The following is a 72,089-nucleotide window of genomic DNA, read 5'->3' on the forward strand; positions in this document are numbered from 1 at the left end:
TCTCAGAAAGAGCTTTAGGTGTTGACTTATATTTTCTCCACTTATATTTTACAAAGATGCACATCAGAAGCAGAAGACAAGACTTTATTTGAATATTAAACTGAGGAACTATTAATGCTACATGAGAGGAAATGGAGTCGTTGCTGTATGAAAAACGTTATGATGCCAGCAAAGTCGAGGATGCCAGTGACCTGCATTATCCCAGCTTCTCCCCCAATGCCAGTAACACCTTTGTAACCAGTTTCAGCTGTCACTCCTCATCTTGTCCTCCCAAACCTTGTCATCCTGCAGTGGCACTGACTCTTCAGGGACACAACCGCATCCTTAGCACTCCTAATCACACCCGATATTTTTGATGTGCTAATGGAGCAGATGCAGCAGGGCAGTTCGTTTCTTTGCCAGGCAGCCCTGTTCCATTGCTGTCACCGTGCAATGCTCCCCTGGAGACACTGCCATTCACACCGTGTGCACTGACAGTTGCTTTGTTTTGCAGAAAAAGCGTAGATCTGAGATGATTCCTTCACCCCAAGTACAGCCTGTCCCTCCCTCTACTGAATTTCACAACGGGCCACCTTAAATATTTGCCCCTTAAATCTGTCCTCAAACCTTTTTCAGTTCTCCTGTTACCCCCAAATCTTTATGCACAGCCAAGCCTCCCACCTGCTCCATTACTATTGGTGCTCTTGGGTTCAGGGAGAGGAGGAAGAGGAGGAGGCTGCAGCGGGAGCTCTGAACAGCATCACGGGCACGAGTGCAGTCTGGTGATACGATGCCCATGACCTAGCAATGCCCAGGGTTAGAAATCATCCCACCTTCATGATTATTTTATTGGTGCACTTGAAATGTGAATAGGCACTGGCAAGAGTTCAGGCCACCTCTGTGAGCGCAGCCTGCCTGCAGTACAGACAGCAGCACGGCTGCAGCTGCGTTCCCGTACATTTATGCACTAGACCTTGAAGATGTTTGACTGTTTGTTTTCCTTCCATTGCCGTAAGCAAACTCACTGACTGTGAAAAGGGATAAATTAGCATCTCCAAAGACTGAGTCTCTCTTTATTCTGAAAACAGGCAGAGAGACAGCAGCAGCTCGGGTGCCCTTATCCTCCCCCCCCACCCAGTGCCAGCACAGCTCCTGGTGGAACTGGCCCAAACCACAGCTTCTCTATGTTTTTGTGAGTTGTTGAGACTTTAAGCACTTGGCTGAGTCTGTGAACATGGAGGTCAGCTGTAGCTGCTTAAATGTGGCCAAACAGGCTGATCACTGCATTGATTTTTAACCTGCATTGCTTGGACTGAGTGCAGTAACTTGTATTTCAAGGAATTCTCTTTAAACCACATTGTTTCAGTTCCAGCATTACTGTCACAAGCCTGTGCAGCTCTCTGCTGCTCACTGAGCCAAGAGGCATGAGCAAGTGTCGGGGTGCAGTGGTCTCCAGGCAGCTGGCTGCCTCTCCTGGTGTGTGTTGTCCAAAGCTTTGGGCTACCCAGAGTAAACTGCATGGTGGCCAGTCCTGTGTGTGCCAATCCCAGCTGTGGGGTGCAGGAGAGACGCTGGGTGAAGCCCAGACCCCCTCAGCTGCCAGCCTGAGTCATGCAGACACAGCAGGTCCTGGGGGAAGCCTGTATTTTTAGACTATGTCTGCCTTTCCTTGAACACTGTGATAAACCATTTATAAGTTCTTCTGCCTCTGAGGTAAGCAGGGAGACACTGGACTGTGTGCAGCTGTACTGATCCTACCCAGCAACCAGAAATGAGGATGGGAACAGTAGGTCTGTAAGTACCAAACAGAAAGGATGCTGAACTGGATGAGATTACGGGCTGTCCAAGCGTGGTCACTGCTCCGGCTGCAAATGCATACAGAGAAAAGGCAATAGATGAAGAAGATGATGAAAATATGCTGGACAGGGCTCCAGCATCCCCCTTCCTCTGTCTGGTGGTGCCTGTCCCTTCCTTCTCACTGCAGGTCCCAAAGCAAGGACAAGATGTGCAAATAAGGTTGGTTTAGTTTGGATAGAACTGGGAAAAGCACAGTTGCTGAAACAACAGCCAAATTTAAGGCCATAATACCTGTAATTTCTGCAAAGTGCTATTCTGAATTCCCAAGAGTGGCTGTGCATCCTGATCAGGTTTCCCCAGTTACTGGCACGCTTTCTTTTTACACTAATGCACCGTCCTGGATCTCTGCTGTGGCTCCCCCATCTCTAGGTACCTTCCCTACTCACAGCAAGGGTTTGTTGCCTCAGGATGTCCCTCCACTATTTTGCAGCAGCTATAACCTGGATGCAGGAAATTTCCCTTGAAAGCAGACTAAAGCGCTACCAACACAGTCTGAATCTTAACCTCAAATCCTCCCTTTGCTTGCATGACCCTCACTGAGTTACAATCCCCATGGTTTCTGAAGGGCATTGGCCAAAGTAACTCTGTCGATATAAAAACTGTAGCTATTGTGTTTTGGTGAGCTAATGCTCACCATTGGTCCCAAAGGGGCTGAACCACCTTGCACAGTTCCTTCATCCTTTCCAGTCTGTCCATCCTTGCCACCTGACCACAGACCACATCCTACACCGGTATCCCAAATCTGGAACTTTATTTATAAAATGACTCATACAGGGACACGCAGCCCTGAAGGACTTCAGCTTGACAGGGCAAAATCACAAGGCAGGGCACACCGAGACCTCCGAAGATGACTGGAGCTAATTTGCCAGAGGCTGATTTGTAGATGCGAAGCCTCTTTATGTGCTGCTTTAGGGAACAAGCTCGTGTTCTTACATTGCCGAGTATATGTCAATGACTGCCACCATGCTATGTACAAATTTCATAAGACCTTTCCCCGAAATTAGATGGAGGGGATGAAAATGGCTTGGCAAAATGATGTGACCTTGGAAAGTATTCCCAGAGAGCTCTGGAGCAACTCAAGCGCGGGCACGCAGTAAATTATTTAAAGGGCTGCTGCCATTTCTCTGCTCTTCTCCTTCCAGGTAAACTAAAATCAATAGAGTGGAATATACTTTGTTCCTTATGTGGCCGTATTTTAGATCATTCCTGCCAGCCACGGTGGGAGGAAGAGACCAACAGTTCCCAGCAAACACACAATGATGAACATCCAGAGGAAGATCCTGTCAATGACCATTGCCACGTACTTCCAGTCCTCCTTCACCTGGGAACACAGAGATGAAAGGCCAATCATTAGCATCTATTTGGGATTAACACTCACAAAGACTATTAGTGCTTTATTCCAAAGCAGGATATTTAAAGTCCAGAGACAGGAGGGGAATGCCTCGCTTACATTTAGTGGTCCTGTACGATGGCAAAGATTTATTCTATAAGCCGCTGATGTGGGAGATGGTTTCCCAGACTGCGTGGGTATGCATTTGCAATTGCAAACCCTGTTCACAGCTCCCCAGGGATGACATCCGCCCGTGGATAATTAAGCTCCTCTGCACGCTCACTATCCCATTTTCATGAGCAACAGCTGTAATTGGGTGTGTAAATGGGGCTGCAATTCAAACTGGGGAGGGTGGGGTAGGGGGGAGGAAAGAAATTACTCTTTTCCCCATGCTCGTAAACAGATTTGCTTACAGATTAACGAAGCCAAACTCTTTCTGCAAAGGGACGTACAGCTTTGGGTGAGTAAGCAGTGAAAATGAACCGGCAAATAAAAGAAGCAGTTTTCTTCATGCTGCTTTTCCCCTACTTTTGTCTTGCTGTGGGAGGATTTTCCAGCGATTCCTCTCTGGGGAGGTCTAGTACTTATTAATACCATCAGGCAAGAATAGTAAATGGCTATTTCATTAAGTAAGAAACCCCCTACATATGAAAACCTCTTTTATTACATTGCTGTTATTAATTTCTTTCCCACGAAGAGGACTCATCAGATGGCAAAGTTTTATTTGATACGGCTGTACCCATTATAATTTCTTACAATATGCCACTCGGTGATTAATAGACCCGAGGGCTGAAATTTGGCATGCTGCCTTGCTCTTTAGGGAAAACATCTCAGTGGGAGCTCAAGCCTCTTCAGTGGCTGTGACTGCAGCGAGTCAAGAGTGTGGTGTAAAAAGGAGGAGGAGAAGGCAGCAAAGCTAAGAAGCATGGTGCAATAATAATGCAACTCTAATGGTACAGGGCTTTTCATCCACAGATACTTCATTTGTTTTAAATGGATAATAATAAGGGAGTACCCCAGAACAGTAAGCGTGAGCTAAAACACAATTTGTTTGAGACCTGGCTTGATTTATTTTTTTAAGGATTTGTTGATTATGCTGATAATTAATTTTGGTAAGGGAAGCAATCCAAATATGAATGAAATAGCCATTTGCAGCAGATGATGTTTTCACAGGTACAGTGGCAACCTCAGGACCTAAAATATTCTGATTTGTAAAGCACCAACAGACAAGCTCTGAGCACAACATGGTGACTCTGAAAACTCACCCTGAGTCTTCTCTTTCTTCATCAGTCATGGATGCACCACTAAATTTTATTTTATACCTTACAGGTGGTACAGAGAAATCATGATGGGTCAGCGGGAGAGAATTTACAATCCTGGCTCCTGAGACCAGTGTTGTGACATTTTATTGAGCTAAGAGAATAATTCCCTGCAGGTAAGATATGTGCATTTACCTCATTTTGGGCTGAACCCTTCCCAGCCTGACCATGAATCTTCCAAGTGATTTGCAAAGCACCTGTCATCACTTTGTGCCTCAATGCAGACAATGTTCAGCTGAAGCAGCACCAGTGAAGTGAGCTCTTTAACTACGCCTCTCATTATTGCTGTGTGGACGGCTTGGTTAGGACATTAAATCATCTGGAATTGCTCCTGCTCCTTGGCTCAGTGAGCAGCTTTGTGCATTGGGAAACGAGGCACGTGCTGGAGAGCATTTCCTATTTCCCATCATTTGTTCTCTGAACAAAGCATCCTAAATTTCAGGACTACCTGAACATTTTCCAAAGTGTAAGAATCTGTTAAATATTTTTGTGCGATGGATGATTTTATTTCCTTTAAAAACAGCACCAAGTTATGCAGGTCTTTATTATGCAATCGGCACGGGTAAGCAACTGAGGTTCATCCTGAAGCTTGTTATCTTCTTGGGGGAAACCATGCTGGTTGTACAGCCCTTAGCACATCCATCGCTAATTAGGGAGAGTAAAAGAAATAACAGCCCTTGAAATCAAAAAGAATTCTTTCATCCCAAGGTTAAGGGGGTGGATATCAGTGGATATTGCTGTATGTTTTCTGATCTATTCATCACTTGCTGAGAGTTGGAGTGAGTCTCTGATACTTAAAATTCCTGGTGAGAAGGCCAGCTAAGCAAGCTCTGGATGATTGTGTTTATGAGATTAGTATCTTGTGATGCAACCAATGCATAAAGAAAATCTGAGATTTACCATCTTATGTCCAACTGGAAAGCTGAATAGAGTAAATAGTGCCCCATTTTGGCAAAATAAGCTTTTTTGAGTATTCATGCTAGTAAAAGCAAGCGCTAGATCATGTGAAGAAGAGAAATGAACTAGATGAGTTTCCTCTTGAGAAAAGAAAGGAGAAATGGGAGAAGAGGAAGAACTTGAAAAGTTCAACTGAAATTTTCTTTCAAATGTAATGGTGTGTGCATAAATACTCAGGCTATCTTGAAAATGATGGCTGGGAGTGCATCAGATGCTGGCAAAATCAGTATCCAGCTCCAGACCGAGAGCAGAGAAAGGTGAAATTGGAAATTATGGAGAGATGATGAGAAAAAAAAACAAAACCCCCAAACAAACAGAGGAAAAGAAAATGATCTGGATTTTTTGTTCTGTATTCTGACAGCACCGCAGCATTTCCCTGTGGTCCAGCACCTCACGTGGAGCATGATCCACAGGGGCCTCTCTGACATCTATGCAGCTGTCAACATCTGCCACCCCAACTCCTGAGCTGTATTTTGATTAGTTTTTAAGAAGCTCACTCAAAACTATTTTCGGGAAGAGATCAGGGGCAGGAACCAGCTGACTCCCCCACCCCAAATTCCTGAAAAGTGAAGGAATCTGCAGCTCTTTCCTGGTCCAGGTCCTTGCAGGTGTGAGCTGTAGGAACAGGGCGCCCTGCCTCAGGATTTGGGTGGAGGGGTGAGGTGCCTTGGTGATGTCTGATCCTCAGGTCCCAGAGCCTGCAGCACAGATTAGAGCAGTCCTGGGTAGTTTTATTGTACTTTGTTAAAAATAAACTGGTGAGATTATCCCATGTTTCCTCCCCCTCAGCTGCATTCGCTCTCATTTTATTTTTAAGCTGTCTTCTAAGTCTTTTTAAAGCAATCTGGAGATGCACACAGGCGTGAGGACAACACCACTTTCCAGACAGTGCTGTTGGTGTCTGGTTATTTTGGCTCATGTGTGACATGCAGCTTGTTTTGCTTCTCAGACTGTAATTAATTTCTAATGGCATTTCCATCATATGCTGGGACAATTTGGTCTTGTGTTTCCCCCAGCGTACCGTTGTGCTCATATTGTTTGCAGATATCTTTTTGTAACAAACAACTGCCTCCTGCATTTCCCATTTTCTCTTTGCTGAAGCACTTCATTAAATGAGCTATTTACTTTTAATCTAGAAGTACTGCCCCTGTGGCAATGGTGCTTTAGAAAAACGACAGGAACTTCAAAAGAAGCTCTGTTCTTATTCTGGGAAGGTGCATGTCTCTGAAAACGCTACCCAAGAGACAGGGAGCAGTGTCCCAGGAGCTGCAGCTGCATTGGAGGTGTCGGCTGATGGATCTGTTCAAGACTTCCATGAGGAAATGCCACCATTTGATTTTAAGATTAAAAAAAAACTTCTGAGTACTTATTTTTTCCCCAAAGAAACTCATTTTATTAGCTCTGTTCTGCTTCTTACAGTAAATCTCAGCTCCAGAAGATCATATTTCCTTCTTCTTTCTCATTTCCAGCTGGAGAAAAATTGTGTTTTCTCACTTGACTCTACTTGCATCCAGGAAAAGAAAATAGAGTAGCGTCAGACAGAAGTCAGCAATTATTCCCCCAATTTAAACCTGAAAATCCAACCTCTGTCTACGGTGCCAACCACAACTGCTGTGAAAGAGCAGAAAACTGTGGGCAGGTTTGCAGGCTCTTCCTGGGGGACCTGGAGCATCGGTGGTCCTGGGGGTGCCCCTTCTCTGCTCATTGCTGGAGGTTTTCCTGGTGCCTTTGTTTGCAGGCTGGGCTGCAGAAGGTCCTTTTCTTCTGCTTTTGATGTCTAGTGCTGTAAATAGCTCTCTTAAGATAATCACTTCATTTCAAGAGGGAAGAGTAGTGAAAGGTATAAGGAGAAAATTTGCAGCTTCTCAAGACTGTTTTCGTTTTAAAGAAAGTTGCAGTTGTGGATTAAACAGAAAGAACCCAAGATAGTTGTTGTCTCAGTTCCTGATTATACCAACAAGCTTAGCAGAAAGAGAATCAGTTGAAATGGGAATTATTATTGGTGTAATATTCTTTCATTTGCACCAGGGGGAAACAAGCGAGTTAAAATCAACTGACTTCTATGGCTTTACTTGTGATTATTGCTAGATGGAGAGAGCAGAGTTTAATTCCTGCAGTCCTCATGTGCTTGTTAAGTGCTTTAGCCCAGCAAAGAGTGCTGGGCTGTCAAATGATGACGATGGGAACTCACAGCCCACCTCTGCCACAGATTTGTTCTATGACCTTGACCAGGTCACCTTGTCTCAGTATTTTGGCTGTCACTCCTCAACATGAGGAATAAACAGTGACTTCCTCAAAGGGATTTTGTGATGTGGACGACATTAAAGAACAGGTGCATCTCAAACTACGGTACCAAACAGTTTATAGATGGGCAGTAGCGCTTAATGCTTTGTGGCTGCTGCTAAGTGCTCAATGCTGTGAAAAATGCAAATATAAAGACACTCCTCATGCCCAGGAAGTCTTGCATAAAAGCACTAAGACTTGCACTGACTTTCAATCTTGAGAAAACCAAACTGTAAGCACAGCTGAAAAGGTACCTTTTGCTGACGGACCTCCCTAGGAAAAGCCAGATAAGACTTTTCTTTAGCAAGAACACTAACTTCAGGATATCTTGTGGCTTCCTTAGAGCCATAATTAGCTAGCACACCGTATCCATTGTATTGCAGGGGAAGAACTACAAGAGGTGTGAAAGAATGCGGCATTTGTACGTACATCATCATCTCCATTAAAAGAAATTTTTCAGCCTCTATTTTACTTCTTTGTTTGTAGCCATGTTTACCCCTTTAGCGTAAGTGTGAAGTTTGTCTGTCCACCCACCTTCCTGCACAGAGACAACCACTCTGGTGGAAGTCCACTGATGAGGAATCGCACCATGCAGGGCTAAACATACCCCACAGCATCCTCACACCAATACGCGCTTCCCACATCCACAACCTATTTTGGGAATTTGCTTTCCTAGGCTCAGTAGCCAGAGTCAATGCCTAATAGAAAACAACATGTGAATTCTCCATGTGTCAGAGGCTTCTCTGTAAAGAATAAGGCTGCTACTTTCCCACCAGATGACTGCTTTTTGAATCCCTTCCACAATCTTAGCTGTTTCCTACCTACTTAACAACAACTTTACTCCTATTTTCTGCTGGAGAATCCTATTGCTCCAGAGCAGTCCTGAGCATGGTCTGGTTGTGCTACCCCTTTGGCCTGCCAAGACCCCAAGGACAAACTCTCCAGCTGTGCCCATAGTGGTCAAAGTGTTCAAAAGCCACAATACCAGGGATAGCCAAGCTTGCATCACCAAGCGCACTCTCTGTATAGCCCCCATGTTTGGTGAGGCTTCCTTAGTAGATAACTTTTGACTTACTGAAGGAGAGAAGGGTAAGTTAGCTTACTTACTGAGAAATCCGCATCTTCTGCTCGCAGGTGGTCTGCGATGTAGTGAACCCCTTCCACTGCCAGCTTCAGGGCTGGGGACATCAACACCAGATGTTGCTCTTTGGCGATGTGAGTCTTGCTTCCTTGAGCTGGCGTGCCAGCTGCCTCACTCTTTTTGCATTTACACTTGCACTGAGGGGGCTTGTGCTGGGGCTGCTCCTCATTTAGGTGGCACCGCTGGGATGCTGGAGAGCCAGTGGACTGGCCATTGGTCTGGGAAGAGTCCTCTTGCAGGTAGCAATACTGGATGCTGCGGGACCTACAGCGGATGCTTCCTTCCTCTGCCTTATTGGGGCTGTACATCTGCTGAACACTCAGCGATCTGCCTTTTGAGATGGAGGTGGTCTGGATGTCACTCAGGGGGTGGCATGAGGGTTGTGGAGACGAACAGGTCACCTGCACAGGCTCTGGGTGCAGCACAGAGTACTGCCCAGAAGGGGATTTGCAGATAGGCTGAGGCTTGGCTGGGTCCTCGAGGTGGGCACAGAAGGAAGATGTGGGTGATGGCTCATTGCTCTGGGGGCTGGGGGAAGATGAGGTAGTGAAGTTGGGCTCCACGTCGGTCTCGGACCAAAGCATTGGTGCGTTGGTTACTTTGTGCATGGATTCAATGAGCTTCTTGCAATTGTCTTTCACTGTGGAGGGACGTTTCATGAAGAGGAGGCGTGGGACAATGTCAAGGAAGATCCTCCTCACCCAGTCAGGCATCGTGTGGGTACGCGGGGAACGATGGTGCACGTTGAGCACAAAGACAGTGATGATGATAGACAAGGTAACAAATATCATGGTGAAGAGAAGATACTCTCCAATCAGGGGGATGACCAAGGAGGTAGATGGGATGATCTCTGTGATGAGCAGCAGGAACACAGTGAGGGACAGCAGCACAGAGATGCACAAGGTTATCTTCTCTCCACACTCAGAGGGCAGGTAGAAGACCAGAACGGTCAGGCAGGAGATCAGCAGGCAGGGGATGATCAGATTGATGGTGTAGAACAGGGGCAGCCTCCGGATAATGAAGGAGTAGGTTATGTCAGGGTAGATCTCTGTGCAGCATTCATATTTCTTGCTGTTGTAATTGCCCACAGCGTTGATGATGACCCATTCCCCACTCTCCCAGTAGTCCAGCTGGTCCACATGACTGTGCATGCTCACCAAGTCAATCTTAGCTTTGTCATAGGTCCAGGAGCCAAACTTCATTGTGCAGTTTTGCTGGTCAAAGGGGAAGAAGGTAACATCGATGCTGCAGGAGCTTTTGTAGATAGCAGGTGGCATCCATTTAATCCTCCCATCATAGAAGAGGTGGGCCTTGGTCAGGTGGGTGACTGCAAAGTCACCATCAGCACTGGGGAGAGAGAGAAGATAAAAGAAGACTGAGGCTTCTTTGGGACTTCTCAGCTTACCTTGCATAAGTCAGACCCTTGAGGTGAATGTACACAAGTTTTCCTCAAAGGTGTCCCATAAATGCCCTGGAAAAGGTTGAGTTTGCTTCAAAGAAGTGGGAGGGAGAAACCACGATCAGGTAGTGTGGCTGTGGGCTCTGCAGAATTAATTGTGACAGCTGCAATAAAAGAAACAGTGTTGGGTAATCACTCAGTCTCTTACATGGAAAACAGTGAGAAGATCCTATTAATAGGAATAATGAAAGTTAATCTCTTGATTTCCCAGTCAGAAAGAGAGCTGTCTCTTCTGGTGTCTTCTTACAGGGACTCTCAATTGGAGTCTGTGTTCTGGTATAAGATAAATAGATAACAACACAGGATTTTATAGCAGAAAGCCATTTCCCAGACAGTGAAAAAGCTATTGCATAAAGAGAGTGTTTTTTTGGTTTGTATTTGGTTTTCTTTGTCTGGCAGTGTGGGAAAAGTGCACTGATTTCCCACAGCACTGTATCATGCACCAATGACACCAGCTGCTTCCAGTTCATTGTAGGGACTGGGATACAAGTGAAGGGGTTGAAAAAGGCAACAGGAGGGGCCAGTGCAAGGATGAAAAATCACCAGGAAATGCCATACCCAATCCATAACAGTGTTGGAGAAAGGAGGGAGGCTAAGGAACTCTGGGGATGGGACCTCCAGCCCTGTAGCCAATCCTGTCCTCTACCTGCTCCAGCATCCACTGCTTCCTCACTCCCACACATTAACCACACAGAAATAAATTAGCTCATTAATGGATTCAATTAGTGCAGCAGGTAATTAATGCCCTGCATGGCTACACCATGCCCTGTTCCTCCCCTGCTCTCAGTGAAGAGATGTGGACTGTGACACCTAAACTCTGGGGCCAGGTCCAGAGGTACCTTCTTCAACATCCTTCCTCTAGGCAGTGTCTGCAGGATCTGCTTATGCAAAGAGGCAAAACTGAAGCATTCAGAGCAACAAATCTCCCTGTTCGAATAATTATTGTGGTGAAGACTGGGCGTGTGAATCACAAAATGACACCTTCACCAGAAAATGAGTCAAGCCCCTGCACCTGCAGCCCCTTTGTGCAGTGACTGGCTGAAATATCAAACCTCCACTCTCCCTTGATTTCTACTTGCAGACAGAGGATTTTGGTATCCTCAGACAGTCACATCCTGGATCAAACACTTTGGTTTGAGCAGCCTTAAAATGTGCGTGAGCTTTGCGTAGAGCTGCATTTTTTTTTCATTCTGAAAGATTGAAATCCCAACTGAAAAAAAGCAGGTGGAATCTGTGTGTAGAGCAATGCCCTCAAGTCTAGCTACAGGAACAGAGAAAAGAGCATCCAAAAAGTAGGGAGTGGACTGGGGACCATCTTACACACCTGACTGGAGCTACCACGGACCTTAGGGATGGAGAGGAAGGAGCTGTGTGATGCCGAGTGGCAACCAGCAACTCCGCCAAACAAAGGGCCTCTTCCTCTGAGCCGGAGGGGAAGAGCTTTGGCTAAAAAGTTGAGATGAATTATTCAGGCTGGTACAGACAGAAAGCTCTCTGCTCCTGCCCAGCCCTCCCAGCTGGAGCTGGTCCAGCCTGCAGCCGCTTCCCCAGCAGCCAGCAAACTCCCTCGGCCCCGCTATGCTGCTTCAGAGCTCAGATATGCCCTGACAGCAGCCGTATGGCCATGGAGTGCGCGGGGTCACCCCTCTTCCTCACCAGCAGCGAGATGAACAGTGTGAGAATGAGCTGGTGGGGCTCCCTAGGCTGCATAAGGCAGAGGAACTTCCCCAGGTATATTTCTTTAGCAGACCATCCATTAATTCACATGCCAAAGGGGAAAGAAAGACTTTCTGATATTTCGTCTTGCCCTGTGAAACATCCTCCTCAGTCCATGACCACATCAGCTTCCAGTGAGACTGGTGTAGTGTTGCTCGTTTTGGCAAACTTCGACGGGATCTGGCTCCCAGCATCTCAATGTCTTGACTAACTTGGTAACTGGGCAGAGGCAGCACAGGCCCCCGGCCCCCAGGATCATCCAGTCCCTCTCTTTGTCTTTAGAGAAAATTTTACAGATTAGTGGAATTAATACAAAAATAATTTCAGAATTATTGTTTGTGGTTGAGAGCCAGGTTTTTACTGAGCTCTTCTTTGTTTCTATAGTGGAAAGCCTTTGCACTTCATGGCAGATTTTGGAAAAACAAGAGAAAACAGAAGGAGACACTGCTTTTTCGCCTCTGAACTGGACTTTTTCTAAAGCTTTAAAATGTCCTTTTTAAAGAAAAGAAATACAGGAAAGCTAAAAACATGTACAAACTCAGACTGCTGTCTCAAAGGGATCATGGCAAAATCACCATCGTGTTTTACTCCAACAAAAAATGAAAACAAACAATGCCATTGTACCATGTACCCAAGTCCTTTCTTGCCTCTTCTTTCTTCAATCTAATTTACACTCCAGGACCACTTGCTTTGGATGAAAATTATCTTATCTTTTTCTCTTGGCTTTTGCCTGCATTGTAAAGCCAGATTGAGACATGAAACGTGCACAGCAAGTGACAGTCCAGTGCTTGCTGTTCTCAATGGTTTCCTTTCTAAATCTCGATAGGCATTTGAAATCCAATTCTGCATTTAATGAGATCTCTGAGGCATGATTAAATTGTTCATTAATGGAACAATATGTTTATAATCGGACTCATATTACACAAAAGGGATAATGAGCATCCACCAGTGTTTCCCTCCTTAGGTAGAGCAATGTGTAAGTGGCTGGGTAAGCAACACAGGTATGTGCTTTTCCTTTTGAATATTGTTGGAAAAGGACATGAAACTCTTGGTAAAAATACATCCAGGAGCAACAAAAATTCATGTAATTGTGTTTAATTCCCAGAAATGTCTTGTGTGGCAGTTTGACAGTCTCTGTGTGACTAGCCACAGGCCTCTCTGTAGATGTAACCAGTGTGAGGCCACAGATCCCGTGTGTCAATTATTTCCATAATTGATCTGCTTCTTTGATGAGGAAGCTATTTTTTAATTGCTTGCCTAACAAACCCAGCCTCATCCTGTGTCCTTTTTGGCTCACACATTATTACAAATAACACCGGCACTGCCTTCCAGGCTGGATTTTGCCTGCAGAGCCATGGCAGGACCAAGAGCAGAAAAACTTCTTGCATTTGAGAGTGAGCTAATGACTCTGAGGAGCCATGAAACACCCTGGGATCCTCCTGCTTCTCCCTCACCAACCTGACTGGGCTGTGAAGTAAATCCTGACTCTACTGGTCACGTTTGAACTTCCCAGTGCCGTTCAATGTAGAGCTATCTGAGCAATCTGTAAGCAGGGTAAATTAGCCATGCTGGTGTACATAGACTGTATCCAAGCCAGCTATATCATGCAAAGGTAGTGTTCACAGTTGTCATAACCCTTCATCCATACATATATTTTTGCTTCCTTTCCCAAGCTTACCACCCACACTGGACCTTCAAGCATATGCTCACTGGATTGGAAGCTACACTTGCTGGCACCCTGCCGATACAGGGTGAACCTAGAGAGATGCGTTCATCCTGGGTGAAGCTTTCACTCAGCTCCTTCTGACATAAGAGATGGAGCAAGCAAGGTCACACGACTGTCAATGATCTTCCAAAGCCTTTCCCCAACCTTTCTCCATCTTCCCCACAGGAGGAAGGTGAGACAACCAACTGCAAATGAAGTCTGTGGTTCAGAGATGGGGAAACTCTGTTTTCTTGTGGAAAGCTTTGCTGTAGGAAAACCCATTCCTGGCCAAGTTGTGCTGGCAGCCCTGACTGCATAACGAGAGTATTTCCATAGACAGGAAGGTGGGAGATCTGATACAGTGGGACAGAGAAAAATCTGCAGTCATCCCTTTATAGTGGTAGCACATTTTCATCTCATCCAGTCTCAACCACTGTGTTGTGACAGTTGTAATGAAAAAGCATTTGGGAGAAGGAGCGAGTGCAAAGCAAACATCACAGCAAGAACTTGAGAATTACCCTGACTACCTCCTGATTACCCTGACCTGACAGCTTTAAAAATCTGTCAGTAATAAAGTACTGTAACTCTTATATTTTCATGTCAAACACAACAGTGCAGGCCAACAAAGAGAGAAGACAGCTGCTTGTTCCTTTGCCAATGGAAACAGTGCTGTGGTGTTCTGCAGCCCTCGAGTCCTCATTCTGAGAATAAAAGCTGCTCTTCTAAAATCTTGTAAGTTTATAAGGGTTCAAGAATTGCATTGTTTTACTGGCAGCCATCAACCGTATTTCATTAAGAAGCTCTGCTGATGGAGAGTATTTTTTTTTTGCCAGTTTCTATTTTCCCTGCAGTCGGGAGATACATCATCTCACAAAATTAAATGTTTTCAGAATGCATGTAAATGAGGCACGCATTTATTTTAATTTCTGACGATACAATTTAAATCCAAACAGAGCTTTAAAAGCCTGAAAATTAGCTATATACATATATGGATATAGCTAGAATGTCCTCATTTAAAGCATTTTCCATCAAAGAGCAGTAACCAAGAAAAACTGCAGTTTCAAGGCCTCTTTAAAGAATGTGCCCTGCACCCTTCTGGTACACATTAAAGAGATGCTTCTGTAATGATCAGATTAAATTGCTGTCTAAAGGCAAACCAGGGAATATTTTGTTTAACAATTGTTTTGTGCTATCAAAATGATAACTACAAATGCAAAGGTTGGAAGGGACCTGTGAAGACTGTCAAGTCCAAATTCCCTGCTCAAAGCAGGGTCAGATACAAGAGGGTCAGGACTTTGTCCTGTTGGGCAAATGTCTTCAAGGTCTTGGCAACTTGGGTACAAAACATTTTGGGTGCATAAATGGGGTTGTCTGTGCACTGATGTGTGCCTCTTTAGGTCATGTCCCAGCTTTAGCTTGCTTCAGACGTTTAGAAATCAGTGGTAATCGATATTTTGATTGCTTCTCAGTAAAATTGGCTTCTGTCTCAGAAATGGCTGTGCTACACCAATGAAATAACAGTGCTGAATTCATACGTTTTACTTCAATTCTCCCCTTTGCTGATCATCCTCGTCAGCACTTTAGAGGCAAAACTCTAGCTCTGTCCTGTGCATAATGGTAGGAGTCCTTGGATGCAAGCTCAGCAACAGCCCATGAGAGAGACCCCTCTGGATTTATTTCTGCTAATTCCTATATGGCTGGACAGAGCTTGGCAGCAAATCTCAAACGCATCTAGAGATAGAATTCCTCTCCAGAAACAGCCATCTAAACTCCCAGAAGAATCAAGAAAGCTTAAGTGTGAAGTAGTGTCTGTGGGCCCATTATAAGTACAGTCTGGTACAAAATGACCTGATCTGTGCAAGGGCACACTCACATACAGAGAAAAATGTCAAGAATTGTTCCAATATTTTAAAGGTTAGACAAGGGCATCTTTTGGTATTTCTTCTCCAAACAGCTTCAGGATGAGTCAGGAAGCCAGTGTTACTCCATACGTCTCACTGGTTGTGAACATTGTAGTATAGTTCTAAAGAACAAGCTGCTATAGTGTAGTTCAAAGGAACTCTTTGCTTTCTCATGATTTTCAAAAGCTGCCTGCCAGATGATCTCCTAACCCACTGCAGTAATCCTTCGTGCCCATATTACCACAGGGTGAATTCCTCAAGATATTTCCTGCTCCTAATTACACAATTTTGTATTTGAATTCCCTTCATGTATGATCTTGTCTTTTATCCTTGGGTTTTTTTGGTGACTATGGAGGCTAAGGCGAGGATTTCTTTTTGGAACAGCTAACACCAGAAAATATTGCAAAAAAAGAAAAATATTAAGTCTAAATATTCCCAATAGCTTCTTCCCAGGTTTTACAATCATCAGACTAGAGAAGACAAATGCTATCATGAATATCCAGTTGAAAACTAGCCAGTGAAGCTCACATTTCAAGTTCCCTGCCCATCCATTAGGCCCAAGAGCATGGTCTTGCATTCCGGCCTTTAGCAGCTGGAGAACATGGCTGCAAACCGGCGATTTCAGAGTTTTCTTCTCTGGAGTTTCTATGTTGCATGGGGTCAACACAGTGGTGGAGAAGAAAAAAAAAATAATTAAAAAAAAATGGAAATGCAGCCCCAAGGGTTTACTCCCTGATCAGGAAAAAAAAAAAGAATTAAAAAAATACTTTAAATATATACAGGAAAACTAAATGGTGCCCCAAGTCCATTCATGAATGGGAAAATAAGTCAATGCAGAGGATTAATTCATTTATAAATTATTTGGTGGTGTTTGAAAAGACTCTTCAGCCTCCGATAAGGAACAGATGTCCTTCTTAGCAGAGAAGAGGAGGCTTTGTTGCTTCATTATTAACTCACATTCCTCTGTTGTACATGTGTTTGGTCACATCTAGTAGAAACTATTTACAGTCTTGGAACTTATCAAGCCTGAAAATGCAACAGCATATTAATTTCCCTGTAGGATATTAATTTGGTTTTAGAGTCCTTATGAATGTTGACAACTACATATACTCTCTAGGCCAAACCAGCTGAGTTTACTGATTTAATTTAGGCCTCTAGAGTGGATAAACGGAAGTTTTAGACAATAATGAGCTTAGATATAAGAATAACCTCCCAACAAGGGGTTAGATTTCCTTAAAGATGTAAATCTCAAATCAATTTAAATTCCACCATTTCTATATATATCCCAAGATGAAAACAGGAGAGGCATTTCTGTAATCTCTTGTCCAGAAAGTCTCTTTTCCTAAGGATACTGTCCCAAACAGAAATACCGTACTTCTACCAAAGCATGTGAAAAGCAATAAATATTTTAAAAACCTATTTAATTTTAACCTATTAAAAATCTTGAACAGTACAAAAGGCCAGTGTGGCCACTTACTTTCTTCCACCAGGGTCTCTGCACATTTTCTTCTGCTCTTACAGACCCAGAATGATGTGCATCTACTTTAAATCCCTCCTAACTATATATATAAGTAAAATATGAGACAGGAGTCAGCATCACCCATGACTAGTCGCTGTCTTCGCAATGCCTTTCTTTCTGAATCATTTCTAGCTGAGATGCCCACAAGGAGAATCACTGGTTACACAGCTGGTGAGCTGCCATGCAGAAGAGCCTTATGGTGTCCCACCATGCTGCAGGTCTTGCTTTGCATGTGCCCTGCAACCCCTAAAAACCATGAAACCTGGTTGTTAGAGCAGCGCAAGGAAGATTCTGAGTGCAGCTTTAGATGTGTCTGATAGGAAGTGAGGTAGAAGAAAGAAGTATATCCCTGGGCAGAAAATAGTTTACATAGGACTGTATGAAAAAGCATGGGCAAATATAGATGTAAGGAGATATAGAATTAATGAAAAGCCATTACTGACTGGCTAATGGTTGGCGCCGACATCCATGTTTAATTCATGCATAAAGTAACCAATTAAAAATGCATGATAGACTCATGACAACCAGCAGAGGAATATATGATTATTAATGGTAAGTATGGACAAAGGGAGAGAAGTAGCTTGAAGAAGTAGCTACCTCCTTCTTTAGTGCTAGGGCCCTCCTTGCATGGTGAGTCAAGGGAGCAGATACAGAGAAGACACATCAGGCTCTTGGGTAGCTCCAGCAAATGGATGTTTTGAAGCACAAAGGTCCCATAGATGATGGAGATTTATGCAGCACTATTTTCTTTGGCACTACAGTCCACCCTGACAACCACCTGAAGCTCCGAAAATAATAATCCTTACCATTGTAATTAATTAAGCAATTAGAGGGACAAGGACATTAATTTTTTCCAGTGGAAGCTGTGAACACCTTTTTTGGCTGCAATGTGAGGCATTTGTAAAATAATATTCATGGCTCAGAGTGTGTCCCTGTAGGACGGGAAGGTCCAAGTGCCTATGAATTAGTCATTTCCATGGGTTTAACCTCTGAAAGTTGCCATGTGTGGATGCAGTGATTTCCAAGAGGTCTGCAATCACCTCACACCACTGAGAATCAGAGACAAGCTAATGGGAAAGATAACAATTTCCACAGTCCCCAAAGCTCACAGTCACATGGGCAGATTTGTCCTTCGGCCATATTAAAAAAAAACAAACAACAAACAAAAGCTAAATCCTATCAAGCTAGAACCAGGCAACTGTTTATTAAAAATGAGCCTGGCTTCCGTTCTTAGAGTTTTCTCTGCGTGTTAGCCGCATACAAAGATGGTTTTGTTTGATGATTGCAGCAAGGGTTTTCTCTGGAGGCTGTGCTGGGGAGGGCGACTGGGATATCCTACATCCATGGAGACTGGAGAGCTCTGGCATGATAAGCCAAGGAGAAAACAGCCTTGGCACTAGCACAGTCTTTCTAAGAATATCAACAGGCTCCAAAGGAAAGAAAGAAAACAGCCACCTGCTCCCTAGGAAGTGTTCATACGAGAGACAGATTTCATGCATTCGGGATCAGGAACAAATACCTATTAAAGGATAATTTTAGAGTGGTATTGGGCTGACCTGAAACCTGTATTTGTAGGCATGTAAGTCTGACATGTTTCAGTCCATCCTCAGTAATTGGCTTTTCCAGTTGATGGTGATGAATTAGACGAGAGCTCCTTGGTGAAATGAAATTAAAGAGGACCAAAACGTCAAATCCAGCTTAATTGTGTATTTGACATGTGAAGAGAAAACAATACCTGGCATCCCCCAACAAAACTCTCTGTCCAGAGAAAGGATAATTAGGAGAACAAAGCCCTTGTGATGAACGTTAGTCATGTCATTTAAGGCATGTCTGGGACAGATGCTATAAAAATCCACATGAAATCCAGCCAGAGAGAACATAATAAGGAGGAACAATTGCAAAAGGCACTGTAACACCATGGACAGAGAAAATCTGCAAGGATGGGTTTGCCCTCTGGCCACAGTGCTCACACTCACTTGTTGTAGAGGACAATATCGGGCCTCCAGATGAGCTCCGAGGGGATTCGGATGGATGTGACATTTTCGTATTCTTGAGGGTCCCAGCGTAGCTTGTAATCGTGCCACTCCTGCCAAAAAATGAGGCGGTTACAAAGCTGAGAGAGCTCAGACTGCAAAACTGCAAAAGAACATGGAAAAACACGTGTTTTGATGCACCTACCTGCTTCACCCACACATTCGTGGTCATCATTTGATTTTTCTCATCCTGAAACACAAGATCGTATTTTGGTTACAGAAGCAGATGAAGCGGCCTCAAAAACTCATTAAATTTTTCTTAATTGTACTTCATTTTGGTAATTAAAAATCACCTCTGCAATAAATGTAAGTTCCATCTTGGAAATAACAAGCAGATGTTCCTGTCATTTAACATGGGACGGGACACAGCTGCCTGATACCAATGAACAGCTGAGTCTGCACCTCCGCAATCTTGTGAGCAGACAGACTAGAATTTATCGGGATTTTCCTTGGTGCTGATGGATTCAGCCTAGGATGATGGGACAGGAAAGAGCTCCACAGTTTGGCTTTGACCTGAACACTGGAGAAAGGGGAGTGATGGAGGTATATATCCTTCAGTGGGGATATATATCCTTACTCATACACATCTGTGTGAATTACAATGCTCAGCTTCGTCTGTGAGTAGTGTTTATTACTTCTGCTGTGAAATGTTATCATTAAACGCAGCTCTGGAAACATGAAGTTCAGCAACGTTTCTCCTTCTACCAAATATGCGAATTTAGAGCCCTATGGATTGAGTTTTCTGAATAATCCCAAGCTATTCTGCTGACATGTAACCTTTGCGCAGTCTGGTGTGTGACACTTTAGACTTTTCCCCTACTCTAAGTACAAATAGCATGGACAGGTAGAACTACATGTATTTATACTATTAAAGGCAGATACAATGCTGGCAGCACTGTCATAGAATTAATTCCCATTTGCTGCTTGCCTTTCCTGCTTGTTACAACCCCTGTGTAAATAACCAAGATGAATTATGTGGGGCAGAGCCTGGTGCAGGTCTGATTTAAGTGTCACACCAGAGCTCAGAGCTAATTTATGGTTTTGTTTCTTTTCTCTCTCTCTTTGGTCAGCATCAAAACTGGCTCAATTGACAGGGCTCGTTTGGAAGCAATGACTGTTCGTCATTAACCTTGCTCTTGTGGCAGTTCAGGATTAATTCTGAACATTAAAAGCCAGGAGAATCAGGGTAGGGCTGTGCCTCCCCCTCACTGAGCCTCCTCACTGCTGTTGTGGCACCAAGTGTAAAACCCAATCAGAGATGCCCTCGTCTGGGATTAGGGACTAGAAGCACACGAGGTCCTGCAGAGACATGGGTTTAGGAACCCAAACGTGTTTCTGGACACGTGTCTGATCATTTATCATTTTTTTCTGGGCTCAGAAAGCCCTCAGCACACCAGGGTGAGGTAAGGACATGCAGGGATGTCGAGTTCCCCATTGATTTTTGTTCCCCCTCATCCAGCTTTTGTCAGCAGGAGCCAGGGTTTGAATACGGCTCTGATTTCTCTTTCAGATTTTTGTCACTGGGAGCTGAACGTTGGCTCTAACAATTGCAGCAGGGTTTGCATCAAAACAGCGTCACTGGCTGGAGAGGGCAGAGGCAACTGAAGTGGTGCAGTGGTGGCAGGGGGTGTCACCAGTCCCCAGCCACATGGACTGGGGCAGGAGGGGAGGAGAGCTCTCCCCCAGCTGTGCCCACAAGCCTCAGCATAGCACTAGTTGCACTTCTAACCTCTGACATGATTTTAAGAAGATTAATTCTTCTTAAGTAAACTGGGAAAAGCACTACGAAGTAGGTGTATCGATCTCCCCCTTCCACAATTCAGCAGCTGCATAATGGAAAGTCTTTCTCATGCCTCCACAGTCACTAATGTCTCATCTTTAGTCTTATCAATTATTCAGACGAGAACCGTACAACTTCAACGTTAACAACTGCAAACAGGCCTGGATCCCTCAGGCTGCTGTAAGAGGGAGAAGGGGAATGGAAGGCCATTTCTGTGCTGCAAAGCTGGAAGCTGATGGTTTCTGCTCAAGGAGAAGCAACCCTCTAGCAACTGGTGTCTGTGATTGCCCACCTCCATCACCACCTCAGCTATGCTGTCTCTGCATCTCAAAACTCTCATCTCAAAATACAAAATGTTGCAGAGAGTCACCTGTTACGGTTGTCCCACACCAGTAATGTCTTTAAGTTGCCTTACACTTTACACTATCACAACTCCCTTTTACTCTGCCACACAAATACAGCAAAAAGTGACAGAGAGTCTCTGAAAGTGAGGTGGATGCTTGTTCAAGAGATGTGCATCTACACAAACACACTGTCCTGGCAAGTGCTGCATGCATGGATTCAGCACTTGATCCCAATGCACTGTGATAGGATAATGCTTCAAATACCATTTAAATACATTCCATTTCAACGTACATCAGTCTGGAGTACAAACCTCTCTGCTTGTACATAGCGTATGCAGTATGCACATACGTAACTTCTATTTAAGCAAACACACAGAAGCAATTTTCTTGTTAATATCTGCCAGATTAGCTAACAGCCCTCAAAATTTTCATTTACAGAAAGCTCTTCAGGCAAGCTGTCTTCCAGAGATGCGTAAACCACTGCGCCATTAGCCTGTGTAAATTAGTGTTCATAACTATGGCTCAAATTCCAAGTCTGCTATTTGTTTTTTTTCCTCAGCCAGGACTCTCTGGCATTTATACCAGTTGCTCCACTGCTCTGCTGCGATTGGCCCCACGGGTTTTGATAAGAAATTTGGGATTTTGCCTACAGTAAATGAAGAATAAAGGATCCACTGATGACCAGCTACTCACATGAATCATACCTCGTTCCAGCAGAGCTGTCTGCGTGATAACTCGTCTCTGCTGGGAGCTAAATCTTCCCAACCCAACCCTGGACCAGCCAAGTAAAACCTGCACCGGGAGCCTCTCCCCAAGCCCCAACCTGGTTAATATTGGCTGCTTATTGCACTTACAACATCGATGAGCTGGGCAATGGACAAGCCGAAGCGTACAAGGACCACATCGGAAATGTTGGCAACGGGGCGCGACCACTTGTTATAACCGGAGAAGAGTTTCTTCAGGAGACGTTCCTCTGCATGGGCTCGGGTTTCCACATGGCTGAAGGCTGTGGGGAAGGCATGGGGCACGTGAAATGCATCTGATCCAAGTGCCGGCATAGTCAGACCCTTCTGTGATAGGTGAGTAGGGACGCATGGGTGATGCCACCCTGGTTACTTAACTCCCTGCTACCCCAGGCATTGCCCTGTATTACTCACTTTATTCACCCACTGTGGCCAATTCCCAACGTCTATTGCAGAGCAGGATTGATCTGCTAAAAGTGGGGGCATCACTAGTATCATTTGGAAAGCTCTACATGGGCCATTCTGCCCTGAATCGTCTAATTTTCATGGCTGCTTTGCGGCAAGTTTCTAGCACTGAAGTCTGAAAGCAGGAGAGAGAGATGTCGGAAGGGCAAAGCAAAAAGGAAAAAGCAGTCTCATGCTGGGAGATAGGGATTTTGGATCAGATTTACACATAAAGCTGGCATCAAACGCATCGGGGAAAAAAAAGGCAGACTGAAATGTAGCTTTTCAAGCTAACCTTCATTTTGCAAAAACGATGGGTGAAAGAAGAGGAAGGGGGAGAGCACAAATACAGGAGCACAGTTTCCCTCAATAACGACTTTAAAAGTTGGAGGCTGCGAGGAGCAGCCCTGACCCCGCACGTACGCTGCGGGAACCGTCGGAGGCGCCTGTAGGGTATGAAAGATTAAAGCCCCCCTTCTTCCAGGGGGATGCCGGGGGAACTGCGCTCCAGTGCCGGCTGCACGCAGACGCATCCCCCACCGCGGATGGTGGGGAGAGGGAGCCGGGGGCTCTTCTCCCATCCCTCGTGGAATATGGCTCCTACTTAGTCTTTAGCTGCCCTGGATTATACAAAGGGAAGCATTAGCTGAGTGCTGGCTGTGCTCTCCCCAGCCCGAGCTGTAGCCCGGAGACACATTAACACACTTTACCCAGGGAAGAAAAGCCCAGGCAAGAAGCAGGATGCTGAGCCCCTGTCTGTCTTCTCCCTCCTGTCCCCTTCCCCACCGCGGCTTTAACCATTTCCCCGTCAAATCAGGCAAGGAGCAGAAAATAAAAGCAAAGCTTTGCTCAGCAGAGGCTGGGATTTAGAGGACCTGCACGGATGGGGCAGGAGGATGCAGGAGCGGGGAAAATTCCTTGCTGGTAGAGACCGGTCTTGGCGGTACGCCTTTGAGAGGGGTATGGGAGAAAAGAGCTAAAGAGCAGAGCGAGGGTAGAAAAGCTTTCTCAAACTTACCGGGGAAGACGCTGGCACACAGCAGGAGGAGGAGGTTTCCTTTAGACGCGAGAAATCCCATTGTGGAGCGGAGCTCAGGCTCTAGCACGCAGAGCCTCCCGTCAGGGTAACTTTTCCTCCCTGAGTCTCCGAATCCTCCAGCTTCATTCCCCTAAACTCCTTTCTCTCTCTCCCTCCAACCTGGCTCTTTGACGGGATAATAGCTGACGGGTTATTATTTTTTCTTTTCTGACTGATTTCCAGCTCTTCCTCGTAGAAGGGTGCTCTTCGCAGGGACACAGATTCACATATGCTTGCAAGAGATGTGTAAGGGCTGCTGAAAGCTCCTGCAAAGAGACACGAAATGCACAGCCTCCCTTCCTGGGCTCTCCTGCTGGCTCCTCTCCCGTTTCTCACCGGGCGCTTTGGCTGCTCGGTTTATCTGTTGCTGCTGCTGTTTTCACCCTTCCCCCAGCCCTTTGGGCAGCCTTTGCTCAGGTTTTGCTGCTGCTGGGCCACCGGTGCTCACGCCAGTCCTCGGTGGAGCAGCGAGGGAGCCCGGTCTCTTTGTATATTTAATGGAGTCAGACCTGCCCACCTCCTGCTTGGGAGGAGGAGAGAATCTGTGCACTCCAGCAAACAGGCGGCAGGGAGGAAAACTTTTAGCATGAGAAATAAAGGGGGTGAGCCAGACCCCAGCTGCAGCCAGGGGTGATGGATACGGGGCCATCTGGGATCTTTCTAACACCTGAAGCCCAAACGGTTCTTAATTAACAAAAGCTGTCTGTTTAATCTTGTCCAAGTGCTTTTCAGAATCGCTCCTATAGACGAGGAGCACGGTAATTACTCGGAGAGATATTTCTGGCCTGGATGCGTATCTTTGCTGTCGACAGTTATTGGGCTGATGAACCTGCCCATGAGACAGGGCTCTGCTGTGCCCGGTGCCATGAAAACACGTAGTACAAACACCAATATGACTCTCTGCCCATAGGCAACACACAAATCAAAGGTGAAACTGAGGCAGGAGATTACTAGAATATGTCTATGTATTTGAATATACCTTAAACATACCACAAATAACTCTGTTGAAGTCACAAAGACTTTCTGTGGGGGAAAGGATAATTCCTTGTGTTATCACTCCAGCCCTTCATCTCACATCCCTAATTCCTTGTGTTATCACTCCAGCCCTTCATCTCACATCCCTGATTCCTTGCACGGGAGACATGGAGTAGAGCCCTCTCTGTTTCATTTTAAAACCAGCTTTGATATTAACACAATTACTTCCACACGGATAGCAAATGGATTTCATTTTCAGGCAGGGGCAATTTTGCCAGCTGCAAAATTAATCAAAGTCTGTTCTAATAATACTAGCTACATATTTTATGTATAATAATTTCCCTACTCCCAAAGCCTCTCAAATATCTTTCGATATAATAGATTGCTGGCTGAAAATGGGGAGGATTGAAGCCACAAGAGAAATTAGGTCTGTAGTGAGATTATAAATAACACCAGTGTAGTACCAAACTCATCTTGCTTTGTCTTTTCTTGGCTCATCTCTTTCTCAACAGTTGTCAGCCTTTTTGAAAAGGCACTTTCAACTGGGTGTCCGGACTCCTGTATGGTTTGCCTGCCTCCTTTTGGTGTCTTGACCCTCACTGCAGCACCTGAGCACCTGTGAGATGCTCTAAAAATCTGTAGTGCTCACTCCAGGGAACCATCCAGCATTAATTCAATAAACAGCAGATGTGAGATCAAATTAACATGAAGTTGAGGCGTGGGTTACATCCTGAGAGCCAGATCCTGTGGAGCACTGAGCACCTCCCCTCCCTCCAGCCAGGAATAGGGTACCAGAAGGGCAATCATTGCTCTTCAGGGTAAATCAGCATTGCTCCGTCTCCTGCCACACACTGCAACTACAGCTTTCCAAACAGCCATGCAGCAACCAGAAAAACCTATTTCTTTAAAACCCTTTGCTCTGTGAAATCTGGAGAGAGGGAGATGTCACCTCAGTTTGCTCCTCGCTGGGTCCAGCATGGCTCTGTTTGTACCCAGCAGCGCTAAATGGGGGAATCCTGGGTTTCAGCCACTCAGTTCCAGCAAGAAGCACCAGATACAACAAATCTTACAAATCCCCGAAGGCTCATGGCGGGAAATAGGATTTCTAAAGGCCATTTTTCAAGGAAGTTGGCACTCTGCACAGGTCACAGGTTGGGCGATCAAACCCAAGGGACCCAAGATCAGCCATTCCCTTTTGAAGACCTTGGCTATAAATAACAGGGGTATCCTTGACTACGGGCCCTCCTGCGCGGGGCTGATTCACATCCCATGGACAAACCCCATCCATCTTCACCTTCTCTTGGTTTCTGTGCTAGCGAGCAAGGGAGCTGTCAAGCAAATACTGCCTCTGGATTAACCCTATAAATAACTTTGATTAAAAAAGGATTTCCTTCTTTTGGAAATTAATCATAAATCACCATTTCCTATATGTGAAAGGTTTATCCCTCACCTCCCTGGTCCTGTTTTTATAGGATGTGGAGAATGAGCATATTTTACAGACGTTTCTGTGCCTTGAAGTGACCTTGTTAAATCTCACTGCCAGTTTCTTTCTGCATCATTGGGCCATAACAAAATTTCTATCAGCTCCTGTGTGTATTTGTCTTCCACTGGTACATGTGCAAGGGACTCAGTCTGGGACAAAAGATGCCATTTAAAGGTTTTAATGATTTTTTTTTATTGTGAGAGAAAGCTGCGACTCTGGTCTGATTCTCAGGCACCCAGCTCTGAGCTCCCTCATTATTATTATCTTCCTTTGTTTGAAAAAGATGTGGATAATTTGGGTAATCCAGATGTTCACAAAAACTGAATGCAAACATACCAGCTATTGAAGATTGCAGACTGAAGTAAACAGAATTAAGGCAGTGTTTCCCCAAGGGTTTCAGTGAAATCTCAGACTTGTCCTTGGAATAAGGGCAAGCCAGTAACAAGTTCGGGTTCAAGTGTTTTGGATAATTTAGTAGAATCCCATGACTTCACAGGGATCTGGTAACTCTTGAATCCACTGTCTTGCATTCTACACTCCCTCAAACCTCTTCCTCATTTTAACTCTTTCTCAAATAAATTTTTCTCCTATAAAAGGCACTGAGAGAAGGGGTCTGGAGGTCCCACACATAAACAGCGCCTGAGCCCCTCTCCTGCCATCACCAGTTCAATATGGAAAAAAATCCATCTGCCCAAGGAGGCAGAGGCACGCTGCACTAACAGGGAACTCGAGGACTGCATGTTTTCTTTGAATGTCCCCTCTCTCTCCATGATCTTGTCTTGGATGTCACTGCCAGCTCTCCAGGGCAAGCCCTTGGTCTCTGTTTACTTTGTAAAATGTCATCTGCATGTTTGAATCCACAGAAGTGGGACACAATAATGATAATATCTCCTTACTCATTCCCTGTTTGAGCTTGACACAGCGGACAAAGCCAGTTAATGGCATACTTGAGAAACACCATCTTTGCTTTCAAAGGTGATCCATTTTTTTTTTTCCTTGTCTCTATTCTTGTGATAAGAAGATTTCTCCCTCCTGTTCCTGCTTTGACACCAACAGAGACTTCAAGTGGAGCAAAAGCAGTAGGAAGAAAACCAACACTGAAGGGGGAGAGATCTCCTTTCATTGAAACATGCACTGAAATGAGCAGAGCAGAGAGACGTGCAAGGCTGTTTCTCAGAAGAGCAGGCTTGGTCTGCCTCTGGGGAAATCTGCAAGGTACTGCTGGCCTCACAAGAGTGACGCTGATTTATTCATATTTATTTCAGGCTGTCTGTGAAGTGCCAGAAGACTTTGAAAGACATCTTTAACTAAATCAAACCTTTTCACCATGTAAGAGACTTCTGGCCATGCAGGGAAGCTGAGACACCTGCATGAGAGTAAAAACAACAGAGAAAAAGCAAGCGTAGTAATTATTATTTCCTAAACAGTAGGTGAGGTTATGTAGTCCAGGCTTCTTTCCTTCTAGGAAGCTGGCTGTGGAACAGATGTGTTTCCAACCATACAACTCTACTGTACCCTCTCATTATTTCCTGAAGCATCCTCATGGTAATGCTCAGACTCTTGGGACAAAGGCAATGCCACGGCTTTACAGCAACTACGGCATCCACAGCGAGAAACCAGCTCTCCATTGGCGATGAGCAGAGCACCTGATGTGAGATGCTCCAAAGCTGCATCACCCATGTGATTCCTTTCCAGACGAGTTTCCATCACAAAGTGCACACAGCCAGCAGACACAACTGGCAACCTCTTGCTTGGCAGCCCAGCCCCAGGGGGGCGACCACAGGCACATGTCCTGCAACCAGGGCACCACAGGCCTGACCCAGGGCAGCTCCCGTGGTTCCAACCATGCGGAGATGCTCAATGGGGCATGCAGCAGATAATATATACACTTCACAGCAGGGCAGCATGGCTAATGCAACATCTCGTCCCTCCTCTCTGTGAGCTGATTAAGATTTGAATCCAAGAGCAAGAGCCCTAATGCATTAACCTACTGTGTTGCCTTGAAATTCTCCTGCATTACTGAGCTGGGAGTTAAGGGAGCTCAGCACCTTGCAGGATTAGCTCCATAGCAAAGCTCCAGGGAGCATCCCTTTTTGTTCTCCTCTGGACAGGCTGTGCTGACGAAGAGCAAGAGGAATTCTCTCACCACCTTCATCTCCTGGCTGGTTCCCACCACCCTCTCCTCCATAACTCTGTAACACAGTGATCATCCTTTTCTCCAACCACTGGCTCATGGGGTCAATTAAATGCACCAATCCAGGCATTTCTACTTCTCTGGATTTCTCTTTTGCCTGTTCCTCACTCAGACATACCCTGGGAATTTCTGAACAAGGTTCAATAATAAAGCAACAAGAGGATGTGTGATGCTGGCTATGCTAAAACAAAGCAACAGAGCCAACCATTGAAAATGGGAAGGAAGCAAAGCAGCAGGTCATGGCCTCATTAAGGCTTCCAGCTCTGCAGCTATTAAAGACCTCATGTTACAAAGCAGAAGAACCTTTATATCTTATTTGTAAATGCCAGACTTCATTGTAAAGAACCCGTAAAGAGCAAGGAGGCAGCTTTTGCTTTTCTTGAGATCCAAGAAGATGGATTTTTAAATTAGAAAACAGAAATAAGACAAGTTTGTTCTCCAAGGATAGCTTTGGCTTCCAAAACTGCTCAGCTTTGTCGATATAAATTAGGCTCTTGTCCTTCCTCAGAGAGGGCAAATGCTCTCCAATTTATTCGTTAAAGAAATCTGGAGTTAACTGATTGACAAACCCTTTTCCTTTTCTCTCCATAATCAGCACCAGCTACAGATCACATCTTCCCAACCAGCACAAACCTGTCTGAGGGTGCTGCATGCTACAAGGAAAGCAGGGCTAGATGAGAACTGCAGTGTAATTAGCCAGATGAGGTGGTTGAGTAAGTTACAAACTCCCCCGAGCTCCTGGACAGATGTATTAATGTGTAGTGTAGTAAATCCGCTGAATACCCCGGGCTGTGAGCACCAGGGGCTCAGTGGTGCATGCACCGTCCGTCCTGCCAGCTGGAGAGCAGGACCTGGAGCTTCTCCAGCCACCCCCTGGTTGAATCAGTGAGGCTCAGGAGGTGCCCCCCTGATTTGAAGCCCTTGATCCTGGTGCATAGACATGATCCAGAACAGCACCCATGCCAGGCATTAGCACCCTCAGGAGAGGTCATTTCAGCCACTCATAGAGAGCAGAGCAAAGTGATCCAAGCCTTCTGGTGTCTACTTCAAGTGCTCTCACCAATGCTGCTGTGAAGGCAAGGATGAGATTTGTCAGAGAAGGACCCTGCTCCAAGCTCTGGCTTGATGACTTCAGGCATTGGTTTCAGTGTGAATGTGATCTGTGTCCTCTGTGCAGAAATCAGCATTAAAAAATGCAGTCAATGCTAAAAACTTGGTCATAAATATTGTACTTGGCACTAAGCTTCGGCCATAAATATTTCCTTGGTTAACCAAAAGGAAATGATAGCTCTTAAATCTCAATTATAGTTGAGTAGTAACTGGCTCACACTCATTGGCACTGGGGTCCTGCCTCTCTTGTGCAGGAAATAAGGGCAGCTTTCCCACAGCTTCTGAAGCCACCTTGAAATGCTGATTTCTGGTGATTCCAGAATTCAACAGGATTTTGTCCTTACTGAGTTTGGAAGGGCTAGTATGAAAAAGAAATATATATATAAATATATATTTATGTAGATTTGCTTCCTTAAACTCTGTCCAAAAGCTGCCTGCAGCAGAGGTTGTAATGACAGTTCTGTTCCAGCTTCTTATTTTTTAATCAGTGTTCTCATTACTGGTTGGATTTATTCATATATAGCTCACAGACAGCCCTAGGTTGTCTTCCAAAGTGCTGTCCAAACAGAGGAGGAAAGTTTGTTTTCAGGAAACCCATGGAATTGGAGGTTGTTGAGTTGCTACCATGCTGTCTGATAGACTGGGTATAACCAAGAAAACTGAGATGAACTTTGGTATCTATTATAGATTCTGCATTCAAAGTTTGGATGGTTGGGTTTTTGGATGGTTGGGTTTTTTCCTGGGGGCGGGGTTGCTGGTGGGTTGTTTTTTTGTTGTTGTTGGCTTTAAAAGGGGTTTAGAGCATCGTATTTTTAAATGGCTGACAGGCAATTTTATTTGCTGGTTTGTCATACAAGCATCTGATCTAGGTGCTGCCTCTCTCCAGTGTGCTCCTAGGGAGGTGAAGAGCAGGCAGTCCAAGAAAAATATTCCATAATACCCTGAATTAGGGCCAAATATCCTTTTTTCCTTCACAGATCCCAACACATCTCTTTTTGAGCAACAGATAAGAAAGTCTTGATAACTGGGATGGTAGCACCTGGTTTGTGTGCGTCCATCTCCCACGTTACTGGTACCTTCAGACTCACATCTTCTTTCTGCTCATTAAGACACACGCTTCTATTATTTTCCTGCTGACTGGCCTACATGAAAAGAAACATCAGCCATCTGTTACTCCCACAGTTTTCTGGATCACAAGGGTTTCGTTGATTAAGGAGGAAGTTTCACAAAAAAGCACGCATTTCCCACTGATTTCCAAAAACTCTACTATCTTCCTCTGAAATTACAGCTTCATTGCTTGCTTTCAAAGGAGAAGGCCTGCATATTAATAACACCTCGGCCTTTACTTGGGTCCAGATTCATGTACAGTGTGTGTATTTGTATGGTGGTTATTTAGAGCACTACACACTGCTCAGTCTGAGTAGTGGAACACAAGCACTGGATTTCAAGTGCCTGAATATGTTTGGAGATCTGGTCCATGCCCATCAAAGCATTGTCTGTAAAACACAAGAGTCTCTTGCTACCTAAGAACAGTTATTTTCTGCAGAAGTATTTTATCATGATGTCTTTAGGTCTCATCCTGCTACCCTAAATATCCAAAAGTGCAGGGATATTTATACCTGTGATGCTTCTGATTTTGCCAGTGAAGATGATTGGGCTGGCAGGACTACAATAAGTCCCCTCCCATCGCAATGACTGTAGAGCTTGGAATTAGCGTGAAGATACTTTGACGTATTTTATTCCCGATTCAATTCTTCTTCATCTGGCACAGACTAACGTCCCATATGGCCTATTGTTGGACCCTGCACCAGCTGAAGGGAAAGCGCCTTTGATTGGCACTTGAAAATACCAAGTTGTGCCTTTGGGCTGGCTTAGGCTGAAAATGCTCTTGGCAAATGGAAACAGTTGTGGCATGTTTATTTCGCTGTTCAACAGGAAGAAGACATTTTCTACACTGAACAATATACATAAAAGTTTATTCTCTAAGGGGATAAAATATTCCTCTTTTGATCTCCTGTATCATATTTCCAACTGGAAGTGGGTTTCAGTTCAGACATTCAGCTCTGAATGCCACTTGGAGGAATAGAAATCCATTCCCAGCTATGGCCTCCAGGTTCAAAAATCAAACGGCTCCTTTCTTTACAGAACAAAACCCTTGGCCTGAGCAATCTCCTGCTCTATGGGTGTGAAACCATGTGGGATACTCACAGCCAAGCTATCTTCTCTCATCTGTGATGATGGAAATTCAACCCAACTCTTAAGAATGAGCTGGTAGTAGTAAATTGGAAGAAGGGGCACTGACATATTTCTTTTTGTATACCATCTCCAAAAAACCAGTGACATGTTTCCACTTACTTTCTTTGAAGTCCTCAGGACTATCCAACCCATCAGGAGTAGAAGTTAATCCATTCTTTCAAATTTTGGCATTAAGGACTAGGAGAAAAATTAAAAAGGACTCCCCAGACTATTTCACACAAAAATAGACACGGATAAATGAGCAGCAAATTAAAAAAAACCAACAACAAAACCAAGCCCAAACCCAAACACCAAACAAAAAAAAACCCCACACCCTTGTTAGTAGCAAGGCTTGTGCTAACATAATTTTTCTTGTAATCTTGATTAAATAATTTTAGTGCAGACAGAGAGGAGCTGACTAATTTGTGGGCTGCAGCAAGAATTAAAATTTGTGTAAAATTAAAAAAAGGACGGGCATGAGTAAATTATCTCTACTGCCTGTCCAGAAATCGTTCACAGTAGAATATTTGGATTCCTTGAATATTCTCAGTCGTGATCGTGTCACTGGCAGGGAAACCAAATCAGGCACTTGGAAGAGGAGGGCATTGAAATCACAGATTACGTCCGTTTCGTGGGATGAAAATTTTGGTGGATGCAGAGCTGTTCCCATGTAGGACCCATTGAGTTTGATCCTGTGGCCTAGGTACATATAACATAAACAGACACATAAACTCCTCGAGCAATGGAGTTTTTAAATGGAAATCAGTCAGACAGCTCCACACATCACAGAGTGAAAAATCAATTGACTGTAATAGCAAATATCAAATGCCATGCTGCCAGGACCCAAGAGGTATTTTGGTCTCTGTATTCAAACATCTCCAGCAGTAATGATTCCTGTGGTGTATCCTCTCCACCAAAGAGAGATTTCTCATCTGTGTCCTTAATGGAGGCAGAAATCATTGAGCTGAGCTTTGCTTTGTGAAGGAAAAAACTGCTGACCACTTAACGTAGTAACAAAAGAGCTCACAAACATGAGTCCTATTCCAAAAAGCAGAGCTTCTTAAAAATCATAGGATTAAAACATGTGTATAAGGTTCTTTTCAATCCTTATTTACCCCATCCTGCAGAGAGCACACACTTCACTTATTGACTGTTTACAGCTGTAAGAAAGGGAAAAAACAGAGGCTCTTAGATGCTTATTTAACTTCAGTGGCTGAGGCCACTTAGGAGACACCGCACTCCACGGTGTCACCCCGATACTGGGTGGACTGGTGGCAGTCCCAGCTCCCAGTCCTCCACCAGTGCCACCACTGCACCATTTCAGGGGAGAAGCAAGCTGCAAAAGCCACATCTCTGGCTGCATGCTGGCATGGCTTGTTCTACTCTGGAAAATGTTTTCTTTTTCTGGAAATGTGGAAAACTTTCTAGACTTGAAAACCCACATAGCAGTAACAGGGGGTTTTTTTGTTGCTGAAGTTTCCTATTTTTTATTTTCTTCTACCATGAGCAAAGGTGTTTTGGAATTCATGAAAGGGTTTCATTGAGGGATATTTTCTTCAAAGGACTGCCTCTGTGAGCAGACACAGCCATTGTTTGCTCCTTTACTCACAAATGTATAAATTATGCAGGCAAAAATCAATGCAGCTTCTGAAGGGGATTCACTGCAACTGATTTTGAAGGCAGAGAGTCACTCAGCTGTGCTACAGGCAGTGACTGGTAAGTACCAATCACACCAGCCCTGTAGTTTATTGAAAATCAAGTCAGGTCCTGTGCAGGAGTGCTGTTATTCTAATATCGCAATCATTTCGGCAAGGTGTAAATTGCTAGGTTGCAAGGAATGACGTTGCCTGAGGCAAGCTATCAGCTTTGTGGAGCAGGGCAGGACATCATGTGTGGAAGAGACGGCACAAGAGCAGACAGGGGGCTGACAGGCTGAATATTTCCATCAGGATCCCAACTATAGCAACCATAGCTTCAGTCAAAGACAGACACTGCTAGTATATGAGAAAATCCGTCCACAGCCATAGCAACAACTGATTACAAGCAATTCCCCAAACGTTCAAGGGGATGGTCCACCTTAGATCAGCACCTCAACTTCTTGTTGCTTATCGGAGATATAAATATCTTTTCTCATACAATCCAGCTGGCAGCCATGAAAATTGATTAAATGGGAAAGCAGACGCCTGCAAAAATGGTCCCTGTAAAGATGTCTGTTTAGGCGAGGTCCAAGGGTTCAGCAATGTTGGTCCCAATGCAGATGCTCAGAGCTGCGCATATCCTTTTCCTTTATGCACATCACGTTGTGCAGCCCTGGCAAGGCTCTCCTTGCTCCTCAGATGGCATTTCTGTCATTGGTAGAGACCTTAGCCACATTTAGGGAAACACTGCAACAAAAACTTAAATTTGTATCTCATCCAGTAAGGCTGTTGGGTGGTTAATACAGCCAAGGCTAGAGATGGCCCTTGGCTGGGCCATTCTTCAGAGAGGGTAGGACCTGTCCCACCACATCCTCCTGCAGTGTAGTGCTTCACACAGTAAAGACTCCCAGATGGTGCTGGCCATGCTCTACTCCCAGCTCACACTGCTGGGAAACAGCTTGATTTCCCTGTATTTCCCAGGCTTGGCGCTCATCTCCCACCTCCAACAGGACAATCCCTTTCCACTGAACCCCCATTTTAATTTATGGCCTCCCTTCCTCAGATCCACTCTCCTGGTGAATGATGCTGCATATGAATGATGCTGGATGCGAATGGAGCTGAGAGCTGACCTTTAAGGGAGGAAAAAAAATGACAATTGGAAAAGTCTGAATTAGTGCGCACAAGGAGGGGCTTTGTAAGCCTAATTAGAGGTAATTTGAAGTCCTCCAAAGCCATTCACCTAAGCTCCGCTGAATATTTATGGCCCTATTAAGAATTGTTCACAAGTATTCTCTAAGAAGACTGATCGTTTTTAGGGGAAGACAGTGATATATGTATTTTTAAAGCAATTATTTTCCAGAATTGCAGTGTGCTGTGGCACTTACATGATTTATTTTTTTTTTTATTTCTATTTTACAGTGACAATTACTTTTCTTGGTATATACATGAGAGGTGACCTGACCTTAACAGAGATAGCAGTTCACTCGCTATTTCTACCATAGTTTGGAGATCCATTGAGGAATCAAGGTGTTATTTGCACCCTGGACTGTGAGTGGCCTTGTGTGCAGGCTCAGGGAAGCCACTGCTCGTATCGGTCTCTCAGGAGGAGTTAAAGGTTTCTGGAGCCAGAGCATGCACATCAAACAGCGATATACATCACCCAGTCACAGGGGCTACAGATTTAACAATGCTAACATAAAAGGTTTCTGGAGCCAGAGCGTGCACATCAAACAGCAATATACATCACCCAGCCACAGGGGCTACAGATTTAACAATGCTAACATGTCTGAGATATGGGCCCTGAATCAGAAGAGAGAAAGCAAGGCCGAGTTGCTGGGTTTTACTCTGGACTACCAAGTCAGGGGTTTGAGGGAATTTAGTGATAGCTGCCCGAGGAGATGCTACACATGAACAAAATCTTTTCTTCAAAAAGGCACTACTCAAGTTTTTAGTCCCTCTCCCACCCACTCAGCGTCACACATTACCCTCAGTACAGGCATTACCTGCTCTGTCTGCATTGGAAACCAACACCTGCATTCCCACATGAGAAAGACTGAACAACCAACACGGACAGGGAGAAGAGGGAGGGAAGGAGCAGTCTAAGATCTCCAGAAATTCAGGCAAGAACGAAAGTTGCTGCAGGGCATGTGCTATGCAGAGGGGTGGGGTGGGATTTCAGTGGCTTTTGTACTTTATTTTAGAGAGAGTGGATGTGTTTTGGAAGTAAAAATCATTTACTAAAGTTGTTGTCTGTGCTTCTGATCCAAATTCCAGCAGAAGTGATTCACGAGGCACTGCACACACGATAGCAATTTCAACACTAAAAGCATTTGACACATCTCATCGTGCAACTCTGGTTAAAATTATGGAGCTTGTGTCTCTGAAAACATACAGGTACCTTGATTATTCAGGCTCCATGTTAAAAAATAAAACGCCAAACTTAGCCATTGACCCTTAGAGAGCATCTATCTTGCTGAGGAGATGAGCAGAAAAGCTTATGTACACTCGTGGTTGCACAACCCGCAAACCAAACCTCCCTCTAATGTGCACCTCTGGAAGACACACAAGATAAATATAGAGAAGGCAGTATCGCAGCTAATTAAGCTCTCACAAAGGTGAACTGCTGAAAGTTTAATTAGCTGAGGCACAGCTCGCCAATGTTCCTACTGCAAGGGTGTTTAAATCAAAGTCAGCTTCATCTGGATCTAATTTGTGACGTACAGGAACCCAGAGGGATGAGTAGTCTTTCACCTTTTGTTGGGAACAGCACATCATCACAAGCATAGGAAAAATAAGGTAATTACATCATCAGGGCTCCTTTAGGCAATGTGTTACATTTTTCTGTTAAAATTATTCATCTGTTATTTAGCTTTATATTGCATCTGTTTTTACTGAAGAGGCTCAGCTCAAAAATCCTATTGCCCAATTTACTTTGGGTTCCAGTCCTGGTTTAGAAGACAAATGCTTATGGAGGGGCAGTGGAGGGGCAGATGGGTGAATGCCACCATAGAGGATCCAACTGAAGGTTACTCCAGCTACTGGTTTGCTTCCCCATAGCTTGAGCTTCTCTTAATGGCATTTTAAACAGAAGATAGGTTGGAGTTTTCCAAGAAAGACAGAAATCTGAGGCAGAGGAGAAAGACTGTAAGTGATCACTCCTGACTGCACATTTCACCTCTTAACCTCAGCTGGAGCCGCTGATCCAAGCTAAGGCTCTTCCCAAAGCTGGAACAACTTTGCTCTACATCAGCAATCTGGTGCAGGTACCTCCATGTGCAATAGGGAAACTTCACAAATCAATACAAGTGTTACATTTAATTAAATCTTAAACCCATCATATTTTCTAAGCTAAGGTGAAAATACTAGACATCAGTTGAAGGCTCTTCAGAGCTTGAGAGCAGAAGTGATCAAATGCACATGGAAAAGAAATAAGCACATGGTAACTATTAAGATCTGCAAATTAGGGTCTTTACTTGCTCTGTCGAAGCTTTCTTCTCTCAAAAGCATAAACCTTCCTTTGAGCATGAAGTACAGACTGTGACCAAACTTCTGGAAGCTTCTAAACTTTTTTGCTCCTCCTAAAGATGGGAAGTCCACTGCTGGCCACCACCAGCCCTGCCTTCCTCCTCCATGGTTACTGCAGTCAGGTACCCTTGCTGCAAAAGCACTGCCTCCACCTGAGACTCCTCCACTGCCCACACATTTACAAGGCATTAAGAGCACTGAGAGTTTCAAACATTTATCTAGATTTGGCCTTTTTCTGCCTCTCCAGTACATCCCACTGTGATGCTTCCATTCTGGCACTGTGGTGCCTCTTTCTCCGTCACTACTCGTCCCACAAGGCTCTGAGCCAGACAACGGGAAGCTCAGCAGGAGCATCCGAGGAGAAAGGAAGGTCAGAAACCATCATTGTGCATCTTGAGCCAAAAACTGCTAAACAGGAGGTCCCCTGGTTCAACATTGACAATCATTTCCCATGTGTAGGAAAACAGCATTTTAGTAGTTATTCTTCTGTGAACAGACTCCTTTAGCTGGGCAGCCAGTGGCTATATAAATGGATCAATTTAAGTAGACAGCAGTAAAAAGATCTCTTCCTTCCCTTTTTCCTTAGATTTTTAAATCAAAAGGGTATCTTAATTCTATCTCTGAACACATCAGCTGTTTTGATCTACCAGTATACAACTCCTTACCCCACAGTAAGAGTTAATTGGAAATGGTTTGCCATGGATGATTTGAAAATATTTTTTCCAAAAGCAAACCTCGTGAGTCTGAGGCTGTCCTAGACTGAAGTAATTATAGTTACGTTTCTCCCCTCTAATTTAAACTTATCCACAGACCTCTGATTCCACAGTAGCATCTTCCTGCTAGCATCAACAAACAATTAGTATTTTTGCTAAAGCTTGTTTACTCTTGGTTTACTTTAGAATGAACAGAAGGTATGGCTTCTTAAATAGAATTTAAAAAGGAGACGAATGGAATATGCTAATAGGAAGGAATTACAAAGTGCCTGCAAGAGAACAATTAATATCCTCCGTGAAGCTGAGCAAGAGCTACAAGATTCATTTGTATCCTAACAGGATTTTCCTTTGTAAAGGAAAACATGAAATATAAATCAGTGATTGACATTTCTCCTTTAGGGAATAAGGGAGAAAGAGTGACATATGACAGATGGCAGAAAAGTGACAGTACACTTTGCAGAGATGCTCAGATCATTTGTTGACAAGGAGACTTTAAAAGCTTGAACAAAATGAGATATTTCTGCTCATGCATTTAGTCAGCGAGTGCTTAACTGGTTTTGTGATGAAGGCAGAAAAATGCTATTTAAAGTTTCTGAAGATCTCAAAAAAATAGCTCACGGATGATCATTTTCTTTAAAGTCCAAGTTGTGAAAAAATGATAACGCATTGGCACAGCATTTTCTCCAGGATAAGACTTGAAAGCAAGCACAGGAAATAGGCTAAATAAACATAACTTTACTGTCATAAGAAATTATAGGTTTGCATCTCCCCTAAAGATTTGTTATTTTTAAGCAGGCAGTAGAATCTTTGTAAAGCCTCACTTTAAAACTCATGCATTTATATACATATGTGTATATACACACACCATACAGACATATGTGACATCAGGGATCCAAGAGCTGTATGAAATCTGTTTCCTGTACACAGGTGAATGATTTAGCGCTGGTTACACATTCCTATGACAGCCATGGTAAAGCTGAGTGACCAACACCAAGAGAACATTTGATGTCCAGAAAGTGTCTTAGGAGACAACAAATATGGTCAGGCAATTGCAGTTTGCAACAGTTTAAAAAGCCACGTTTCAAGAGAAACCCAACAAATAGCTACATGTGAAATACGTTATCCTATATAATTAGTTTGGCAACTTCTCAGTTTAACCCAGTGCCACCACTTGCAGTCATCTGATGGATGATCTACCCATTTTAGGGGTGAGTCTTCTGCTGCACCCAACAGTTTGCTCCAAGGACTGCTCAAACGAGCAAGCCAGCCCTGTTGTACAGCATTTGCAGGCAGCGACCTGCTACGACCATGTGTAAGAGCACCATCTGGTGACTCTTCCCTCAACAAGAGCACCTCGCTGCTTGCGACCTGTGTGCAATAAGTGGAAATGGAGCCTCCAAACCCTGCTTGCAGTTATGCACCATCCACAGCCATTAGTACGCAGGACAGAGTTTCTTCTCTTTAACTGTGCCAACAATAGATGTTCCTTGATGTCTAAACTCTAGCTCTTCTTTTTCTTCTTTCTCCCCCAACTTTCTTCCCTCAGCAGTTTGCTGCAGTATTTACTGGCTGCCATGAGGAACACTGGGGTTTCTGATTTTCCTTCTCCTCCATTCTCCAGGAGTTTGAAGATGCATTCTGCTTATATTGGCTGTTCTGCAAATATAGGCTTTTTTTTACGTCCAGGAGCTTTGACTCCTGCCAGCTCTGCATGAGCAGGACCTTAACAGATGGTTTCAGTAAAGCTGATCTTGCCTTAGGGTAGGTGAATGGATGAAGCAATCTTCCAAAGTTTGGAAGTTTGTGGCCTCTTCTCTGTTCCAGGCATACAGCCCACACAGCAGGCGCTTCCCAGCGGTTTTTTCTCAAATATAGGCAACATAGGCCCTCCTCCCAGAGCATCTTCTCACCGAACCACTCAGATCATCTTCACAACCTCCTCTCCCCAGCAGGGAGGATCTTCCATCCCTTTCAGCCACCTTATATCCCAAGGCAGCAACAATTCAGCCTGATCACAGGGAAAAGGGCTTCTGACATAACCTGTCAGCTACAGAGAAAAACCCCTGCTGTCACCCCTAGTCCTTCTCCGTGGTGAATACATATCATTGGATACTAACTGGACCTCAGAGATAAAAAAACAGGCTTAACACTCAACAAGAAAGCATAAACTCTTACTAGCAAATCATAGCACCATGATGGAGCAATTGCTTTGATGACAAAATCAGCTGTGAGCCACTGATCCAAACAAAGCCTTTGTTCCAGAGAAAAACAAGTGTCGAAGTCAGGATGAGAGCTCAGAAATTCTTGACTTTTGGCCATATTCAGACACACTTGGGAGAACACCTCAGTGTTCTCATTTTAGGGGGATGAATCATAAGAAAGCCAAGGAAAAGGTGACCTACGCAGTGTTATGCTCATGTTTCAAGTCTTCCCAGAAGCCTGGGATGCTCTGATAGCTTTAGAGAGACTTCATTTCCTGATAATTCTGAAATCTGTCTAAGATCCGTCAGGATTGCTTTTCTGGCACTGGAAGCCCATTTTACCCATCCAGTGTGTGGGTGCAAAATAGAGATAAACTCATTGCTTTATTCTTTTCTTCCCTAGCAGAAGTCTCAACAATTTCTTCAGATAAAGTTGGATGAGGGAACCCGTGCCAGCCCTCCCCTGGAGAAGGGCATTGAACAAACTGATAGAAGCACAAGGTGTCATTCATCAGCCTCACGCTTGCTATGAGGCATTAGGTTTTATTTTTGCTGGAGTCCTGGCTTTAAATCATGCTTCCATTATCTGTTTGCTGTGATTTAGCAAGGCAAAAAACTTCAAAGCCCAGCCCAAATATTCAAGAGCACTTGGGCAGCAATAGCTAAAACTAGGTCCTAAAACCAGCTAACCACGCTTGCAGCTAATCTCCTTTGACATTCCAGCACAAATGTTATTTACAAAACATCTAACAATTCAACCCACAGTTTGTCAGAGCACAGGCCTTAAATTTCAATCAGTTCCCAGCAAAAGATCAAGGCTGGCTCTGATGGATTGGTTGATCTGTTCCACAAGCTCAGCACTAACATCCACAGGTGATGGATGGAAACTGGTTCATCTGCTCCCTTCCTCATGAAATTTAATATTGCAAGTGACCAAGAAGAGACTCCAAAAGGAACATTTTTCAGCTTTCTGTTGAAATAATTTTCTCTCTCAACATAAAAGGGAAAAATCTTCTGCCTAGATACTTATAAATACAACGTGCTGTGAGCTAGAAGTGCTCAGACAGGACAGGGATGGTGGGATGGGCACATGGAGACCAGTAATTGATGGTTTCTCACTTGACAGCTGTATGACCAACCTCCTCAACTTATGCAGCATGATGCAAATTTCAAATTATTACTTAAGCAAATTATTATGACAATAATTAGCAGAAATACTTGGCAGCTAGTGCCTGAATAAACTTATAACCATACTTAGTCTAGAGTGGATTTCGTCTTGAAAAATGTGGGACCTCCTCATAAAAGGATCATTGCTGTGCAGGATTTGCTGCACAGCAGGGTTTGAGGGCCGTGCTCCACCTCTTCACAGAGAAAACAGGAGACTGGAAAGGCTTTAGCAAGAAGGAATTCATTGAACCTATGCAAACTGAGAGGTCTGCGTTAATAGGGTTAACAAAGCATCATATGCTTACAGAGCTGTGCAGGGAGAGAATGAGGTTTTTTAGGGTTATTAACCCTTAATACCTGGTTGGTTGGGATTATAATGCAGCAGAGAACAGCAATATCTGTACATTGTGTGTGTTTGTTTGGAAAGCCTGGAGCATTTCAGAGAGGACCACATTCAGGTGTGAGCTGTTTGTTTCTAATTCTTCCTCCTGTTGTGTCCCAGTCACGCGGTGCTCTGGCTCAGTCTTCAGCAGATGAATTTGCTGAGGCCAGAGGGTCAGCGTAGCAGGGAGATAACCTTGCTCTGCAGGAATGGGCCATTTTACATAGTTCATCAGCCATCATGCAACAGCAGCATGGCAATGAGTGCTGCCACCTTCTCCTCTCCTTTAAAATATTGTAATTTTATTCCAGGGACTGCATCAATTCTAACCTCATAAAAGTGGTTTCAGCTCATTTTGCAAGATAAAGCACTTTACCAGAAAGTGTTGGGAAACATCACCCCAGGATGGGGCCATATGTTTTCAAGTTGACTGTTAGACTGGAGCACCTACAACTTACCATCCACATGACAATGCCATCAGCTGAAATCTTTTAGGATGACTTTCAATACTAGGGCACAGCTTTCTAAGTAAGCACTGGAGACTGGACAGGTCTTCTCATGGTGTTTGACAGCACGCTTGAAATTTAACTGGAATTGATTTTTTTCACTCTCAACCCATTCAGCAACACTGAGCACAGGGCACAAAAAGCAAAGCAGGGACAGACAAAACTGCAGTAACACACAGCCTCCAGGGTAGGAGAAAGCCTTGCCTACAGCAGGACAGAGTTTCCCCAGCACCCACACAATTTCAGAGAAATATCCAGGCTGTGAACTCCTCAATGGCATATATAAGAAAGAAACAATCAAATTACTGCATTCTTTTCATTAATCAGGAAGGAAAATTATAATTGAAGCAGAGGTCACTCACCAAATAGGAAAAGCCAGGAAAACAACTGCTACCTCTCCAAAACCTGGTGAACTTGTCCTGCATAGTGCAAAAGAGTAGATGAATGCTGGGCACTGAACCCCTATAGGAAGGCACATAAAGAGCATGATTTAATAGAAAGCAGATGGCTGGGAAAGGGAGTGGTTGCTGCTAGGGAAAAAGCTGTCTATTGGCTGAAAGCTTTTAGCATAGATCCATTTTCTTTTACTCAATATATTAGGAGTCAGGCAGAAGAGAGAGTCGGGGCTCCTATTAGACCTTGCTCTATTTTCTTTCTCTTAACTTTTCAGTAATAAAAGCAAAAAAAAAAAAAAAAGAGGAAAGGCAAGGCTGGAGAATGGAAATTTCATGGGGGAACAACAGCTTTGAGGGCATGAAGTGAAGGCAGGAAAGAGCTGAAATGGTGAAGTGTAACCCTGTGGGTCTTCTGCGTTCTGAGTCCCTAGTTGATAATACCTAGTTGGAAGATTCTGCCTTTTCTTTTCTGCAAGCTTTTCTCCCCAAAACTGTCTTCCCAAATCTTTTCTGTTTGTTAAAAATGACACAAGGAGAAGGCCGATTCACAGAGCTGCAGGTGCCTCTTCTCTGGTGGGGTCAGTACAACCTGAAGCCCTAGAGGAGGGACAGGCAGTAAGGAGAAAGCACTTAAGTTTCTATGGATGGGCTGCATGAAAGAAAATAGGTCATAATTCAAAGAAATGGATGAATTTATGACAGGAAAGAACAGACTCTGAAACCCCTGTGCTTGTGGTTCAGCATGAAGTTAGAATTAGGGGGGTTGTTAACACATATGGAAAATTACCATTGCTGTCCCTGCATCACATGAAGGTGACAAACATCAGCCTGCTTTTCAGCAGGCCCATCAAAGGAATAAAGTTGGGAGCATCTCCTGGCCCCGACAGCCCGCAGCACACTCTGCCTGTGCTTACTGCAAGGATAATGACTCCTTGTCAGGACTAATTCTGTAACGGGAGTGACAACCGTTTAGGGGCTGAGTGGTGTCATTAGATGTGGCTTGCATGCTCTCCAAGATGCTTTTGCTTGCAATTTATGCCATGTTGTCTTTCAAGATGTGCAAGAGCGGATGGGGGGAGGAGGGATGTGCAGTGGGTGATCTATACCCAAACCTTTCTAACAGCGTTTGGGCAATGGCAAGTTACCACAGGCTTAAGAATTTGCTTGAGGAGGCATGGAGAAGAGGAGCATGTGCTCGAGGAGTGAGGAAGCAACCCCAGATTTGCTCCTTGTTACAATATGCAGGGCCCTGATCTTCCCCATGCTCCTCCAAGCATCTGTACACGTGAATGAACCAGCAACTGCTCTCAGTAGGAACTGAGCTCTATTTCTGTGCAGCAACGGTTACGATTTCTCACACACCCAGAGGACTGCTGGATCCCTATTTTCATATCACTCTTGTGTTACTTTTTTGGGTCTAACACTACAAATTTGTCAAGGGTTTCCCTCCTGGAATTACAGAGGAGGGCATTGTTAAGCCCATTGCAAATACACTTTTTGACTGATTGCTTTAAAAAAATTATATTCTGAAGTAAATAGTTCCCTGGTCAAATATTCATCACTTATCATTACTCACCTTGGAAAATAAAGGCTGTGGTAGCTCTCAGATACTCACGTCTTGGCAGTTGGCAAGATTTTTTTCTTAACAAGAGCTTGACTTTCGTCAAGGGCAAAGAAAATAAGGAAGCAGAGCAAGCTGCTGTTCTAGCTGGAAATGTAGTTGTGCTTTCATCTTTTTTGGGTGCGATCTCTGGCTCTCACCCTGAAGCAGCATCCCAGCATGGGGTTTGCTGGAGCAACAGCCTTCCCGTGTCATCTGGACTGGCACAAGCTTTGCCAGCTTGTCATCTTCTCAGTGTTATAATGAGGTTTGCTCTTCCTTTGGACAGAAAGAAACCAACTTAATGGGAGAAGTGGAAAGGGTGAAACCCAACCAAACCCTGATACAGCCTGAGCAAAGCCCGCTTGGCTTTGTCTCAAGCAGAGCTCACCACAGGTCAGCATCGCCCTCCCTAATGCCGCTCCATGACCAGCAAAAATCCACTTGGTCACAGCAGTTGGAGAGTTGGCCATGTCCCCACTGCAGGTGTCAGACAGCACCAATGCCCACTTGAATTTTTGCCATCTATTGGGCAGCTAATTTGTTCTGACAACAAATGAAGATGTTTCCTCCTCCTCCCCGATGGTTAGCGGTCCTTAAAATAACTTTTTTGTTCAACGGTCAGGCTGAAAATTGGCTAAAATGAGTTGAAAAGGTTGAAGTGATTTGGGGAAGATGGTTAATCACATTTAATTGTATGACACGTTCGAGCCTTGGTGCAGTGATACTGTCTTATGAATCATGTTCCCACGGGATATGAAGGAGTTGCACCAGTTTTATATAACAACACGCATTTGGACAATAAATCTCCCACATTCCTTACCTGGCTGGCTTTACAGATTCCTGCAAACACTGTACCTGTTGATTTTTGTATATTTTGGGGGGATATTTGGATTCATTTGCACATACAATTAGTGCGGCTGATGTTGGTGGGAGCTATTCATAGCAGAGGGCAGGCACGCTGGGATTTTAAATACATACACATGTGTCAGACAGAAATCATGTCAATCGAGTATTTCAACTCTAGTCTTGGCAAAAGACAAAAGGCAGCAGCAGATTATTATTTTTTTAGTTGTCAGATGAAAGTTAGAGTTGTACAGAGCTGAAGGTGAAGGGTGGAAGAAAGACCTGCTAGGCTATCTCAGCAGACCCAAATTTTCCCTTGGCAATAATAATTTATGTTGCTGACATGCGGTGGACAGAAACCTGAGGGCAAGTCAGCCCTGTGAGGGCAAGGACGTGTCTGAGGGATGTGAAGTGTGAGGTCCACATTACCGTGAGTGCTGACATGTGTGATGGATGGGCAAGAAGCTCAAGTAAGTGTAATGATGGATTATGAAAGCTGTCTCGACGGGGGGAAGAACTGCCCAGGTGCTGAAAGGAGAAACACGGAGGGTGCTGCAGGGAATGAAACCCTTTATTTGTGTCACTGGAGCCATGCCAAGAGACCGTGTTTAGGATCTGCATGTCAGAGAGGATCTGCATTGTCCAATTTCTTTTCTGTCTCCTGGACAGTGATTGATTTACTGACCTTGGGTCTCACACCTCACCTTGTAAGCGGTGCTCAGCCTTCCCTATTCCTCTGCTCTTACTCCAGGCTCCTACCTTTGATATATCTTTTTGTACATAATCCAGGAATCTGATTTCATTTCAGTACAAAATAAGAGTTTCATGCTACTGCATAATGCAACAGGGGCTGAGGCAGGTGGTAAGTCTATAGCAGGGTACTTGGGAATATGCAGGTGAGGAAAAAACACCTTTATTCATTTATTTATGTCTCAAGAGCTGAAAGACCGGGCTTTGCTGTCCTAAGCGATGTGAAAACATGTAGGGGAAAAGTCTCCTGTGTAAAATAAGCCTCCTGTCACTTCTGAGGGCTGGGGGGATGGTTCAGCTGCCCCAAAGTGTTTGGATCCAGCCCTGCCATGAGCCCCAGTAAGGGAGGGCATCTTGCTGTACCCCTGCTTTGGGCAGAGATGGTGCTGTGGAAGAAGAAAGGGTTTGCCCTCCCCCCTCTTCCCTTCCCTTTCTTTTTTTTCCATCTTTCCCGACATTTGTCCCCCTCTCTCATCTCCCCTTCCCTCTCCCCATCTCAAATTGTCCTTCCTTTCATTTCCCTATCACTGTAAATCCTTTCTGACGTCTGAGCTTTTGTTCTGCTCCCTCCTCACCCCTGCTGGGACCGACACCGCCTTTTCTGTTTACACGCATGTCTATACAAATTCTGTGTCTGACAAAGCGTAGAAAAATGCCCCTCTGAGACCTGTTTTCCTTTTGCAGAACAGACTGTCCTTTATAGCAAAATAATGACTCAGCACTGCTGGGGGAGAAGGGCCGTATTTACTCCTCAAGTGAAAGAGGGATGCAGATGAGCCGCCCAGGTTTTGGACTGAATCCATCTCTAGGTGATCTGATGCTAGCAAACAAGTACAGCAGCAAGGCAGGGAGATGAGAAACAGGAGAAATGATCCAACAATATAAAATTAACTTTTTGCTTTGTTTCCCTCTGCCTGGAGGGAGAAGAGGCTGGACAACAAGCAGATCCTCTATTGCTTTTGCTCACCACATACGAACAAAGGAAGTTCCTATGAGTCGGCCCGTTCCTGCTGTGTAACTTGAAGCATAACCCCGTTATAAAAAGAAAAGTGGGCATTTTGAACTTTCAGGCAATTTTTCTGGAATGGTCACTTGTCACCTTTACTCCAACATCCTATATCAGTTACTTTATCCCATGGCATTTCACCCTGAAGACAACCAGCTGCATCTCTCAGCATTGCCCACTGGAACTGGCTGATGGGTTCTCTCTGACTCACAGCATTTTATTTTAAGCCAAAAGAGTCATGAAACTTTTATCTTCTTTGAGGGGGAAACCAGAAATGGAAGGCAAAACGTAACATTTTTGTGTTTCTCTTCCACCTCCAAGTCTCTGAACTACCCCCTTCACGCTCATTGGGATGAGAGAGCTGCTCAGGAGGGACAAGCAGTGGTAGGTGCAGCCTCACTTCACAGATATTGGGGTTTCTGTGTGCGACAAGGACGTGAGATCTCCTCTAATGATGCTCCTGGTGGCACAAAAGCCCTCTCACCTCCTGCCTGTCCCCACAAATTATTGGTGTCCTTGCTGGCTTTGCTGGGGTTCCCCAGCATCATTTTTGGAGGCAGAGATGGGCTGGTAACTGCACAAATTCTTCATGGATTTCTTCTCTTATGCTAAAAGAAGTGGCAGAACCCCCTGTTGTCATGAATTTGAAAATCAAGAAACCATCCACTCGTTATCCTTTCTGCAACTTCCATGCTCTTGGCATCTTTTAAAGATGGATTGCCCTAATCTGTCACCAGTGGGAAAAGGGGAAAAGCCCTACTAGAGTTTCTTGGTAGCCCTGTATGGGGATATACTGGGAACAAGATGATTTTACCCACACAAGATAATAATAAGCCCGTGGGAGGAGGTGATTAGTGGAACAGATTCAAAAGGCGCCCTGCAGAGCCTAATCTGTCTGTTGTCGTTCTGCTGCTGCTGTTAGGTCTAAACAGCCAGGGAGTGAGTGAGCCGCGAATTTTCGTGGGGTTTATGTCAATCTTCTGACTTTTCATTTTAATAGTGGGTTTTTTTTATTTATTTAATATATAGCGTTGGGCCTGGCTTGGGCTGTGGATAATCTCCGCTTAGAGCTTTTTGATCCATTTTCCAAAAAGATTACTTTAATCTCTTCCTCCCGTCCCTCAGCCTGTCTCGCCACACCAAAGGATAATTATTTATCCTCTTGGCTCACCTCGCTTCCACGAGGCCGGCATTTAATACTGGCCAGATGCTAGGAGCTGAGGCGTTGGGGTCAGTATTTGTGCATGGGATGCAATATGGCCCAGTAGCAATGATTTGAGACAAAAGAAGTAAATCCCTACTTAGGTGAACTACTGCAAAACACAGTTTTCTTGCTTGTCTGTACCCTGAGCCAGGCAGAGGCCAAGCTGATGCTGGGATGCTCTGGTTTCCTGTGACAAATTATTCTGCCAAGGAAGCAACAGGTGAATCCTTCAGGCAGAGCAAGGCAGGTTCAGAGCAGCCAACATTGCCTCTGGTCCCTAAATTTTGCCTGCAAAAAAAAGGCAGCAGGGGAGACCTTCTGCTCCTTCAGCTGCTTGATTTTAACAGCACTGAGTTTGTTCCGAAAGAAATTATCATATTCATATACAAAAACCCTAAACTGTCCCAAAATGACAGTCAGTGTTGCTTCCTTTAAAGGCTTCTCTAAAGCCACGCACTGGAAATGAGTGGGTTTGGTGTTCAAGCTGATGTTACGGTGAATGTCACGAAGCTCGGGCCACATTGAACTAGAAAGTATCTACTGGCAGAGGAAGGGAACTGGAAATATAATAAAAATATGATTCAGCATATTTTCTTTTCCCTTTCTCCTCCTCCTGCTTTTGTCTTTAGCAATCCTCCTCTTCCTACTCACCCACTCCCGGAGGGTAATTTGTCTCCTCATGGCTTGTGGAGGCTACTTGAAAAGCTTCAATTAGTGAAGAAAGGTTCTGGCCCTGTATTTGCAGCACTTCCATTTCTTGGTTTTGCTGAACCTCTGTCTTCATGGAGATTACACACTAATCTTAATTAGGAAGTGGAAGAGGAAAAGAAGGGCTTTTTAGCCTGCATTATTCAACTTTGATCTGACTCATTCCCTTTCATTCTGGAAGAAAAACATTTCAAAGACTTCCAGGAGCCTTAGTCTAATGGCATTGACCAGAGGCACTGTCAGTCTTGCTGGAAAAGAAAAAAATGCACTGATATTGGCAGTTTCTCATAGAATGTAATAATGCCCTTCTTAGCAGCTGGCTCTGATTCGACATATTTTTAAATTTAAGGTCATATTCTTTTCCTTGGGTGGTTCTCATTTAAGTGTCTATGATGCATCTCATCTTATATATTCGTTAGCTTTTTAGTCAGTGAAAGAGAATGATTCATGGCCTCTTACTTTAGGTTTCAGAGGCAGTTATTAAACACACTCAAATATGCTAAATAATTTTAAGAAGCCTCAGGCAGTTTATCCTCAAAAAGGAGTAGGTACTCTACATCCAACCTTCCTCCCTACTGGTGCAGCATTGACGTGTTGAGTGGATTTATTCACCAGGTGGACTGAGATACATGGTCCCATCCTGCTCATTAATACTTATTTAACAAGTATCAAAACCACAGCCACATATCTTCACAGTCTCTGTCATTATTTTGGTTTTAAGAGTAAATGGTATGATGGAAATGTACTGGCGGATGTCTCTGGTTTTGATGCTCACACTCATGCCTCACTGCTTCAGCTGTCATACCAATGGCCTTCTCTCCAGGCTGTGTAGAGCCTTCAGTAACAATACATCATTATCATCCTCTTCTTTCTAGGCACCAGCAATGGAACATTAAGAGACTCATATGAAGTTTTTCAGTTCAGATTGCTCCTTTCTTCCTCCTTTTTTGCTAACAGTTGTCATTACAAAGCACACACTGAGCTGGGAAATGGGCTCAGCATGGAATTTCACCTTGAAGTTACTGCTGGAGAAGGGGGAGGTTTGGTGACGTTTTGGTTCACTTAGTCAAAACTAAATACCTGTTTCCTGCAAGATGTAAAATCCATGTTTTGCTAATATGTGAAACATGGACCTTCATCTGAGGCTTAATAATTAAAATAAAAAAACCACTGCACACACAGAATTCACTCTCCCTTGTGCTCTTGTTGAGCAGCTCATATAGTTTCTTACTGGGATCTCCCACTACCTTGATTAAAAATAGTAATTTTAAAAAAACTCAGACTAGATGGGATTTTCACCCTGTCCCCAGGAAAGAAGGGAGAGTTGTCCATTTGGGTACTTTCTCAGTCCTCAGTCTTCTTCCTTTCACAGGAGATTCACAAATGTCTTCTCCCTTCAAATGCCAAAGACCTGGGTTTGGTAAATACCCCAAGCCATAGTGGCAATGATTTCTGTCTGCAGACTTCTCAGGTTGTCCTTGAAGAAGGCCACAGGAAATGGGGCACTGGAAGAGAAGTTATTTTGCCACCTCAATGACCTTTCATTAATTAGAAGTAATTCACAGAATTACAGAATATTAGGAGTTGAAAGGGACCTTGAAAGATTATCTAGACCAACCCCCTGCCATAATGACATCTAATAAGCAGATTAGAATGAGGAAACCCGCTTCCCAGGATGCCCACGATGTGGCATAGCTCATCGCTCCAACCTTAATTTTTCTATCATGGTAAAAATGGTACCTATTTCTGATCTGGAGATGCTCAGGCGGTTACAGAGGCTGGGAAAGGGGCCAGGCTCAGCCATCTGAAGGGTTCATGGAGGATCCTATTTTTAGGACTGTTCTGGTAGCAAATGAAATGTGAACCTTGCCTGGATGGGGCCAAGGGCAGAGCCTGCTCAGAAGGGGCTGTGCAAAAGTCTGAGCCCACCAAGATACTGTCAGAGAGACTCAAACTGAGCAGCACCATCTCCCTTCAGCACCCACTGAGCAATGCCATATTATCAATGCTGCTTCCATGCACCCACATATGAATAAAATATCACATGAATGCATTCATTCTACCTGTAGTGCTTGCTCTGACATGTCTGACATACTAAGAAACCAGTCAGCTATGTATAATAAAGAGCTATTGGTGCTTCAAAGGACCTAGGTTACACGAATCAATTATGGCTTTCAAAAGTAGCCTGAGATTTGACTTCCTTTCTTTTTTTTTATTTTAACAAGACTCAACAAGAGGAGAGACAGGGAGAATCCTCAGATTGTGCCGAATTTTAGATGAGTTCCTGTAATACAGGAAAATTAAATGCATTTCTAACTATAGCAGGAAAGATGTTATATTTAGGAAAGGGCAGCAATGAATGATTCTAAATGCAGCCTGGCTGAAAATGGACAATTTGGCAATAAATAGATTCTCAAGTTGTAATAAGAAGGAAATAATGGGTAAGTGGAAGTGTTTATCCTTGCAGAGTTGCCTCCAGAAAGGAGAACTTGTGTGTTGGCGCACATCAATGGGGCAGCAGCACCTGGGAAAATTCTGCAGCACATTCAGGAACACGAATGGCCCCAGATTTGCAATGAGGTGGAGAAGAAGAGACAAACCTATGCTGAAAATAGAGGAAAATTTTCTCCAGTTCTCTAACCTTAATATGGCTCAAGGCAGGTTGTCCCATTTCTGGAAGGGCTCTAGAGCTCACTCCTGAATTTAACTTCAATGCACCATCTGGGTGAAGGAGCTCTGCTCACTGTAACGGTGACAGATGCCGTGTGCTCAGCCTTGTTCCTCCGTCCAAGCATTGAGTAAGTGTCTACATTTTGTTTTAATGGGATGATTTCCTCCCCTACCGAATGAGGCACATCCAAAACAGGCTTATATCTGTATTTCAGCTCTGTAATTCAGCTCCTTCTTTTGTATCCCTTCAGGATAGGATGTTCTCCCTCTCCTCTGCCTCCCGAAATACCTCATAGTATTTTGCTGTCTTAGTTGGCTTCCAATTTTCTTGAAGCATCACTTTGATCACCTCAACTGCTCCAACCCCTCTCTGTGTCACGCCTAGCATAGGTAAGGCTAGATCATCAAAAGGATACAAATCAGCATCATGCCAATGAAAATGATGAAATTCAGCTGTTTTTTGACAACCTGTGGATGTGACTGAGAGATCTCGCTGGAGCTAAATGAGGTTTGTGCATGTCAGAGTGACTCAGAGCCTGTGGAGGTGAGAATACTGGTTAGGAAATAAAAAAAATTACCTTCTCTTTGTTTTCTTTGCTTACACTGAAAGAATGAACCCAAATCCTCTTCAATATTTCCCCCCCCACATTATAACTCCCCTTCTCATAATGACATTTCCTCCAAGGTGTCAATAGAGGCAACCTTCACTACAAAATACCAATCAAGAGGATTCCAGTTAATTGCTTCATGCAAATCCTTATAAGCTAAATAAGCCAATCCACTGAGTGTTTTTTTCTTCCCTTTTGCTTTTTCTTATTATGGGTTGGTCAGTACTTAGGGATACTAATAGCCAATTAGGACTCTAATCACGTGCCATCTGGGATGAAAGAAAATGCCAGGGAGAAGTGAAATATGTATTTAGTATTTCTGACAGAAAAAGCTGCTGCAGTGCTTTCAATCTGCCTTGTGGAAGTCAGGGATTGCAAGGCAGGGCTGGCCCAGGGATAGGATGGGGACAAGGATGGGGACGGTCCCTATGTTGCTTTTGGTTGAGGCAGATCTCACGTCCTATCCCAATGGACTCTGGCTGCACACACACAGAAGGCAGAGCTGGTTTTACTGCATGAAACTGTTGTCGCTTCTCTTTGAAGTGTGCAGCTCTGGCTGCACACGCACAGAAGGCAGAGCTGGTTTTACTGCACGAAACTGTTGTCGCTTCTCTTTGAAGTGTGCAGTGAATATAATCTTGTTTTTCCAGACTCTTATCTACCTTGTATAAACTAAGGACTGGCAAACACTTAAACCCTGCTTGGGAAGGTGTGAGAAGAAGATTAATACATCTGTCTTTCAGCCCTTAGATAGGTCCTGCTTGACTTTTCTGAGAAAAGGTTTGGGTCTTTCTGCTACAAAACACTTCTTGACTCAGTGAGTGACTGTAACCCCTGAGCATCTGAAAGTCTGACCTCCACCAGCTCATCACAGGCTTCCTTTGGGCCAGCTTGAATGACCAGGACCATATCTTGTTCATGTCTTAAATGCAATCAGCACAAGCCATCCTCCTTCCCATTGTTGTGGTGCCTGCAGTGGAAGCAGACACCTCAGGTGCACAGCCTGAATCCACCAAGTGACATCCCCACAGAAAGGCTCTGCTGCCTAGGACCTGGGGTTCAACAGAAAATACGTGCTATTACAGTGTGAAACCTCAGGTTAGAAAGACAGCATGCCAATAAAATCAAAAACATTGTCTGAGGGAAAGCTGCTCGGGGCCAGGACAGAGTGCAACAAGGCAGGCACCTTGCCCTTGGACCTGTTTGCAAGGTGGAGATGATCTTTACTTTTTCATGGTCTATCATATTGTAAAAGTTACTGTGAATAAAAAAATTGCCTTATTCTTTTCCTTCAGCACACGTTTAAGGAAAGACCTCCAAGGCAGTGGCAGCCGCCAGGTGTCTGAGGTGGAAGGGATGGAGAGGAACTGCCTGTGGCTGGAGCCCAGTGAGACTTGAGCCCCATCTGGGGAGGTGCCACTGATGGGAGCCATCAGTGACCAGAGGTTTGATCAGGGAGACTGGCATCGTTCACCAAAACAGAGGGAGGAACAGGCACAAAGACCTGGGAGCCGTCGTGAGCTGCCTGCCTGCAATAGATAACTGCTCTGCTGGATTGTGCTGCGTGACCAGACAAGGCTTAAAGGATAAAAGTCGAGGCTTTGTATTCAGGTAACTTAATGCACATTCAGTAACAGAGCGAGCAGTGTTCTCAGCCAGTGGCTTTCTCCAAGCTCTCGATGCAGACAGGTTTTCTCTTCCATAAACTTACATCTTAATGGGTGGAAATCTGCGTGCTTTTTTGCCCTTTTTCCTTTTTTTTATTTTGGTGGGATTTTTGTATTTTCCACTTAAATAAGTATTTGGTATTTGGACAGTTTATCCCAGCAACTCTGCTGCCTGTTTCCTCTGCCCTTTCCCACCCAGAAGTTCTCAGCATCTCACAGCCTGAAGGGTGGATGGGGAAAACCCGTCGTTTTCATTTTACAGAGAACTGAATGACAGAGAAGCAAAGTGATCGATCAAGATTAATCTGTGGCAAAGCAGAGTCCCCAACCTTGAATCCTCATATGCCTTTAATGAGAACAGATTTGGATCTAGAAGTCAGGCTACATTCATGTTCAACACAGCATGAAATCCTCCAGTCTATACTATATCTCTGGAGATTTGAGTTGCCTGTATGCAAGATCTGGCTTTCAGTTCTGGCTCCTGATTTTAATTTCCTAACATATACAGGTGCTTGGCTCAGAAGCCTGCATTGCTGCTGGTCCTGAATGCTAATTCCAACCAAGCCATACGAAAGAGCTATTGTAAATGTGATAAGGAAGCACTGGGAGCTAGTGTCAGAGTCTCAGCTGATTGTAAACTGATACTGCTCGCTTGTTTAAGTGGAAAATTAGCTGGAAAAAAATCATTAAAATATGGTAGACATTTTCTTCAGGCTCTTCTGAGGGCAGCTGTTTCTCGATGCATTCAAATAAGGTCTGTATTCCCTGTGCCCTTGTAATAGAGAGCAACTGTCTCTCAAAAAGTACATGACTATCTGCTGTCTTTTCTCTGGTCTATTGTAATTAAGGCACCAGGAATGTTTATGGGATTTGGGCCCTTGCATTTAATGAGTGTTGGACTTGTGCCTCCATTTCAATCAAGTGTGGGACCGGTTATTATTAACGTAGGACTTTGGATGTGCATGACTTCTTACAGCGTTAATGAAGATGGATTCCTTTCCCAGAATAGATTACAAGCCCAGGTCCTGTAACCATTGCTTCCAAGGTGTTTGTGTGAGTAAATCATTGCAGAAAATCATGAACTGCTGCAGATGACAGAACTCTGAAGAACAGCAAGAACGGCCCCTGCTGAGGATGCTCTTGTGGTGGGAAATGCGAAGGAGAGCAGTGGGATTTTCCTGCTTTGGGTTAAAGTTGGACTGAAGTCATGAAGACAAAAGAAAGCAAGAGAGTAGTCTTGGGCAGCATCAACCATTTTGAACTCTGATGAGCCAATTTGTTCCAGGATGCTGAGGTCTTGACACTTGCTGTGCATTCTCCCCATCCATCACACCCACCAGCATGTCCGCATCATGAGACACAAGCTCAGTCCCTTGTTTGTCACAGTCCTCCCTCTTCTTGTGTCCTTTCTGCCCTTCATCTGCCCCAAGGCACATAATGTATGGATCTGTACCTCCATGTGTCTCCAACTGCGAAATAAAGGGTGTTATTCCGTGCTTGCTTAGACAGTTTTCAGGCAAATCACATCTATTATGTATCTGCGCATCTTTTTGCACAGTGGTGCATGATGTCACTTCAGGGTTCTTGGATGTGGAATGATACAAATACTAACTCAGAAAAATAAGGGAAAATAGGACAAAGTGAAGGGCAGAGATGAAATCCATGAGGTCAGGGATTTCAGGCTATGTCTGGCCTGATCAACTGTTGGCAGTAGTCCTGCTTCAAGCTGGTATTAGAGACTTCCAGAAGCCCTTCCTAGCCAAAACTGCTATAATTTGGTGATTACGAATCAAGGTAGCACACTCTGAATTTCTCTAGTTTTAAAACAGAGCAGTTAGGTGAACAAACCTATGTTTGCTGAGATTCATGTCTGAATTGCATTGGAAGAAATATCCTTGCTGCTTAATCTGTTGTAAGGCAGCTCTGCAGCCTGACACCTGAAGGCACTGTTTAAATGGTCTGAAAAGATGGATGGATGTGCCAGAAAGCTCACAGGGGACAAGCTCATAGATGGAGGTGAGACTCTTTTAATTTAAAAATTAAGTCTAGGATTCAGAGTTAAGAGAAGTGGTCTCAATATTGCATTTTAGGCTGAGAAACCATGATTTAAGATACCTAAGGCCTTTTGGGACTCTTTTGGTCAGCTCTGTAATGCTGCAGATGCTGTGTCAATCTCAGCAGCCAGTATATGCAGAGCAGAAATTTAAGTGTATTTGTGACTTTTGGATATTTCTGGGCTAGATATTAGCAAGGTAATTTTCTTTTTTTTTCCCGTCAAAAGCTTTTCTCTTTTGCCCACAAGAGATGAATTCTGTCTTATGAATCAGCTCCTTGGGATTCCTACTGAGACCGGATCTGCCAGCTGTGATGCTGCAAAGGACTTGAATGCCATCACTCTGGGTGTGACAAAATAACTGCATGCTCATTATCATGGTCTGAATTCACACCATATTGTGGTTCTCAGGACAGTAAAGTATCTCCTTCCTCTGGCTGTCTGGCTGAATTATATTGTGTCCAGATGTTATCATACTGCATCGGATTGTGCTGTTGCAAAAAAGCACTGAATTAAACCTCTCAAACCACTGCTTACTGCCCACAGACCTACTGCCATATTCAGAGCTTAACACCCTCTACAAGGGAATAGCACTGACTTTTCCCATGATGCTGACACCTGACAAAACTGCATTTGTTTTTGCACTATTTGCCTTGTTGCATAGAAAGGAAAAAGGAAGGACTGAAGTGAGAGAGTTGATTTGTTGCCATAATCCTAACCTTCACATCGGCATGGACGGGTCCAGGGTGCCAGATAATATGATCATGCTAGATTGACTTAACGAGAGAAGCTTAAACAAATGCATTTCACCATCCAAAGGGAGAAAAACATGTATAACGTTTTCTACTCTGCTCATCTGGTGAGCTTCAACTTGTCATGCTATAACTTAAATTCATTTCATTATGTGCTTATGCAGTTTGGCAAAAACAAAATGAAAAGGGGGAGTGTAGCACTTGTGTGTGAGTCTATGCAGTTTAAATAGCTGAGTGCTGTCTCTATTTTGATAGGGAGAGCCACCACCAGGTTGGCAGCATAAAGTCAACTTGGTCCCTACTCTTCTGCTGTCCAGCTGCAGGTTTCCCCTGCAGAGCCCTCAGGCTGCCCAGGGAGGCTGTGACGCCTCCATCCTTGGAGATGTTAAAAAATGGGTTGGAAAAGAGCCTGAGCACCCTGATCTGACTCCAAAGATGGGTCTAATGCTGTGGTCCTTCCTGCTCGGGGAGCTTTGACTCAGAGGTTTCCTCCACCTTCAGTGACTCTGCATAGTGTCGCATAAGAGGAAATGAGCTGTTTTTTTCTTGGGAAAAACACTCATTTCAGCACTTCAGTGGTTACACAGACAGGGCCCATATAAATTACAATGTCAGGAAAAGTTACCAAAGCATGAAATTCCTTTTGCACCCTGAGTATATTGGAATTGATTCATTTTCATGAGAAATGTGCTCATGCTTGGCACTAAATCCTTTCACTTCTCTTTCAGTTCGTACTGAACACCCACACGCAAAAGTGTTGGTTTTTTTTCTCAAGGTTTTTCTTTTGCCATGAGTTTCTGTGCAGGTTTGTAGTAACAGAGGGACCTGGTAGCTACAGTGGGTTTGCGCAGTAAACATCCTTACAAAAGAGAGTGATTAAATACCCTTTAACTTTCCATCTTGCAAATTTGTCATCATACTGTGAGCAAACGTGGCAGGCTATGTGCAATCAAATCCTTATTTTATAAACTAGAATCTGCTTTCAACCAAATACTGGTGTATATAAATCTGGAGATGACTTATTTATTTTTTTTGTGTCTAGACTTAATCCAAACTTCCAAAACTGATGAGAGTTTTTGGCATAAATACATTTATAATAGCTGGTAGTGGTACCCACCCTCCTGAACATGTTACTAATTTGATCAGAATTCCATTTAAAAAAAAAAGTTGGAAAAACCTGGTATGAAGAAGACGCAATAGATTAACTTTCATTTCTGCTTTATTCACACAGTGTTTTGTTTTCAAGCAGAGACTGCATCTCTTTGATCCTCTACACTACATCTTATTTTGACTGCAGGATGTAATGCTTGGTAGAAGCTAATTCATGCTGAATGACCAGCTGCTCTTACATGCCTTTGAGAAAACAAAATGGTTTGATTACATTTCCCAAGCCACAAAACCAGGAAGAAAAAAAGAGATTAGGAATACATAGTGTGCCAGAAATGGTCCTTTTCCCCAACCACTGGTTTATGAGGACTTTTCTTGTTGAGGAGGACAATAACATCCTTTTTCTGAGGTGTTTCAAGAACTGCATATCTTGGGGACATGGACAAAGCTCCCAGGGACAACCTTGGTACCTTGGATGCTCCTGTAAAATCACAGTCTGTATAGCTGTAGAGGGGGTGGCAAGAGAGTTAAAGCAATGCAAACTGATTTCAAATGCAAATACCAAGGCAACAGTTTGCATTAGCAAATCAGCAGCTCTGAATGTCAGGGAAAAGCTTCATCTGCCTTGTTTCAGGCAAGGTGTCCAAATGTGGGCAGGCTGCTATTGCCAGAAATCTGGGCTGGAAAGGGAAAAGTTGTCTGGAAAGGGTCTCGCACCATTTCAGTGAGAGAAGTGACCCCAGGGAGCTCTGATTTCCCATGAGGGACCTTTATGGGGAGCCCGGGGGATCCCAAAGGACTGCAATGGCAGAACTGAACAGAGGATGGTCCAAGCTCATGGAGACAGTAATGATTGAGACAGTATGATTTGAGAAGTGGCTACAGCTTTGCTGAAAAGCAGTAGAAGAGGAGATGTCTGGCAATGCCAGAAGGCTGAAGTCTGAAAAACAAGAGGACAAGCACCAGGGATGGGCCAGGATTCATGTTGCTTTGGAAGAGGAAGGTTCAGGGGTCTTGGGTCAGCCCATGAATCGATACTGCTCTCTCACGTGTTGCAAAATCTCTTCAGGTTCCAATTTCTTTTTTGCAATTTCAGGTTAAAAAGAAAAATAAACACAGCTTTCAAATGAAACAGAAGCTGATGTTATCTCAGCAGTTTCAGCCATCATTTGCCAAGTTCTGCTCTGGCACAAACAGGTCTCTTCCATCTGGTGTATATTTCCAGCTCTCTAAATTGAAGTTCTGTCCACGTGATCCATTTTCTGTAACAGAAAATTTCATGGGCCATTTCTAGCAGCTCCCTCTGTCTCTCTGTCCCTCTGGTTTTCGGCTGCACAGGAGATAACGGGTTTTCTTCTGCCAGCATGGGCCATCAGCATAGGCTGCTGCATAGAGGCTGCACGCGGGCTGGGGTCCCACCACAGGTCCCTGGGTGTCACTTTAAAATAGACAGCCTGAAGTGGAACAGCATCTCCAGCATGCAAAGAAATGATGAGATGCAAGGTGTTTGGTTCCTCCAAGACACCATGCTTAGATTTGGAGGATGGGATTTAAACCTTTCAGAAATGCTACCCAGTTTCCATTTCTTTTCGGTTTGTACCTTGGTCACCATTACAGTCAGTAGTAGCTGTAACTGTTGTCATTGCACCTGTTCTTACCCACACACATTTCTTTACAGAAAGGCAAACTTTCACAGAACTCTTCTTTAAAAAGAAAATTTTCTATTGAAGAAAGACCAGAGGCGCTGGATAACATTGTCTTTAAATTGTCCAATTAAAAACAAAGTATCCAAGAGCTAATAACCAAAGCAGATGTTAATGCAAAATCTAAACCAATTATTTTTAAAATCTGTTCTTGATCGACTTATGCTAATGCACTATTTTATTATCTTGAGAAATTGTAGCTTGTGGTTTGTTTGAAATTGTGCTGTGGTTTAACAGACTCATTACAGAGATAACAATTGTTTTGTGTGCCCATGATAAGCACAGACTTTCAATTCACTCAGTAAAGTGAACCATGACAGAGATTGGCCAGGGCTTTGCATCTGCAGCTCCACAGAGGGCACAAAATTGGAGCTTTAAACATCTGAAGAAGCTATCAGAGTTTCTCTCTGTCTTGCCTACATGGGGCATTAATCAGAGAGTCTCCAGCTAAAGTATTTATCTTGGCAGTTGTCCCTCTGTAGACCCCAAGGAAAGCTTGCTCAACTGTGCACACAGCTGGTGACTGGGGGTAAGATATATATAGGAATAACATATATAATATATAATACATATGAATAACAGATATTTAGAATATTTCCTTATTTTCTGTGCCCCCCTTTACTGCTCCAAAGAAGGAGATACACTGGAGATGGTATACTTCAGAGGTGAAGAACATCCTGCTGCACGGCCGTGATGCTGTTATATTGGCTTTTGATTTCTGAACAGGGGACTCATTAAATGCTTTTAAAAATCCTTGCAAAGAAAGCAGCTTGTAACAATCCCCAGCCAAAGGGAAAATCTCTGCCTAGGAGCAAGAGGTGAGCAGTCGGTTTGGAGCTCTCTTCACAAGCCCTCTGGCTGTCTGCCCACCTGTCCATGAAAAGCAAAGCTTGGGTTTTTTCTTCTATTTTGCCGGCGCTACTAAAGATACTTTAGCCAAAGGCAAGAGAACAGAATCTTTTTTTTTTTCTCTGTAAAAATTGCTCTTCTCTTTTTCCTTTTTTTTTCTTTTGCTTTTTCTTTTTCCCTTAGCACAAATAATTCTTTGCACAAAAGTGAAAACTAAAGTGGAAGGACTCACAAGAATTTCCAAAAACCTGACATTAATCTCATTAGCCACCGCATCTGTGAGATGCCTGGAAATTTCTCTGACTGTATCTGCATACAACATCCATAACCAGAAAGGTTTTAAGACTTTTTCCAAAAGCGTGTGAGGAGGAGTTTGTGCATTGCCTTCCATGGACTCTGACTGTATCAGATGCCTTCACTGTATGAGCCCACAAACCACATTTATGCCCAGTCACAGTTACTGGATCAGCAGCCTCTGCACATATCTCGTGATGCCCTTCATGTGCCGCTGTCTACGAAGGATGCACCTTGTTTACTTGGTGGGATGTGAGTAGTGCTTGGGAGCATCTTCGTTGCTGTCCCAAAAGCCACATTCAGCATTGGAGAGAGTGTCCCCGGGAAAAGCCCACTTGTGTGGCTTCTGGGAAGGATGCTGGGCATCCCACATGATGTGGAGGAAAGGATCTGGGCAGGGTAATGGGGAATATCCTCAGCTCAGAAATGCAAGCATCTCCAATGGTGGTGGACTCACTGGCCATCAGACAACTGAGAAAGGTCAAAAAGGTCACAAAACCAGTGACCTGAACTCTTTGTCCAAAGGGCTAAACAGGACAAAGAAATCACTGCATGCCCCCTAGAATTAGTCTTTCTTCAGATTACAGAGGCAAGTTCTGCTGCTCATGTTGCCCTCCTGCCTGCACTGGCTGCTCTGCCTTTCTGCTCCGGAGCAGCTGGAGAAAATTGCCAGGCTATAATCAAGATATTTTTCAAGTGACTCCAACTGTTAAATAAATGTGAAGGTCACGGGGCTGTTTTCTCCCCTTCTTTTTTCTAAAATCCATTTTTATACAGATCAATATCTGTGAAGACTGAAGGAGAAAACAGACTTTGGGAAGCAAACCTTATCTGCTTGGAAGCAGGGCAAGAACACAACGCTCCCCAGAAGTGCTTTGTCAAGGAGCAGGATTTATCATCACAGGCCAAGGTTGGCTTCTCTTTCATTCTTCAGCCGCCTCCTTCCTTTCAGTGTCTCTCATTTCTTCCCAGCGCACCAAGAGAGTGAGTGGCAAATAAGGCTCAGCACCTGGCACATCCATTCCCCTACATTTCAAAGGGATTTTCTCCTTGCACGGCACAGGACGGAGCTTTTGTCCCACCAGCTGGAACAGGCAGTTTCTGGTTACTGGAAATCTTGGAAATTAAAGGAATGGGAAAGGTTCTTGCTTTCTTTTTTAATTTCCTCCCCCCCCTGCCCCATTTACCCAGTATGATTGAGGTGTAGTGTTGAGATTCAGCTAGTTTGATCAAATTTCCCATTTTGTAGGCAACCCTATTTAAGATTTACTCTTTTAAAGAACCACAACATAAGGCAGCAGATAAAATTCTCAAATGCTGCTGAAATTTGTGTTAGTGATCCAGTGCTTTGCTCTATTTCCTCCCTTCTCTAAGCTAAGTCTCAGGTGTAGGAGCCCCCGCCATGTCCCTGTGCCTTAGTGTGAGCATGCAGGGTGCTCACAGTTGAAGGAGGCAGTCTGAGATGCAGTGGGAAAATGGGATTGCTGGAGAGCTCCTATTTCTGCAGAACCAGTGGCATTTCCTCCCACCTTTGCGAAACTCCAACCCATTACAATAGCTTCTCTTGCATTTCAGATAAAACCACCTTGCCCACTTTATATCTGCAGAAATTCAATTTGTCAAAAACCCATCCTTATTCCTATTTTCTCAGCCATCCCATTTCTATATCAAACAACCCTATCAGTATCCATCACATAGCATATCCTTCAAAGACCAGCTTCATCCTCCCAACTCTCTCTCCATTAGGAAGAGGTGAAGTAAATCAACTCTCTCTCTGGTCCCAATGGCTTCTCTGCAGCAGTAGAAGATGAATTGCACCATTGCCTCTTATGACTAGTGCAGAGTAATCATACTAAGGCTTTACAAAGTGCCATACATCTCCAAAGAGCTGGATGTCCATTAGTTAAGTAGCATTGTTCGACATGGGAAAGGAAGCAATAATGCAAGATGGGGAAAAACAATACACATTTTCCTCCACCTGAAATACAGCTGAGTCTTTGTGGGAGCTTCATTCCCTTTTCTTAGGACAGTGTCACACATCTTTGGTCACAGATGAGCTGAGCACAGCCCCTGTACTCTGCAGGACAGAATGCAAGTGAGAGAAGGCAGGACCAGATTACCACCACTGCACTAATAAACATCCCAAATTAACAAAGTGATGCACTATCGACTCTAGAAATAAAGCTCCTGCACCCTCTGCTGGGGAGAGGAACGTGGATACGCAGCCTGATACACCAACCCTGTCCTGGTCAGACACTGCCTTTGCACAGATTATTTTCTGCTTATTTTACCAGAGAAATAGCAGCAGGGATGTGGCTGAGCTGCCCTGACAGGGTCTGCAAACCCCAGACCTGAGTTCCTGCTCTGGTTCCCCCTTCTGTAGACTGGTGCACCCCCAGTTCACTGATGGTGACACTCAGCTGAGGGAGATGAGACAGGATCTGCCCCCACCTCAGCCTTTCCTGCCACGCTGAACTAGATACACCAAAGCTGTCCTGGTCAGACACTGCCTTTTCACAGAAGACTATTTTCTGCTTATTTTACCAGGGAAATAGCAGCAGGGATGTGGCTGAGCTGCCCTGACAGGGTCTGCAAACCCCAGACCTGAGTTCCTGCTCTGGTTCCCCCTTCTGTAGACTGGTGCACCCCCAGTTCACTGATGGTGACACTCAGCTGAGGGAGATGAGACAGGATCTGCCCCCACCTCAGCCTTTCCTGCCACGCTGAACTAGAAAGCCTGCAGACCCCAGATGAGAAGGAAGCTTTGAATAATATATTTGATGCTATCAATAAATCATGGGATAAAACCAAAATGTTTTTTACTTCTCCTACCACTGTCAGCTTGAAGGGCAAAAGGCCAGAAAACATTAATAGAGGAGTCTTTGGTTGTTGCCCACCCAGCAGCTTTGCTAGCCTCACAGAATACCCCATTTGCTCCATTTAAGAAACCAGTCTCACTGAATCTCTTTATTTTTGCCAACAATGCGGTTTCCACTCTACAAACAGCACTGGTGAGACCTCCTAAGGGAGACCTCCTAAAACTGAGGAAGACCCTAAATTTTGCCTGTGTTTTTCCCATATTTAGAGAAATGAAATCCAGATGCTTTGCACTGCTGTGCCAGGGCTCCTCAGAAACTGCACTGCGTTTGCCCAATTGATGCCTATCTAAACTTACCGAGCAGGTAGGTGGCTTTCTGGACTCTGAAGGACCCAGAAGTTCAGCTGGAAAAGGGAGCAATCAGTCTGCTCCCATTGACCCTGCTCTGCAGCAGGCGGGTTTCCAGCGCAGTGCTCAGCAGCATGGTTGCTCTGCCATCTAGAGTCCAGGCTCCGTGGAGCTCCGACTTCACTGCAGGGTGGACTGGAGAGGAAATTTCAGCGTTGAGCTCCTCTGGAGGGAGTTCACGCAATGAACACAATGTATACGTGCACCGATGTGCTGCTCAGGCATGGGCAATGAGGGTAGTTTTGAAGTGCTGCCACTGCCTGGATCTTTGGGAGAAGGAGATCTGGAGGTATCATCACCTCCTTCCGTCATGTCACCACTGAGCAGGAGTTTTTTTGTCTGAGACCACTTTTTAATTTACTATTTCAAACCCTTTCCACCCAAGGTAAACATGCCTGCATGTGTTTGCTCCAGCTAAACCCTGTTCGTGCATAGCAGGGAGCTGGGATTACATTGTGCACCAGGTCTCCCAGTTAATCTGGGAGATTAATCACGCCTCGGTGTGTGCTGCCATTTGGTTTAACCACTTAATTAAAACTGCCTTAATTGATTTACATTCACTGGCTCCTTCATGCACTGATTTCAGTAAAAGCTTCAGCTGAGTCAGGAGAAGGCAAAGAATAAAAATCACATTTTAGCATTTGTCTTCTAAAGAAGAAATCGGGATCAGAACAGATGCAGAAACCGGGTTTGTATCTTGGTGCAGAGAACCAGCCCCAAACCTACGCTTTGCTTTTGTGATCAAAAAGGAATTGCGCAGAAAGCTACAAAAATTAGAGACGCCAGATCAACAAAAACTTCACATCAGTGCCGACCAGAGGTAGGAAAAGGAACAGCAAGGATTTCTATTCAATTTTGGTACTAGAAAGACGGAGTGATAAAGTGTGTCAGTGCATCTAAAACATTTGTTTGATAAATCATCGGAAAATGTGCAGTTGATAGGTCTGGTTGTGGGGAGTACCTGGCACTGACTGAACGGAACTGAGAAATCCCTGAAAGCCAAAGTGGAAAGAGGCACTTGGGGGCATTTTTTTGTTTTATTTAGCATCTAAGTTCAATGTTTTAAAGACTAATCTTACCGGCTTTTGAGTTGCATCCAAAAATCTCCTCTTTCCGTTGCTGACTTGCCTCCTGTTAACAGTCCTTCAGGGGCAATGAGGTAAAAAAACTGCTCATGAGTTTTGTGTGAAAAATGTCATGTTCCCTTATTCACCAAATTCCTTATCCATGCCAAATTAGACAGCGTGTCCTACACCTTCTTCCTCTTCCTTCCACTTCATTTTATGCCTGCTTTTCTTTTTAGCTATGTATTATTAACTTCCTTACATAAAAAGAGAGAGACCACCTTGCTGAAAAAGGTTTCTCTTTCCAGATAAATACTTTCTGTCCAAACCCACCATTAGGTTACTATTGATGGGAACAGGAGAGAGCTGCCAAGAGTGTAGTAAGGGTCAATGGTGCCCCAGAGCAGTGTTAAATGAATGGGAGAGATTTCATTCACAGCTCTGCCACTGAGTTACTGCACAGTTTAGGAAAGGAAAAAGGTTTCTGCCCAGGGCTGGAAACCCAAATGCTGGAGTCTGGTGTTTCTAGGACCAAAAGCTGGAGTTGGGTTTTTTTCACCTTGGACTGAGAAGCTCCAGGTGTCTTAAATGGGGTGCCCTAAAGTAGGACTGAGATTTTACAACCTGAGTCTTCCTCTTGTAACAACTGCTTACCCCTCCAGTGAATGAGGAAGAAATGTTTCATTAAGTTTCAAGGATAAACTGTTGTTTCATTAGTGAACAAGGCAGAGGAATACCCAGACCAGGATTCTGCTTAGGAACAGAGCTTGACAGAGTTTTTGGCAGTGAGTTCATCCTGCAGAAGTTCATACCCTGTCACTGCAGACACATCTACCATCTCAAATAGCTATGCTCATTCAGGAAAAAAACTTTTACTTAACTTCTTAAACCAGCTGCTTTTGCCCAGTTGGGGTCAGAGGGCTGTAAACTTGTGTGGGAGCATCCTTGAGTTACCACAATGTTGTTGTATTATCACAGCTCCTCAGGACCCAGGTTCTGGCATCCCAATAGACTATGTGGTAAAAAGCACTGAGGGTAAAATATCCCTGCCCAAAGGATTTGGATAAAACTCATTTTCCCTTGAGGAACTTTAGCTGTGAGAAGATCAGGTAGACGTGTTCCTGTGATAGCCATGGCCAATTGCAATCCTAAGGAATTAAGATGGTTTGTATTCATATGAATTTCTTCTAAGGCTCCAGCACTTTGTTCTGCTCCACAAAAAGGGACATTTGTCACTGCAGGGAAAAGATCTCTGATTTTTCCTCTGGACCAGACTATCAGGGCAGTGGAGCCCAACTGCCAATAAACAGCAGTGTCTCCCCCCGCATGGTCTCCCCTTTTGGTTTCATGAACATATGAGCAAGGCCTCTGGGTCTGCCCCACCAGCATCACTGTTTGGTGGCAGGAGCAGCTGCAGGACAGCGTTTGGATGCAGCACACGCCAACACACGAGCCTGCACAGATGATGGGGGAATGTGATTTAGCGAGCTGAAAACTTCCCTGCTGATCTCACTGGTGTGAAACATAATGAGATAAAATATAGCTACGTTATTTGAGTGCGCCTCAATGTGCTATCTTCATCGGGAAACACTCGCACCTGGCCTCCTTTGATAGCTCTGGGGAGGACAGGAGCTGCTGAAGGCTTGGAGCCAAGTCATCTGGTACAACCCTGCTAGGCCTGAAGAAAACTGCTTATTTTGCCAAGCCTCCTTCCCTGCCTTGCCCAAATGACTGGCAGGCTTTTTAAAATCCAGGTGCTGGTTCATCTAGATTCTCATACTTCATCATTCTGGAAAAAAATATCAGTGTGGAGGGAGTGATTTTACTTTTTAATCCTTTTGCAAAATGGAACTGCTGTTTCATCAGCCAGCCTTGCTACAGAAAATACTGTCAGTCCATCCACTTCGTTCCTGGAGAGCTCTCCAAAATCCAGCATGCGCTTTCTTAATTTAGGACTGATGCATGGTAAGCAAGATAACTCGTGGGACAGATAAAAGCCCCTTTCCAGTGCCATTCCTTGGCTCTGAGCCCACTTCGATGACTCCAACCTCAGTTTTTAGCACAGAGATAAGAAGCTGGCACGGGGGGTGAAGAGCTTTAGTAACCACCCTTTATCCCTCAGGATGGGGCTGATGTTGAGCCTTAAGAAAACCAGTATTATTAAAGGACTCCAAAGGTACAGCATCCTTGTAACTGAGGGCACTTGAGATTTCTGAGCTTGATTTTGTACATCAGGAAGAAAAACATTGTCTAACATTAAAAATAAGAAAGGGAGGTGTGAAGGTTTCATGCCAGGAAAGGTCAGGCCCTCAGTCATCACCTTGCTCCTCTTCATCAGCCATTAAATACATCCCCAAAGCACCAAGAAACCACCAGAAATAAACAAACACAGTGAACAGAAGAAGTGCAAAGAAAAATAAATGTGTATTTCATCTCATGAAGGTTAAATCTCTGGTATTTTTACTGAATGCAAATTTTCCATTCTGATGCTTTGAGGCTTAAATTAATGATTGTGACTATTTAATTTTCCTCCATTTTCCTTCCGACTGCAACCATCGCTGTTGTTTTAAATATCACACATACACAGTTTTGCAGCTGCCACAGTCATTCATGTGAAGGTACACGCCGTGTCATGCTCAACGCTTCAGTGTAAAAGCCTGGGCTATGTTGCTCTTCTGCGGTGCTAATGTAAAACCATCTGTGACTGTGTCGTTCGGCTTCTAGCTATCGCCTTAGAAAACTACAGGTCATTCCCTTGGCATCTGTCCCTATAAAATGTACATTGCACAAAGTCGTGATTGAAATGTACAGAGGAAATTACACATTCACCGAAGAAAAGAAAGAAAAAAAACCCAACAGTCCGATCGCTATTTTACAAGAGAAAGTGTGTACCATTCAATACATACAAAATGTTTTAAAATTGTACATAAGTACCAAAGGCATTATGAGAGATTCTTTGGAGATGAAACGAAAGTGCAAAAAAGCCAAGGCAACAGAGCAAATTAAAGGAAGCAAAGCAGCAGCTGCCTTTGCTTTCGAAAGGACAACCAAACTTTTCATGCTCAACTGAGCCCCAGGTTTTTCCGAGTGGGAGGCAAGGATGGCCTGGCCTATGTGAAATTCACCTCTCGGCTCACCAGCAGGGCAAATGCATGAACCATTTTTAGCCAAGTTAAGGCCAAACGAGCCAGATCCTGTTATAAACCCTGATCTCTTCAAGGTATCTCAGGGGAATGGCAAAACACTCCAGCAATGGATGTACCCTTGGCTTAGAAACATGTTTGGGACTGAAGTGGCTCTTACAACTGGTAACATTGGACCTAGAGTTGAATATCAGGCCAATGCAAAAATCTGATTACTATTTTTTCAATGGCATCCAGCAGTATTTAGCTGGAAAGTTTCGCTCTTTGTGCCTTTGTTTGATTTAAACACTGAAGGATAGGTTCTACTCAATATAGATCTCTTGTTGGTGAAAATAGGGGCAATATTAAATCCTAGGGGATGATTCATTTGGTGAGGTTGGTGAATTCTCTGTATAGGGGCAATAGGAGTCTGGGCACTGACCTGCTTGGAAAAACAGATTTATTGATTATCACTTTGTCATTTCTTTCGTAACTCTAAGATCAAAACTGGGCTTTCGATGACTATTCTTAAATGTCTCTTAACTAGGGGCTTTTTAAATAAGTAGGCAAAGGTAAAAGCAGTGATCCTGCCATCAAGGTCACCCTGTCACAGCACATAGCCTTTGCCCTTGGCTCTCCCATGGCATAGCACAACGGTTTGGCCACACGTCTAGGAATGGTCTTTTTGGTTTGGACTTGTGATTGGCACTGGCCGCTATATTCTTTTGTATGCTTGAAAGGAAGCCAAAGAAATTGTCATTTAAAGCAACAGCATCACTTCACTGCGTGGCCTGTGCTGCCTTCAGAAGTGGGATTTCTCCTTGGGATGGCACTTACACATCAATGCCCTTTGCAAATATTCCTTTTCGATAGAAATACATTATTGAAATAGCCATTTGTTTTGGTTTTACCCACTCTCCCACCTCCAAAAAAGAACATTTCCCCCCCTGTGCATCTCAGATGCAACTTTATCTGTTTTAAAGCATGTATGCACGTGTTTGCATACACATCTACGTACAGCAATACGTATATGCAGGTACGCAAACAACATGCACACACACGCTTTTGCAGCCAAAGTTGTGTTGTCCTTTTATCTTGCAGGTTATGACAAAGATAAACTGTGAACTTCATTCAATCTGTACAGAATTTACAGTTCAGATGGACAGCAATGAAGAATATATAGAAATACAGCAGTTATTAAGTATTTTTGGGCTGTGTGTGTTTGTTTTGCTCAGGTATTTTTTTAAGTAACATTGCAGAGGCAATCTCACTTATTTTAGCTTCCTGTTAAAATCTGTTTTAAGAAGTATTCAAATGCACTGTATTTGTTAACAAAACAAGATCTTCGTTTCCTCTTTTCCCAGTTACGTTGAGTCACGTCATAAACTAGGCAGGTGACACTTTGGTGTCTATTCAATGCATGTACGCTTATTACATGGAGTGAAACCTATCAGCATTTGGCATGTAATGTGCAGTCTGTGTGCAGTATACGTGGATAGTGTGCCCAAGTGACACTAAGCAAGATAAATTTCATAAACACAATGTCTATACTGGAGAAACAGGAATATAGTTTTAGTGTGTGGAGCATTGCTGTATAAGAACAGTGGCACCCACCTATATGAATTACCGATAAAAGAATAAAACATTTATAAGAATAATTTATTGAATCTCCTAAAGCATTTGATATACCACGCAGCAACTGCAACTATGTTTAAAATCTGCTCTTGATTTAAAATAACAAAATCTGTCATTTATCAGCTATATCATGTTTTGACTCAGTGTTCCTGAAAGTCTCAGGTTCTCTACTCCGTGAGAGAATTTTTTAAGGAAAAATGAAGAAACTTCAAATTTTAGGGTTTGGGTGGTGGGGAAGAGTAACCAGCACAGAAGGATCCCCATCGTGCCAGGAGCACAGAGTATTTTCAGCTCCAGGGAAGATGCTGGACACGTGCGAATAACCAGGCAGGACAGAAAAGACCCATCACCAGCTTTGATGACTTCTCAGGTCATCAGCAAGGCTGAACGTGGTGTCTACAGAGATACTAAAGGGCTGAGCCCTCTGTGTCCACATCTGTAATAAATCCCTTCCGTGAGCATCACTACATATGTGCAACACTGGGTCATGGGCACTGTGTTGGTCAGGTTTAAGGGATTACTGTGAAATGCTGCTTCTACTTTTAACAGGAGGTGCCCATGGCATGCTAAAAAAAAAGGAGGCATTTTCTCATCTTGGTTTGCAAGGCTTGTGCTGACCTTTTCTTGTGTGGAGTGGGAAGGAGAGAGCAGCTCCCCAGGTCCACAGCCATCAGTGTCAAATGGAGCTGAAAGTCCAGGGGAGGCTTTGCCGTCAGCATGACATTCAGCCTTGGTTTTGGGCCAGAACCATCTAATCTGGAGATTTTGGCATGGCTTCTACCTGAAACCATTAGCTCTGCCCTAAAATTATAGGCATAGCTGCAGGTGAAATCTAGCCTGAGCTTGGCACTGAGTTTTGGAAAGCTTTGCAGTTGCGGTTAGCTCAAGTTTCTCAGGACTAGGCAAACAGATGCTGCTTGAACAATTCAGCTGCAGCTGTATTTACAGGAATTAGGGGAGGGCAAGATGCTTCCAGGTTCACTGGCAGCTTTGGACATAGCACAGCTTGGACCAGCTGCTTTTCATTTCTCCCCATCATCAAGCTGGAGCCTGGCATGCAAAGCCACATGCGTGGACTGCCAACGGGGACTGGGGTCTCAAGAGTAGCTCTTGCTTCAGGGAGCAGAAGCATCACCAGTGTTAGAGCCTGTAAGCTCTTCTCTGAGACATTCAGCTTGACATGAAAAACAGAGCAGAACCCTCATCCCTGTTTCACCACCATCAGCTAAAGCCAAGGGACAAACCCTTGCAGGGTGCTGTATAGAGGGGCAAAAACCATCCCTGTGCTGAAAGGCTCCAGCAGAACAAACCAGGGATGTGGTGAGGCCACGGCAGCTCAATGAGGAAGCAAATAAATTGCTAATAAAAAGCAAAACTGTCATGCTGACAAAACATGAAGGCTCCCTGGTGCATCTGATGACGCCAGGCCAAAAGCAAATCTCAGAGCAGAGTTCTGGCATTACATCTTCACTTGTATATAGTCTGGACAGGGAAGGTGAGGCTGTGCGACCAGTGTCAAACGAGATTATGGCAGCAGTGCTAAGAAATACAAGAGACTGCAGACACCAGTGAGGTGGGCAAACCCTGAAGGCCTCATGAGAGCCTGTTATTACAGCAGGGAGAACAGAGGCAAAACGTTGATGGAGATACAAAGGTAGCTCTGCCTCTCCACAAGGAGAGAGATGCTTCCATGGGGAATGGATATGGCACAGCTGCAGGGTCTCTGAGACCCTCAGTGGCTTCAAACAGGGATGGGTGACATTTCCAAAGAGGAGTCTCCAAAGTCTGGGAGTCGCATTTCCCCCTGCCCCTTGGGCTGCACTGCAGGCACAAGCACACCTGTACACCAGGACTGGGTGCAGGTGAGGGAACCCTATGGGAATCAACATAGAAATATGGCAAGTCTCGTACATGTGGGTTCAAATGGCACCTCCTAAACGAAGACCAGGCCTCCATCCCCGGCACTGCCTGCCTTGTTCTGCCTGCTCCTCCAAACTGTCAGAAAGGGGTATCTGGAATGCTCATCTTCAGAGGCATCTCGATGGAAAAGAGGTTGTTACACACAGCCAACACACATCATATTTTTTCCTCCCCATGTACACATTTCAAGGAACCACGGGTACAAATGTGATTTTTTTACCCCTTAGTTACAAGCAGTAGAAGTGGAGTTCGTGCATGCTGTACCAGAGGGATGGGCAATGATCAGTCACAGCATGAAAGACACTTGGTATAGCAGTGTTACCTACAGAAGCACCGCAGTACCCTATAGCATGGGTCACTAGGAAGATGATTCCTCCCAAAAATGATGCTTTTGGCGGTGTTACCTCCTCAGGTACTACAGCAATCTGGGAGTGCAGATACAGCTGGAGCGTATTGCTGTCTACTCATCTCAGGCTGCATGCAGTAGCAGGCAAAATTGAGAATACAGGTCAGTGAGAGAGTCCAGAAAGCACATTCATATGTTAAAAAGGACCCGGCTGCTCCTCCTGCAGCAGCCGTTCCTTGCTGCTACCTAAATTATAAGCGTGATTAATACTGTATCAAAACGTGTGTAATCCCTCTCCCTCTAGACACTAATATAAGGCAAGCAGTATTGTGTCACTGGGGCATCAAACACTAAGATATACTAAAGAAGATTCCTATGCATTGTTATTGTTATTATTATTTTTAAAAAACCCTATTTTTATTGTTAAAAACCCAACCAACCCACACCCTTGCTCTAAGCAGATTTTGCTCTGTGATGCAGAAAAGTCAGGGTGTCTGTGTGCTAAAAGCAAGAGTTTGCTTTTAGACGGCTGAGCAGCAGTGACCCACGCGGGGCTGGGAGGGGAGGGGGCTGCCACCCTTGCCCCTGTCCCATGGCCCTCCACATCGCAGCCTCAATGTTACTCGCAGGTGAAGGAGCTTTTGTATCTGATTTCCTTGTTTCTGGTTCACGGAAAGGAAGCTGCTGAAAACAGAAGATGGTGACCCATGATGGACGGTGGGTGAGAGGATGCAGGCGTGGGCTGGAGGACCACAGGCGTGCTGGGACGAAAAGGATGGAGGCTCGGGGCTCACACATCCTGAGGGTTCACATGAGCATGGATGGAGAAACAGAAATCCTCAGCCTGC

The 72,089-nt window shown here is 44.3% G+C and overlaps 1 protein-coding gene across 1 annotated transcript; it reads right to left on the bottom strand.

Annotated features, from left to right (window-relative positions):
- Positions 1–2,570: 2,570 nt before the first annotated feature.
- On the bottom strand, positions 2,571–23,591 carry CHRNA4 (cholinergic receptor, nicotinic, alpha 4 (neuronal)). The gene is made up of 6 exons (XM_010180496.1): positions 23,529–23,591; positions 22,178–22,329; positions 19,345–19,389; positions 19,143–19,252; positions 8,833–10,213; positions 2,571–3,157 (listed from the first exon to the last, which is right to left on the bottom strand). Exons 1-6 carry the CDS (start codon positions 23,587–23,589, stop codon positions 3,032–3,034), a joined length of 1,875 nt encoding a protein of 624 aa, XP_010178798.1. The 5' UTR covers positions 23,590–23,591; the 3' UTR covers positions 2,571–3,031.
- Between the last annotated feature and the right edge of the window lie 48,498 nt (positions 23,592–72,089).

Source organism: Mesitornis unicolor, unplaced genomic scaffold (genome assembly GCF_000695765.1).
Source record: "Mesitornis unicolor isolate BGI_N332 unplaced genomic scaffold, ASM69576v1 scaffold3710, whole genome shotgun sequence".
Classification (NCBI taxonomy): domain Eukaryota; kingdom Metazoa; phylum Chordata; class Aves; order Mesitornithiformes; family Mesitornithidae; genus Mesitornis; species Mesitornis unicolor.

Bases quoted from the DNA above. Each gene is read 5' to 3' on its own strand.
- CHRNA4 (XM_010180496.1), bottom strand. From the start codon at position 23,589: ATGGGATTTCTCGCGTCTAAAGGAAACCTCCTCCTCCTGCTGTGTGCC. The intron at 19,253-19,344 runs GTAGGTGCATCA...ATTTTTTGGCAG, and splicing joins CGAATGTGTGGGTGAAGCAG to GAGTGGCACGATTACAAGCT. The intron at 10,214-19,142 runs GTGAGTGTGAGC...CTCTCTCCCCAG, and splicing joins GATATTGTCCTCTACAACAA to TGCTGATGGTGACTTTGCAG.